General features: G+C 38.8%; 3 non-coding genes and 2 pseudogenes across 3 annotated transcripts; 2 read left to right on the top strand and 3 right to left on the bottom strand.

Moving 5' to 3' along the window:
* Positions 1-22,908: 22,908 nt before the first annotated feature.
* On the top strand, positions 22,909-23,016 carry LOC148573707 (small nucleolar RNA R71). The gene has a single exon (XR_015906479.1). It is a non-coding gene; the product is annotated as a small nucleolar RNA R71 (small nucleolar RNA).
* Positions 23,017-45,650: 22,634 nt separating this feature from the next.
* Positions 45,651-46,378, bottom strand: LOC148573706 (uncharacterized; annotated as a pseudogene).
* Positions 46,379-50,735: 4,357 nt separating this feature from the next.
* On the bottom strand, positions 50,736-50,842 carry LOC148573705 (small nucleolar RNA R71). Its single transcript, XR_015906101.1, has one exon. It is a non-coding gene; the product is annotated as a small nucleolar RNA R71 (small nucleolar RNA).
* A 2,343-nt stretch (positions 50,843-53,185) lies between these two features.
* On the top strand, positions 53,186-54,739 carry LOC148573704 (uncharacterized; annotated as a pseudogene).
* Positions 54,740-69,896: 15,157 nt separating this feature from the next.
* On the bottom strand, positions 69,897-70,004 carry LOC148573703 (small nucleolar RNA R71). Its single transcript, XR_015905592.1, has one exon. It is a non-coding gene; the product is annotated as a small nucleolar RNA R71 (small nucleolar RNA).
* Positions 70,005-72,089: the final 2,085 nt, after the last annotated feature.

The raw sequence follows: 72,089 nt of genomic DNA, 5'->3' as shown, positions 1-72,089 counted from the left end.
CCAACACTTATAATGGAAAACAATAGTTAAACAAAAATTAAACTAACTAACTAACTAAAAAAATGGTGTTATATGGTGTTTGGTAGTGTTGGATGATGTTTGAAGGGTGGAAAGAAAAGAAGAGAAGAGAGAAGAAGGAAAGAAATGGAAAGAAGATGAGAAAAGAAGTGTGTGAAAGAAGGGCATCCACGCGTACGCGTGCACCGACGCGTGTGCATGGGAATGGCGAAATGGAGGCGACGCGTACGTGTGCGTCACGCGTGCGCGTCGATGGGTTATTTAGAGAGTGACACGTATGCGTCCTTCACGCTTATGCGTGAGTTGGCTTGCGCGTTTCGCACAGTTTTCGCGCGCTATTCGCGCAACCCTCGGGAAATGGCTTGGAGGTGAAAATTTTGCATCCACGCGTACGCGTGGTTGACACGTGCGCGTGGATGGTCGGAAATGCTTGAGTCACGCATACGCGTGGAGCGCGTGTACGTGTGGATGGTACTCTATTTTTCAAAGTTTTTCTATGTTCTTGCACCAAACCAAGCATTCCAAACCTCCAAACAACTACCAAAACATCATAAAATCTTATTTAACCTATTAAACTTCCAATTAAACTCAACTAACTAAACAAAACATGAAATTAAACTTAAATTACCAATATTTACAAAGAGGAAAAATAAAGAGTTTACCATGGTGGGGTGTCTCCCACCTAGCACTTTTGTTTATCGTCCTTAAGTTGGACTTATGGGGAGCTCTTCATCAAGGTGGCTTGTGCTTGAATCCATCCTTGAACATCCACCAATTCTTGGACTTCCATTGTGCTTCATCATTCAATGTTAATAACTCCAAGCTTTGATGGAGTTCTTCACAAACCATAGGCTCGCAAAGTTGATCCACACCTTGTAATCCGGGATCCCATACTTTATTTTCACACCCATCTTGAAATTGATCACGTTGATTCCCTCCGGGTGGTAGAGAAGCCGAATTCTCATGAAGGCACCAAACAATCCTCCTAGACCCATCCAATTGAGCACTACACCAATCCATGCTCTTCAATTTCGAGCTTCCAACCATAATGAGCCTAGACTTCCAACGACAACCACTAAACATCCTCCTCTTACACTTAATTCCGCAAAGCGCCCTAAGTTGGCCATCCGTTTCAAGCAAATCAAATTCAAGTGGGATAATAAAGCTAAGAGTTAGAAGTTTTACCCACTCAAATGAAGGATTAGATGACAACCTAGGTGGAGAAGTTCCCAACGGTCTTGACAAAGCACACTCCACTCCCATCAATCCTCTTCTAGAGGCTTCCACCACTTGGCAAGGTTCTTCAAGCTCTACCCTTGCCAAGCTTCCTCAGGTTCACATTCTTCTTCACCAAATTTTTCTATTTCTTCCCCATCACTCAAATCATAAATAGGAAGTTTAGTGAAGTCTACCTCATCATCAATCCCAAGCATATTGGAGAAGGACTCATCATGCTCAAAAGGATCATATGTTGATGCGGAATCGTAATAGATAGGAGGGTCTGTTGCTTGGATCACTTCTTCTAATTCTTCTGACAGCGTGTGAATTTATTGTGTATGGTTCGGAATCAATCAAAACAATGATCAATTCGTTTGTAGCATAGTCCAAACCAACAATGAATTCTCACAATCAAATGATATATTCAATACAAAGCATATAAACCGAGAGTAATTAAACCTCGGCTCTTTCTCCCTAGGAATGCAAATGAAATGTTACTCTTGTGGTTGTTACGGCCAAAAGGGGTTTGTAATGAAAGAGCGAAAGATTAAAAGAACCAAGCAATAAACGAACTAAGAGGTGGTGCAAATTTGTAATTAATGCTAGTAAGGGGATGGTAAGGTCAAAACTAGTGAAAATGCTATAAATGCAATAAAAGCCTTGACTTGGGAATGAGGATCCAAGGAATCCTTTATTCACCATAACCACAACTATGGTAATTATGATGAGTTAATCTCGCCAAGTTAACCCCAACCATCGAGGAGTAAGTCAAGCAAGCATAATTGACCTTTAATCTATAAGTCCTAACTAACTTACCAACCTAGTTGATAAAAGGCTAGCGTCAATGGAAACAAGAGTCAACTAACTACCCAAAAAATTACCACTAAATGTCGGACATTATAACTCTAGTATCCTAGGAACTCAGACCACAAGTCAAGGTGTAGGAATCTACTTAAATTCTAAAGTTGGCATTTTCACAAACACCTTGTGTGCATAAAAATAAAGTATGAGAATTTGTAAAGGAAAATGTAAAACTATGACCAACTATCAACAAAACCGAACATAAACACGCAATCAAACATAAAGGAGGCAAGAAACATAAAATTCATTGATAAAAACTTCAAGAAACATAAAATTGCAATATGAACAAGAACCAAAAGAAAATGAAAGTAAAGACAATGTAATTGAAGATGAAATTGAGAGTACTTACTATTAAAGATGATCAAAGTCCAAAATTAAGCTTCTATAAAATGCTACAAGAATATGGAAATTAAAACCCTAAGAGAGTAATGTTATACTACTCCTACTCCTACTCCTAATTGCTCTCTAAAACTATCCAAGTGAGCCCCCCTAGCTAATGTGTTGAATCCTCCTTATATAGCACTCCAAATTCAGCTCCAAGCCTTCAAAATTTGAGCAAAAAGCCCTCAGAAAACGCATAGCACGCGTTTCATTAACAAAATCACATGCAGGGACCTGTGCGGAGGCACAGGTCTGTGCGTCCGCACACTCGGCTGAAAATCCTTCTGTGCGTACGCACAGGTACTCGTGCACACGCACACGTCGTTGTATGTGCTTTCCTTGTTTTCTTCATGTTTTCTCCCTTGTACATGCTTCCTTCCACTTTTGGTCATCCATCCTTGCCTCTAAGGCCTAAAATTACTTGCAAACCATATCACGGCATCGAATGACATAAAAGTGGGATTAAAAATCACTAATCTAAGCATTAAAATGCATGTTTTCAATTTCAGAATCAAATTAGGGATCAAACACAAGAGTATGCTATTTTGGTGCTTAAGTGTGGGTTCATATGCTAGAATCCATTCAAATCAAGCCAAAATACATTGGAAAATATTGACTCATTAATTCCCCCACACTTAAACAATAGCATGTCCTCATGCTAAACTAACAAGGAGAATGATCAAAGGGGTAATCAACTTATTGAATGCAACTATCTATATGCATGCAAGTATGTAAATATTATCTATACCTATATGTGTATTTATCTATATTGTCCTATTGATATGGTGAAAACAAACAACCCAATTCCAAGCAAGTGTATGAATATATAGAGTCAAGCAAGGAAATAATCCAATGCACTAAAAAATCTAAAGAATTGATTTACTCGTCAAAACTAATCAACTTGCAAGAATGCGTGATAAGAGATGTGGAAACATAGAATTGAGTAATTGAACCCTCACTAGGTGGTATGCACTCTAAGCACTCGGTGTTTAGGGTCAATTCACTCAAATCTCCTTCCAATCATGCTTTCAAGAATTTGCTTTTCATATAATCAATCAACAAACAAGTGATGCATGAATGCAGTTATCATGAGGGCTTCATATAGTTGTAACGGGGTTAGGGTCAAGGTGGGATATATATGGCTAAGCGGACTAAAATGATTGAATCCTTGATTAGTTTAAGTCTCCGACTCAACCTATATCAACCAAATCAAGCTAAAATCCAATCCTAACCTTCCATCATGTTCAATTCACTAACACTCATGTACGCTTTTCCCATAAAAAGATTACATATGCAATTCGTTATTCTATTGTTTCTTTACTCTTTAGGGTGACTTTGCACCTGTTTTTCCTTTTTCTTTTTCTTTTTTTTTTGAAAGTAAAATTGCATATGGTTAAGTAGTTCATACATAAATGTTCCCATCTTTATAAATTTCAATGAATATTCAAATTAAACATTTTTCCTTTACTACCAAGGTTTCCCAGAAGAATCCCCCCACACTTAGATGTTACACACTCCTTTAACTTAAGCTAATCGAGGATACAATCCAAGGTAAATCATGATTTTTCTGCTTAAGGTAGTGATGTGCTAAAATGAAGAACAGTGAGATAATTAAAGCTCAAAGGGGTTAACAATGGTAAATGCTAAGGGTAGGCTATATGGGAAAAGTAAGCTTTTAAACAAAGATGGCCTCAATCATGCTCAATGCAATTCAAAACATCAATCATTGGAAATAAAGAATCAAGCAAAACCAAGATTACAATTATAGAAGAGATATAACACACAATGAATAAAATTAGTGGTTAAAATATGTAACCACTCAATATAGCTCAAGAACTCACAAGGTAATTGTTCTTTACTCTTCTATGTTCCAAAAGAAATTATTCAAGCAGGTTTGAAGACAATTTTTAAATCAATTCATTAGAATGCCCTTGAAGCAAAATTCTTGAAGAATTTGTTGTTTTTCACCAAATTTTATTTCCTATACGTATGTATGCATGTTGTGATAGATGCAAAATTTTTCGAAATTTCCTAGTCTTTCTCCCAACTTTCAACAAGCAAAAAGTAACATGAACAATTAGGATTAAAATGAGCTAGACATAGCTATTCACATTATCCAATCACAATCCATGTCTACACTATATACCATGCAATATGCATATATATACCAAAATGAAAATGCAATACTAGATATAACCAGAGGCAACTAATATATATACCAAAGTAAAAAGTGCATAAGTCAAAGCACTAAAAGTATCAACAAAAAGCATAATAGACTAAAAATAAACTAAAATGACAAGTGTTCGGAGAAGAATATTTACACCCAGAAATAGTAGAAGAACCTTCCCCACACTTAGATGATGCACGTTCCTCCGTGCCAAAATAATGAATCGGGGAAGGTCAACTGTGAGAAGGTGATGGATGATGATGATGACGGTGATATACAATCAGGTTTCGGGATGTCACTGGGGCGGTCTCAGCTCTCGGCTGCTCAACTGTCGGGTCAGGTGTCTCAACTGCCATCTCAACAATCAGCTTAGGTCCAATTGCCTGCTCCTCGACTCTCGGCTCCTCAGCTGTGGGCTCCTCAACCATATGATCTGCAGGCTCCTCAGCTATATGAACTACGACCTCCTCAGCTGTGGGCTCTGCGGGTCTCTGCTTTGGGTGCTCGACTGCCTGGCCAGCTTCAGCTGCTGGCTCCTCGGATGCAAGCTCCTCGGCCTCTGGCTTTGGTGTACTTAGAGGAGGTGGCCCAGGGTCTCTACCCTTAAATTTTGCCACTATCCACTGGAAGCGACGAGCGTTGCGGTGCTCAAAGTGGTGCACGGCCTGAAGGATATCCCGACACAACTCATATGGTGTCTGAGGTCGGGGTGTGGGTACGGGTGCTGTAGGAGGTGCTGAGGGCTCTGCTGTGGCTGAAGGAGGCTTAGTAGTCTTCCTCTTCTTCTGAGGCGGCCCGTCATAATCTCTGTATGACAGAAATGGCTGCTTACTGATATAGACAGATGTCCGGTCTGTTGGGCGTCTCTCTAAACCAGATAGAGCTGCTAATCTGGTGATCAATGATGGAAAGGGAACATTGAATTTCAGCTGTTGGTTCACCTTCATCATCGACTCTCTGATAAGGGGAAGAACAGAGATCCTCTTCCCCTCCAGAATAGCCCATAATAAAACTGCCACTCGGACTCTGATATGCATGGCATGCGTGCTCGGAAGGATGTAATCGGCAATGATCTACTGCCAGATCCTTGCCTTCGGGTTGAGATCAGTGCATGCAATACTCAACGGAACCGCATTTTCCCCTTTACTGTACTCCCATCTAGCCTCAGGTTGGCCTATTTTCTCCAGGACCACATCCAAAGAAATCGTGCCCAGTGACACGTCCTTCATTACTTGAGTGTAAGTGTCGCGTACCAGAGGAATATGTGAAATATCTAAGAGGGCCTCTAAAGCAGTATCAAAGGTGTCCAAGGTGACACCTCTTAGAAAAATGGTTTGGGCATCCCTCCTTAGGAAATTTGCGTAAAATTCTTTGACCTGGTGTTCATTTACTTCTACCGGGTCGAATTTTATGAATTCCCAATGATAAAAATTTAGTTTGTTCAGAATTGTATCTGCATATTTCTCAGGCAGGTTTAGCTTCCTCTCATAATGAAAGGTGCGCTTTTCTAATTTCTTGTACTGTTCCTGGGCTTCAGCATTTATAAAGGTATCTGGTTAGACGCTTGGAGGCACAGGAGGAGGAGGACGAGCCAAAAGATTGGCTTTCTCCTTTCCTTTGTAGGCCATCCTGAAAAAGAAAAACACAGAGTACAACTCAAGAGAAGCAGACAGAATTATAGAAAGAAGAAGGATATAATAAAACAATTCAAGTAAGAGCCAATGAAGGTAAGCAAATGCTCAATCAGGGGAAAACATGTATAAAGCGGTCAAATGGGCAAAAGAAAATGTTTTTCCAAGATCAAGCAACCTAAGTTTCATATGCATGAGTGAACAAACAGTGGAAGCATATATATATCTTAGGTGTATTATGTATGTGAATTGAATTGGAAGAAATTGATTATTGCAATTGTGCATTTGAATTCAAAGCCTTGTAAAAATTATTCACAAAAGGCAAAAATCAGCTTGGCAGTTCAAATTATTCGCTTATTCATGGAACAAAGTAGTAAAATGGTCACATAGCAAATCCTTGTGCCCAAAAGCAATGTCAAATGAAATCAGATTCATTGCTCAAAAAGATTTACAAGCAACAAGTAATTGTATATGATCATTTATGTTCAAGAATGCATGAATGAGTAGTTATTCAATTCACCAAACATACATTATATGTACTGCTGTAAAAGGCACCAAACAGATTTGAAGATGGATAAGTTTCAAGCTAGTTTGGGTTTAAAACCAAAGGGCTTGGCAGTCAACACATAATGGCTTGAGTCGGCATGCTATGCACTTAAAAGTTCCAAATAGAATGTCTAAAGCTGTAAATTTTCAATCCAATTTGGTTTCAAAAATAACATCAGCAATGGAGTGCATAGTTGGCAAACTAATTACTAAGGGATGATGTGCACTACAAAATTGGTACCAAACCAGATAAAATCACAGCAAAATAAAGTTCAGTTTGATATTCTAACAAAAATGATCAAGTAAGTGCTCGGCTAGTAATGCATTAGGTGAAGTGTAATATGCACAGGAACAATGAACACCAACAGCAGAAACAAAGATGTAAATTGCAGGTTCAAAGTGGTGTTCAGGCCTAAATACAAAATGCATAAGCTCGCTCATTTCAGGCAGCATTTAGAATGAACAGAAAATTGCATATTATGAAAATAGAATGCCATATGAAAGCAAAATCCAAGCTCTTATGCTGATCAGACAAAGAAATCAGATCAAAAACTCATTCAAGCATTTTAACAAGCATAATATATGCAGAGTATGTGCAGAATATAGTTCAGCATTCATGGCAGCATTAACAGAAATAGTAGGTACAGGTTATGTACAGCAACATTCCCAGTTCAAGAAAAATCTAAACAATCAGCCAGCATCAATCATCATTCAATCCTCAAAACAAAAGTCATCTAGCCTACAACCACCTAGTTACTAAAACAAAATTAAAATCAGGGTTAAAAACATGCAAAATGAAACAATGGAAACAAAACAAGGCAGGGAAACAGGGTTGAAACCTGTAATGTAGAAGGGAAATGGAAACAGATGGAGAGGGAGGTGGTGAACGGTCACGGCGGCACAGAAACTCACCGCCGCTAGTGTGGTTGCCGGAATTGGAAGGCGCGGCCTAGGGCTGGTAGCAGGCGCAGTGTCAGGGGGAGGGAAGAAAGAGAAGGGAAAATGTGGAGTAGAGAGAAGAAAGAAAAAGGGAGAGAGAGAGGCGACGGCGGCGCGGTGGTTCGCTGGCGGTGGTTGGAGAGCTGAGAAGAAAGGGGTTGGGTAGTTGGGGGTGTCTTCAGAGAAAAGAGGAAGAAAGGGCTTCTGGAAGAAACTGAAGTGCGACACTCCCTCTCTTTTCGAATTAACGTTCGAAAAATGACCTGTGCGGACGCACACAAGAGATGAAAAGGAAGTATGCGAGCACACATGGGTCGTTCAGACGCTACGCGCAGAAGGTGTAACGCGACCTGTGCGGACGCACAGCAAGTGTGTGGACGCACATAAGAAGAAAGGGAGTTGGCGTGCGATCGCACAAAGGGTGCATTCGCTGCGACCAGAGGAGCCGCTACTGGCTGTGCGGGCGGACGCGCGGTGTGCGCTCGCACGAGTGGTTCTCTTCTCTCTTCTTTTTTTTTAAGAAACAGAGTAAGTGTGCGGACGCTCAAATGGGGGTGCGGTCGCACAAAGGGAAAGAAGGGGTCGCGTTCAAACATACAAAGGGTGCGTCCGCTGCGAGCAGAGGAGGTATTTAGGGGTGTGCAGGCGCACACTTCTGTGCAGACGCACAAGGACTGGAGAATAGGAGGTCCGTGCGGACGCACGAGGCTGTGAGGACGCACAGGTCTCTGTTCCTGCAACAAAAATTATGGCCCTAAGCCACCAAACTTGACATCCATAACATGTTTTCAAGTCCCAAAACATCACAAAACTCCCAAAAACACACTATCACTAAAATTACTCAACAAACATCAAAATAAATTTAACTAACCAAGCAATATAGCCAATTATTCATGAAACAAAAGGTAAAAGAGGGAGAGTTAGAAGGATATTACCATGGTGGGGTGTCTCCCACCTAGCACTTTGGTTTATAGTCCTAAGTTGGACTTGGTGAGGAGATCCTTGTTAGGGCGGCTTATGCTTCCACTCCTCCTTGAATCTCCAACCAAGTTTGCTATTGATTTGACCTCTGGAGTCCCAATTAAATTACATCAAACTCATGAGATAATTCAAGCTAGCGACTAGGATCCACCCTTGTTGATTCATGGAGTTTATGCCTGGATCCCATGTTTGAGTTCCTCTATCACCATTGACATGTTCTCGCATTCCCCGGAATCTACTAAATTGACTCTTGCACCAAAATTGAGCTCCAAATTTTAAATTGGCTTTTTGGATCAACTTTCCATTTCTTGGCCAATCAATACTCGTCTCTTCACCATCCGCTACTCCAAGAAAAGTTTGGAGTTGACCATCCGTTTCTAAAACGGCATATTGATGTGGAAATAGAAAACTTATTGGAGAAGTCTTCACCCACTCAAATTGCTCTAGAACACATGCTTTCACCTCTTGGCAACAAAAAATCTTCCTCAACCTCTTTTGAATCTCCTTTGTCATCACTCAAGTCAAAAATTGGAGGTCGTGTGAAGTCCACATCAATATCTCCTTCCAAATCGACCAAAGGAGGCTCATGAAGGTCACTGAAAGAATTACCCAAGTCGGACAAAAAATCTTGAATGATGGAATCCTCTTGATCAATTCCTAACAACTCTTCAATTATCTCTTTTTTCACTTCATGTTGTGCCTTAACATCTTCCCCTTGATTTTACAATTCTTCTTTCACTCCACACATTCATCCACTAGAATTTCTTACTTGTGGCATGAGCGCAATGAAGCTAAATGATCCAAAGCTTGTGCTAAGGTAGACATGACTTGCTCTTGCTTCTTCCGGAACTCTTGTTGTTCTTGAATGAGCATGAAAAGTACTTATTGCGTGGCTTGATCCATGTATGAAGATGAAGATTGAAGTGACTATAAAGGTAGTGAGGGGACGGTGTGTAAGGTTGGTAACTATAAAGGTAGGTGTTTGGGCTCCATTGGGGTTCATTATGGTGATGGTGTGAAAAAGTCATGAATAAAATATAAACAAGAACCTACTAACAAAAGCAAACAAACAAGCAAAAAGTGCTATTTACACTATTAACATATTCACATCAACCAAAAGAGATAACACCGTTTGCAATTCTCCGGCAACGGCGCCAAATTTGACAGCGTGTAAATTTATTGTGTATGGTTCGGAATCAATCAAAACAAGGATCAATTCGTTTGTAGCATAGTCCAAACCAACAATGAATTCTCACAATCAAATGATAAATTCAATACAAAGCATATAAACTGAGAGTAATTAAACCTCGGGTCGTTCTCCCTAGGAATGCAAATGAAATGTTACTCTTGTGGTTGTTACGAGGGCCAAAAGGGGTTTGTAATGAAAGAACGAAAGATTAAAAGAACCAAGCAATAAATGAACTAAGAGGTGGTGCAAATTTGTAATTAATGCAAGTAAGGAGATGGTAAGGTCAAAACTAGTGAAAATGCTATAAATGCAATAAAAGCCTTGACTTGGGAATGAGGATCCAAGGAATCCTCTATTCGCCATAACCACAACTATGGTAATTATGATGAGTCAATCTCGCCAAGTTAACCCCAACCATCGAGGAGTAAGTCAAGCAAGCATAATTGACTTTAATCCATAAGTCCTAACCAACTTACCAACCTAGTTGATAAAAGGCTAACGTCAATGGAAACAAGAGTCAACTAACTACCCAAAAATTACCACTAAATGTCGGACATTATAACTCTAGTATCCTAGGAACTCAGACCACAAGTCAAGGTGTAGGAATCTACTTAAATTCTAAAGTTGGCATTTTCACAAACACCTTGTGTGCATAAAAATAAAGTATGAGAATTTGTAAAGGAAAATGTAAAACTATGACCAACTATCAACAAAACCGAACATAAACAAGCAATCAAACATAAAGGAGGCAAGAAACATAAAATTTATTGATAAAAAATTCAAGAAACACAAAATTGCAATATGAACAAAGTAACTTGAACTAAAAGGAAACGAAAGTAAAGACAATGTAATTGAAGATGAAATTGAGAGTACTTACTATTAAAGATGATCAAAGTCCAAAATTAAGCTTCTATAAAATTCTAGAAGAATATGGAAATTAAAACCCTAAGAGAGTAATGCTATAATACTCCTACTCCTACTCCTAATTACTCTCTAAAACTATCCAAGTGAGCCCCCTAGCTAATGTGTTGAATCCCCCTTATATAGCACTCCAAATTCAGCTCCAAGCCTTCAAAATTTGAGCCAAAAGCCGTCAGAAAACGCATAGCACGCGTTTCATTAACAAAATCACGTGCAGGGACCTGTGCGGACACACAGGTCTGTGCTTCCGAACACGCGGCTGAAAATCCTCCTGTGCGTACGCACACGTCGCTGTATGTGCTTTCCTTGTTTTCTTCATGTTTTCTCCCTTGTACATGCTTCCTTCCACTTTTGGTCATCCATCCTTGCCTCTAAGGCCTAAAATTACTTGCAAACCATATCACGACATCAAATGACATAAAAGTGGGATTAAAAATCACTAATCTAAGCATTAAAATGCATATTTTCAATTTCAGAATCAAATTAGGGATCAAACACCAAAGTATGCTATTTTGGTGCTTAAGTGTGAGTTCATATGCTAGAATCCATTCAAATCAAGCCAAAATATATTGAAAAATATGGACTCATCATCTTCACTCACAATATGCCTTGGAGGTTGCACATCCTCCCCAACATTGCTTTCTAGTCCAATGGAAGAAGGCTCAACAAGATCATCAAGGGATTGATCAATGTGAACAAAAAATCACTAGTGATGGAATCTACTTCTTGATCAATTTCCCTCATCTCTCTATCCACTTCCTTAACATCACTCTCCTCTTTAACATCCCTTCCAAACTCCGTAGAAGAAGGCTCTTCAACTTGAGATTCCTCTATGTACTCAACATATCCTAAATACCCAACCACTACTTCATCTTGTTCAATAATCTATACCTCCTCCTTTTGTTGTACTTCTTGCTTTAACTCCTCTTTCTCACCTTGGAGCTTCAAGTCTATTCCCTCACTAAGCTCTTTGGGTGCTTCTCCACATTCAACAATGGGAGGGCCTTGATCGCATAGGCTTAGGCGGGATGAGACCATGATGCTAACGGCTTACGCTATGATAGCCATCTTGGCTTCTAGCTCCTTAAACTCCCTTTCCGTCCCCTCTTGTTGTCTTATAATATAAGATCTAAGATCTCCTTATTTTAGCATGAGGGCTTCATTGGAGGGCGGTGGTGGAAGAGAGGGTTCATTGTTTGAGGGAAAGGTATTGTAGTTGGAAGGTGGTTCATATTGGTGAAAGTCTTGAGTTGGTGTATGACAAAATTGTGGTTCTTGGGAGTATTGGTGTTGGAATGGGGTGGCTCTAGATATGGTTCATATGGTGGTTGGTATGGTGGATATGGGTTGGGGTCATATGGAGGTGGATGGTGGTATGAGGCTTGTGAGTATGGTTGTTGAGGGCTATGTTGAGGGAAGGGGTCATATGTATGTGGTGGTTGTAGTTGACAATCACAATAAGGGTCATCACACACATTAGATTGGTATGCATTAGGTTTGAGATTATACCCATAAGAGTCTGGAAAGTAGTTATGTTGGGGTGGCGCTTGAACGGCTTGGATGGAATAAAATGCCTTTTGGTCCTTGCGCATCTCCATGAGGAGAGTAGTCATAACCCCAAGCACTCTTGTCAAACTTCATTCGGAAGGAGGTTGTTGCCAAGAAGGTTGTTCATAAGCTTGGGGCTTGATGAGGGGAATACCGTCGGTAAGGAATTTCACAAGATTTTCACGTTGCAAGTATAGACCTCAACCGACAAATAATCCACGAATCAAATTTTGAAGAAATTGGTTGTCACAAGTTCAACCCTAATAAAAGTAACCGAAGTATTCAAAACTCGGGTCGTCTCACAAGGAATGGGCAAACATGTGCTTCAACATTGGTTAGAAATCTGGGGTTGCAAGTCATGAGAAAGAAATTAAACTAAGAGTCCTAACAAGCAAGTAATCTTGAAGTGCAAGAAACTAATTCAAATGACTAAAGCAAGATGTGAGCAATTCCAAACTAATAAGATAACATCCAATATAGTTCTACTCTAAGGCTAAATAAATAACTATAACTAAGACAAAGCAATTAGGATTTTTGGGTTTTCAAATATGAATAATAAAAGCAACTCTTGGCTAGACATGGGAATTGGGGTCACTATCCTTGTCTAATAACCATATCTTGACAATTATGAGGAACCAAACTCATTAAGTTTACTTCTATACTTGAAGTATATTAAATGGTTTAGTCAATGTCAACCCATAAGGTCCAACCTAGCTACTAATTGACTTAGTAGTAGGCTAGTATCAATGGTTATCAAATTGACCACTAAGGGTTCCCAAATCATCAAATCCATTAGACCCAATGACTCAAGGTTACCCAATTCTCTTAGCCTAGGCCAAGAGTAAAGAGAACTACTCCATAATCAAAGGAAACATTTCATCAAACACATGATAAGCATTACTAAAAGACATATTCAAAATATAACTAAATTGAAATTGACAAGTACCCACTAAGAATTATCAATATACAATCGTTCAAACAACACAATTAACCATGGAAATCATCAACGTAGCATTAACAATTCAAAATCCACAAGATTCATGAAATGGGTAGAAAATGACAATTGACAAGAAAACATAAATCTAACACAAGATCTAAGCAAAATTATACTAAGGAATTCAAATTAAGCAATCAAAACTAGTAATTAACAAGATCCAATTCAGAATTCAACAAGGAAAGATCAAATCAAACTAGATCTAGAGAGGAACAAGGGGTTCTCTCTCTAGAAGAACAAAACCAAAAACTAGCTAAAATTGTGTCTAAGTGTGAATGAATGATCCCCCCCTTTCCTCCTAGCATCCTTGGGTCTTTTTCGTGTAGAAACAGCTTGAATTTGGGCCTGTTGAGCCTCAGAAATCGCCAGGCACGATTTTCTTTAATGAGGTCACGTACAACTTATCGCGCGTACAAGCTATGCACGCGTGCGCGCCGATTGATTTTGCGATCCACGCGCGCGCCATGTACGCGTGTGTGTCGGTGGGGATTTCTCCAATCTGCACGGATGCGTCGATCTTTGCGCGCCGATTCCAGCTATCCACACTCGCGCGTGCGCGCGAGGTGCGCGTGTGCGCCTATGTTGAAATTCCCAAAATCCAAATTTTCATGTTCCTTCCTCTTGTGCATTCTTTCTTTCTCTCTTCTAGGCCATTCTTGCCCTATAAATTCTGAAATCACTCAACAAACACGTCACGGCATCGAATGGTAATAAAAGAGGATCAAAATATAGCAATTCTAAGGCAAAAGAAGCATGTTATCCATCATAAAGCGATACTAGGAAGAGAACACAAAACCATGCAATTCTTGTGAATAAGTGTGTAAAATATTGACAAAACCCCCCAAATTCTACACAATATAAACCACAAAATTGGGATTTATCAAATCTCCCCACACTTAAACCAAGCATGTCCTCATGCTAAAAATAAAAAGACCAAAGATCATGGTAAGAAAGGGTTCATGAAGTGCAAATTACCTAAATGAATGCATGCAACTAATGTAAAAGCATCTATCTACTTGGTCAAGGGTAAATCTATCCTCCAAGAACACCTATGAGCATACGAGGCGAAAATGATATGTAGTTCATAAATCCTACCAAATTGAACATCACTATGAAGAGCATATAACTTGCTAGATGAACGCCTGTGAAAGCCGGGAACAGGGAGTTGAGCATCGAACCCTCACTAGAAGTGTATCCGCTCTATTTGCTCAAGTGTATAGGGTTCGTCACTCAATCCTCTCCTAATCATGCTTTCCAAGATTTGTCTTTCATCTATCAATCAACAATTACTTAATGCATGTATACAAGTATCATGAGGTCTTATTCATGGGTTGTAACAAGGCTAGGGTGAAGGTAAGGATGCATATGGTCAAATGAGCTTAAAATTTGAATCCTTGATTAACCTAAGCTCTCACTGAACACACAGAACAACCTATACAACTCTAATACAATGCCAAGCTACCCATGGGTTTCACTTTTTCGCATACTGGTGCACGAAATTGTGATCTCAATGGCGCCAACAACTTGGTGCGCACAATCATAATCTCAATTCCTTTTTCACAACTTCGCACAACTAACCAGCAAGTGCACTGGGTCGTCCAAGTAATAAACCTTACGTGAGTAAGGGTCGATCCCACGGAGATTATCGGTTTGAAGCAAGCTATGGTCATCTTGTAAATATCAGTCAGGTGGATTCAAATGGTTATGGGATTTGATAATTAAAATATAAATAAAATATAAAATAGGATAGAGATACTTATGTAATTCATTGGTGAGAATTTCAGATAAGCATATGGAGATGCTTTGTTCCTTCTAAATCTCTGCTTTTCTACTGACTTCATCCAATCATTCATACTCCTTTCCATGGCAAGCTGTATGTTGGGTTTCACCGTTGTCAATGGCTATCTCCCATCCTCTCAGTGAAAATTGTCCAAATGCGCTGTCACCGCACGGCTAATCATCTGTCGGTTCTCGATCATGTTGGAATAGGATCCATTGATCCTTTTGCATCTGTCACTACGCCCAACACTCGCGAGTTTGAAGCTCGTCACAGTCATCCCATCCCAGATCCTACTCGGAATACCACAGACAAGGTTTAGACTTTCTGGATCTCAAGAATGGCCGCCAATAATTCTAGCTTATACCACGAAGACTCCGATCTTTCGGAATGGAGACTAAGAGATAAACGCTCAAGCTATTGCAGATAGAACGGAAGTGGTTGTCAGGCACGCGTTCATAGGTTGAGAATGGTGATGAGTGTCATGGATCATCACATTCATCATGTTGAAGTGCAAGCGAATATCTTAGAATTGGAATAAGCTTGAATTGAATAGAAAAACAATAGTACTTTGCATTAATTGATGAGGAACAGCAGAGCTCCACACCTTAATCTATGGTGTGTAGAAACTCCACCGTTGAAGAATACATAAGTGAAAAAGGTCCAGGAATGGCCGAATGGCCAGCCCCCTAAATGTGATCTCAGAACACAGAATTATGCAAAAGATTTTAAATAAAATCACTAAAAGTAGTTTTTATACTAAACTAGTAGCTAGGGTTACAGAAAATAAGTAATTGGTGAAGAAATCCACTTCCGGGCCCACTTGGTGTGTGCTTGGGCTGAGCATTGAAGCTTTCATGTGTAGAGACTCTTTTTGGAGTTAAACGCCAGGTTGTAGCCTGTTTCTGGTGTTTAACTCTGACTTGCAACCTGTTTCTGGCGTTTAACTCCAGAATAGGGCAGGGAGTTGGCATTTGAACGCCAGTTTGCATCGTCAAAACTCGTGTAAAGTATGAACTATTATATATTTCTGGAAAGCCCTGGATGTCTACTTTCCAACGCAATTGAGAGCGCACCAATTGGATTTCTGTAGCTCCAGAAAATCCACTTTGAGTGCAGGAAGGTCAGAATCCAACAGCATCTGCAGTCCTTCTTCAGCCTCTGAATCAGATTTTTGCTCAAGTCCCTCAATTTCAGCCAGAAATTACCTGAAATCATAGAAAAATACACAAACTCATAGTAAAGTCCAGAAATGTAATTTTTATTTAAAAACTAATAAAAATATACTAAAAACTAACTAAATCATACTAAAAACTACCTAAAAACAATGCCAAAAAGCGTATAAATTATCTGCTCATCACAACACCAAACTTAAATTGTTGCTTGTCCCCAAGCAACTAAAAATCAAATAGGCTAAAAAGAAGGGAATATACTATTAAATTCCAAAATATCAATGAGACTTAGCTCCAATTAGATGAGCGGGACTAGTAGCTTTTTGCCTCTGAACAGTTTTGGCATCTCACTTTATCATTTGAAGTTCAGAATGATTGGCATCTATAGGAACTCAGAATTTAGATAGTGTTACTGATTCTCCTAGTTCAGTATGTTGATTCTTGAGCACAGCTACTTTATGAGTCTTGGTCGTGGCCCTAAGCACTCTGTTTTCCAGTATTACCACCGGATATATACATGCCACAGACACATAACTGGGTGAACCTTTTCAGATTGTGACTCAGCTTTGCTAGAGTCCCCAATTAGAGGTGTCCAGGGTTCTTAAGCACACTCTTTTGCTTTGGATCACGACTTTAACCACTCAGTCTCAAGCTTTTCACTTGACACATTCACGCCATAAGCACCTAGTTAGAGACAGCTTGGTTTAGCCGCTTAGGCTAGGATTTTATTCCTTTGGGCCCTCCTATCCACTGATGCTCAAAGCCTTGGATCCTCTTTACCCTTGCCTTTTGGTTTAAAGGGTTACTGGCTTTTTGCTCTTGCCTTTTGGTTTAAAGAGCTTTTGGCTTTTTCTGCTTGCTTTTTCTTTTTCTTTTTTTTTCGCCACTTTTTTTTTTCTGCAAGCTTTTGTATTCACTGTTTTTTCTTGCTTCAAGAATCTATTTTATGATTTTTCAGATCATCAATAACATTTCTCCTTTTCATCATTCTTTCAAGAGCCAACAATTTTAACATTCATAAACAACAAACTCAAAAGTATGCACTATTTAAGCATTCATTCAAAAAACAAAAAGTATTGCCACCACATCAAAATAATTAAACTAATCTCAAGGATGAATTCGAAATTCATGTACTTCTTATTCTTTTGTTTTTAGAACATTTTTCATTTAAGAAAGGTGATGGATTCATAGGACATTCATAGCTTTAAGGCATAGACATTAGACACTAATGATCATGCAGTAAAGACACAAACATAAATAAAACATAAGGCTCAAAAACGAAAAATAGAAAAATAAGAACAAGGAGATTAAGGAGCGGGTCCACCTTAGTGAGGGTGGCGTCTTCTTCCTCTTGAAGAACTAATGGTGCTCTTGAACTCCTCTATGTCTCTTCCTTGCCTTTGTTGCTCCTTTCTCATAGCTCTTTGATCTTCTCTAATCTCATGGAGAATGATGGAGTGCTCTTGGTGCTTCATCCTTAGTTGTCCTATGTTGGAACTTAATTCTCCTAGGGAGGTGTTAATTTGCTCCCAATAGTTTTGTGAAAGAAAATGCATCCCTTGAGGCATCTCAGGGATTTCATGATGAGGAATTTCCTCATGCTCTTGTTGAGATCCATGAGTGGGCTCTCTTGTTTGCTCCATTCTTTTCTTAGTAATGGGCTTGTCCTCATTAATGAGGATGTCTCCCTCTATGTCAATTCCAGCTGAATTGCAGAGGTGACAAATTAAGGTGAGGGAAGGCTAACCTTGCCAAAGTGGAGGACTTGTCAGCCACCTTGTAGAGTTCTTGAGGTATAATCTCATGAACTTCTACTTCCTCCCCAATCATGATGCTATGGATCATGATGGCCCAATCCACAGTTACTTCGGATTGGTTGCTAGTAGGAATGATAGAGCGTTGGATGAACTCCAACCATCCTCTAGCTACAGGCTTAAGGTCCGGTCTTCTCAATTGAACCGGCTTGCCTCTTGAGTCAACTTTCCATTGATCTCCTTCCACACATATGTCCATGAGGACTTGGTCCAACCTTTGATCAAAGTTGACCCTTCTAGTGTAGGGGCGTGCATTTTCTTGCATCATTGGCAAGTTGAACGCAAACCTTACATTTTCCAGACTGAAATCTAAGTATTTCTCCCGAACCATTGTAAGCCAATTCTTTGGGTTTGGGTTCATACTTTGATCATGGTTCCTAGTGATCCATGCATTTGCATAAAACTCTTGAACCATTAAGATTCTGACTTGTTGAATAGGATTGGAGAGAACTTCCCATCCTCTTCTTCTAATTTCTTGTCGGATCTCTGGATATTTGCCCTTTTTGAGCTTAAAAGGGACCTCAGGAATCACCATTTTCTTGGCCACAACTTCATAGAAGTGATCTTGATGGACCTTTGAGATGAATCTCTCCATCTTCCATGACTCAGAAGTGGAAGCAATTGCCTTCCTTTTCCTCTTTCTTGAGGTTTCTCTGGCCTTAGGTGCCATTAATGGTTATGGAAAAATAAAAAACAACGCTTTTACCACCAAACTTAAAATGTTTGCTCATCCTCGAGCAAAAGAAGAAAGAGGGGGTAGAAGAAGAAGAAAATGGAGGAGATGGAGGGGAAGTGTGTATTCGGCCAAGGAGGGAAAGAAGTGTTTGTAATGTGTGAAAATGAAGTAGTGATGAGGGGTTTATATAGGGGTGGGGGAAGGGTTAGGTTTCGTGTATTAGGGTTGGGTTTGGGAGGGAAAGGATTTTTGAATTTGGAGGTAGGTGGGGTTTTTGGGGAAGAGTGGATGGATGTGAGTAGTGAAAAGTATTTGGGGAAGAGATATGGAAGTGATTGGTGAAGGGTATTTGGGGAAGAGTGTTATGAAAGGGTGTGAAGAGGAGAGAAGAAGAGGTGGGGTAGGTGGTGGTCCTGTGGGGTCCACAGATCCTGAGGGGTCAAGGACTTAGCATCCCTGCTCCATTTAGGTGTGCAAAACTCCCTTAGAGTGCACTTCTGGCGTTAAACGCCAGGTTGCTGCTTGTTTCTGGCGTTAAACGCTAGTCTGGTGCCTGTTTCTGGCGTTAAACGCCCAGAATGGTGCCAGATTGGGCATTTAATGCCCATTCTGCTACTTTTACTGGCGTTTAAATGCCAGTAAGCTCTTCCTCCAGGGTGAGCTATTTTTCATGCTATTTTTCATTCTGTTTTTTATTTTTCAGTTGTTTTTGTGACTTCACATGATCATCAACCTAAAGAAAACATAAAATACCAATGGAAAATAAATAGATATAATTAAATAACATTGGGTTGCCTCCCAATAAGCGCTTCTTTAATGTCAATAGCTTGACAATGAGTTCTTATGGAGCCTCACAGATAATCAGAGCAAGGTTGTGGCCTCTCAACACCAAACTTAGAGTTTGGTTGTGGCCTCCCAACACCAAACTTAGAGTTTGAATGTGGGGGTTTTGTTTGACTCTGTACTGAGAGAAGCTTTTCATGCTTCCTCTCCATGGTTACAGAAGGAGAACCTTGAGTCTTGAAAACAAGGAAGTCCTCATTCAACTGAAGGACCAACTCTCCTCTGTCAACATCAATCACAGCTTTTGCTGTTGCTAGGAAGGGTCTACCAAGGATGATGGATTCATCCTCATCATTTCCAGTGTCTAGGATTATGAAATCAGCAGGGATGTAAAGGCCTTCAACCTTTACTAGCACGTCCTCTACTAGTCCATAAGCCTGTTTCATTGATTTGTCTGCCATCTCTAGTGAGATTCTTGCAGCTTGTACCTCAAAGATTCCCAGTTTCTCCATTACAGAGAGTGGAATGAGGTTTATCCCAGACCCTAGGTCACTCAGACCCTTCTCAAAGGTCATGGTGCCTATGGTACAATGTATGAAGAATTTTTCGGGATCCGGTTTCTTCTGAGGTAATGTCTGCCTCATTGATGCACTCAGTTCATTGGTGAACAAGGGGGGTTCATCCTCCCAAGTCTCATTACTAAATAACTTGGCATTAAACTTTATGATTACTCCTAGATACTTAGCAACTTGCTCTTCAGTGACATTTTCATCCTCTTCAGAGGAAGATTATTCATCAGAGCTCATGAATGGCAGAAGGAAGTTCAATGGAATCTCTATGATCTCTATATGAGCCTCAAATTCCTTTAATTCCTCAAAGGGGAACTCCTTTCTGTCCAGAGGACGTCCTATGAAGCTTTTCTCATTGGGACTCACGTCCTCCTCACTCTCTCCAGGTTCGGCCATGTTGGTCATGGTTATGGCATTGCACTCTCTCTTGGGATTCTCTTCTGTATTGCTTGGGAGAGTACTTGGAGGAGTTTCAGTAATCTTCTTACTCAGCTGACCCACCTGTGCCTCCAAACTTCTAATGGATGACCTTCTTTCATTCATGAAACTTAGTGTGGTCTTGGATAGATCAGAGACCATGGTTGCCAGGCCAGAATAGCTCTATTCAGAATTCTCTATCTGTTGCTGAGAAGATGATGGAAAAGGCTTGCTATTGCTAAACCTATTTCTTCCACCATTATTGTTGAAGCCTTGTTGAGGCTTCTATTGGTCCTTCCATGAGAAATTTGGATGATTTCTCCATGAAGAATTATAGGTGTTTCCATAGGGTTCTCCCATATAATTCACCTCTACCAGGGTTCTCAGGATCATAAGCTTCTTCTTCAGAAAATGCTTCTTTAGTACTGTTGGATGCAGCTTGCAATCCATTCAGACTTTGAGAAATCATATTGACTTGCTGAGTCAATATTTTGTTCTGAGCCAATATGGCATTCAGAGTATCAATTTCAAGAACTCCCTTTTTCTGAGGCGTCTGGTGCACGAATTTGTATATGTCAATGTCAATATTACTATTTCTTACAAATTCGCACAACTAACCAGCAAGTGCATTGGGTCGTCCAAGTAATACCTTACGTGAGTAAGGGTCGATTCCCACAGAGATTGTTGGCTTGAAGCAAGCTATGGTTATCTTGTAACTCTTAGTCAGGATATAATATCAATAATAATTTTTAGTTTTAATTGTAAAACGTCAAAGGGCATAAAATAAATACTTGTTACTCAATAATGGAGAATATGTTGGAGTTTTGGAGATGCTTTGTCCTCTTTATTTCAGCTTTTCTCTTGTACTCCTCTTCACACACGCAAGGCTCCTTCCATGGCAAGCTGTATGTAGGGTGTCACCGTTGTCAATGGCTACTTCCCATCCTCTCAGTGAAAATGGTCCAAATTCTCTGTCACAGCACGGCTAATCATTTGTTGGTTCTCGATCATGTCAGAATAAAATCCATTGATTCTTTTGCGTTTGTCATCACGCCCAACAATCGCGAGTTTGAAGCTCGTCACAGCCATTCAATCCTCGAATCCTACTCGGAATACCACGAAGTTCGTGTTTAGACTTTCCGAATCCTCAAGAGTGGCCGCCAAAAGATTCTAGCTTATACCACGAAGATTCTGATTAAGGAATCTAAGAGATACTCATTCAATCTAATGTAGAATGGAGGTGGTTGTCAGGCACACATTCATGGATTGAGGAAGGTGATGAGTGTCACGGATCATCACCTCCTTCATAGTGAAGCGCGAATGAACATCTTAGATAGGAACAAGCGTGTTTGAATGGAAAATAGAAATAATTGCATTAATTCATCGAGACACAGCAGAGCTCCTCACCCCCAACAATGGAGTTTAGAGACTCATGCCATCAAAGAGTACAAAGTTCAGATCTAAAAATGTCATGAGGTACCAAATAAGTTTCTAAAAGTTGTTTAAATACTAAACTACTAACCTAGGTTTACAGAAAATGAGTAAACTAAGATGGATAGTGCAAAAATCCACTTCTGGGGCCCACTTGGTGTGTGCTGGGGCTGAGACTTAAGCTTCTCACGTGCCTGGGCTGTTTCTGGAGTTGAACGCCAGGTTGTAACCTGTTTCTGGCATTGAACTCCAACTTGTAACCTGTTTCTGGTGCTGAACGCCAGACTGCAACATGGAACTGGCGTTGAACGCCAGTTTACGTCATCTATCCTTGAGCAAAGTATGGACTATTATATATTGCTGGAAAGCCCTGGATGTCTACTTTCCAACCCAATTAGAAGCGCGCCAATTGGACTCCTGTAGCTCCAGAAAATCCATTCCGAGTGCAGAGAGGTCATAATCCAACAGCATCAGCAGTCCTTTTTCAGCCTGAATCAGATTTTTGCTCAGCTCCCTCAATTTCAGCCAGAAAATACCTGAAATTACAGAAAAACACACAAACTCATAGTAAAGTCTAGAAATGTGATTTTTATTTAAAAAATAATAAAAATATAATAAAAAGTGACTAAAACATATTAAAAACTACCTAAAAATAATGCCAAAAAGCGTATAAATTATCCGCTCATCAGCATCCCATTGTTCACAAGATTCCTCTCAGAGGTGTACATGAACTAGTTATTTGCAACCATTTCAATGAGTTCCTGAGCTTCTGCAAGGATTTTCAGATGAAGAGATCCTCCTGCAAAATGGTCCAATGACATTTTTGACAACTCAGACAGACCATCATAGAATATGCATATGATGCTCCATTCTGGAAGCATGTCAGTAGGACACATTTTGATCAGTTGCTTATATCTTTCACAAGCTTCATAGAGGGATTCTCCTTCCTTCTGTCTGAAGATTTGGATTTCTACTCTAAGCTTGCTCATCTTTTGAGGAGGAAAGAATTTGGCCAGGAAAGCACTGATAAACCCATATTTTATGATATATTTTGTGCCTAATTTAAGTGATTTATTCAATCCTTCACTCACTTATTCCTGTTAATTGCATGGTTTTATTTTTCCTTCCTTATTATGTGATATATGTGAAAAACATGTTTCCTATGCTTTAAGAATAATTATTTTAATTACCCTTTATTACCATTCGATGCCGTGATTTGTGTGTTGAGTAGTTTCAGATCTTTTACGGCAGGAATGACTTAAAGGATGGAAAGGAAACATACAAAAAATGGAAGGAAATCACAAAATGGAGTTTTTGAAGAAACTGGCAGCGACGCGAACGCGTGGGTGACGCGGCCACATGCCTGGCGCGAAAAGACAGCGACGCAAACTCGTGACTGACACGATCGCACGCCACGAGCAAAACACAGATGACGCGGACGCATGACCGAAGCGAACGCGTGATAAGGAAAACTCCAGATGACGTGACGCGTGACAGAGGTCACGCACCAGAAATTACAGAAAATGCTCCCAGCGATTTTTGAAGCCCTTTTGGCCCAAATCCAAGTCCAGAAGGCACAGATCAGAGGTTATGAAGTGGGGGAATACATCCATTCAAAGAGAGTCTCCAATTATTCACTTTTGATGAATTAGATGTAGTTTTTAGAGAGAGGTTCTCTCCTCTCTCTCTTAGGATTAGGATTTAGAATTTTTCTTGCTTCATGATTGTCCCTTTTTATCAGGTTCAACATTCCTTTTAATTATTTATTTTCTTAATTTAATTTATGAACTTTCCTATGTTACATATAATTCTCTTAATTAATGTTATTTGAGGTATTCCAGTTTATGGTTGCTTTCTTTTATTTATGCCACTGTTACTTCCAATCTGAGGATATTTTTATTCGAGTAGATTTACTTTTTCCCTTTTGGCCTTGGTTAAGAAATCAGTAACTCAGGAGTTATCAAACTCAACGTGATTGATAATTGTTATCTTTGCTAATTGAATTGAACTTCAATAATTCCAGTCCTTTCTTAGGAATTGACTAGGACCTGAAGATCAGACTAATTAATCCATTTGATCTTCCTTTGCTTTAGTAAAGGCTAACTAAGTGGAATTAAGATTCGATTCTCATCTCCATTGATAAGGATAACTAGGATAGGACTTCCAATTTCTCATACCTTGCCAAGAGTTTATTTTACAGTCATTTAATTATTTTAATTGCAATTTAAATTACCTGCTCCTTACTTTCAAAACCCCAATTTACAAATCTTCATAACCAATAATAAGAACATACCTCCCTGCAGTTCCTTGAGAAGATGACCCGAGGTTTAAATACTTTGGTTATCAATTTATTTAGGGGTTTGTTACTTGTGACAACCAAAACGTTTGTAAGAAAGGACTTTTGTTGGTTTAGAAGCTATACCTGCAACGAGGATTTATCTGCGAATTTCTAGACCACGCAAAAGTTCTCTCTTCAAGCACTAACCAGCTTATCCCAAGAGTTCAGGCTATCCTTAGGTTGTGAATCCAACCATGTTCTAACTCTATCTCTTACAGCAAAAGGGAAAAACAGAAGCCTGTAGACCTCGGGATCAACTCCATTGGTCTTGACAGTGTCACAAACTTGCAAGAATTCAGCTAAAAACTGATGAGGATCTTCCATTGGAAGTCCATGAAACTTGTAGTTATGCTGCATTAGAGAAACTAATTGAGGCTTAAGCTCAAAGTTGTTTGCTCCAATTGCAGGGAGTGAGATGCTTCTTCCATAGAAGTTTGAAGAGGGTGCAATAAAGTCACCAAGCATCTTCCTTGCATCTCCACCATTGTTATTAGGTTCGGCCATGTCTCCTTCTTTTTCGAAAATTTCTGTCAGGTCCTCTCCAGAGGGTTGTGCCTTAGCTTCCCTTAGCTTCCTCTTCAGAGTCCTTTCAGGTTTAGGATCGGCTTCAACAAGAATATTCTTATCCTTGTTCCTGCTCATATGAAAAAGAAGAGAACAGAAAAGAAGAAGAATTTTCTATGTCACAGTATAGAGATTCCTTTATGTGAGTAGAAGAAGAGAAGAATAAAAGAATAAGAAGAGAAGAACTCAAACACAGAGGAGAAGAGTGGGTTCGAATTATGAGTGGGAGAGGAGTGTTAGTAGATAAATAAATAAATTGAAGGAGATGAGAGAGGGGGAGAGAATTTGAATTTAATTTAAAAATAAAAGGAAAATATCTTTGTTTTTATTTTAATTATTAGTTAGTATTCAAAAATTAAGTAGGAAAATAAAATTAAATTGAAATTTAAAACAATTAGTTAATGAAAAGAAATTCTGAAAAAAGAGGTTAGTGATTTTCGAAAATTAGAGAGAGAAAGTAGTTAGGTGGTTTTGAAAAAGATAAGAATTTTAAAATCAAACAAAAAGTTAAGTAGTTAATTGAAAAAGATTTGAAAATCAATTTTGAAAAGATAAGAAGTTAGAAAAGATTTTGAAATTGATTTTGAAAAAGATATGATTGAAATTTATTTTGAAAAAGATTTGAAAAAGAAATTTAAAAAGATTTGATTTTTGAGATTAAAGTTGATTACTTGACTAACAAGAAACTAAAAGATATGATTTTAAAATTTAAAGATTGAACCTTTCTTAATAGGCAAGTAGCAAACTTTAAAATTTTTGAATCAATCACATTAATTGTTAGTAAAGATTTATGAAATGAAATTAAGAAAAAGATTTTGAAAATCATTTTAAAATTTTTCGAAAATCATAAAAGAAAAATGAAAAAGATTTGATTTTTGAAAAAGTTTTGAAAAAGATAGAATTTTTAAATTAAAAATTTGACTTGACTCATAAGAAATAACTAAATTTTAAAACTTTTTGACTAAATCAATTCAAATTTTCGAAATTTATGAGTGAAATAAGGGAAAGATATTTTTTTTTATTTTTGAAATTTTAATGAAGAAAGAGAAAAACACAAAAAGACTCAAAACATGAAAATTATGAATCAAAACACACAATGCATGCAAGAACACTTTGAATGTCAAGATGAACACCAAGAACACTTTGAATGTCATGATGAACATCAAGAACTTATTTTTGAAAATTTTTAAGAAAAGACACACATGCAAGACACCAAACTTAGAAATTTTCAATGTTTAGACACTAACGAATTGAAAATGCATATGAAAAACAAGAAGAGACACAAAAACATGAAGATCACAAGATTAAACAATGGAAATCATCAAGAACAACTTGAAGATTATGAAGGACACATGCATGAATTTTTGAAAAAAAATTTTTTTTGAAAAATTAAAACATGTAATTGACACCAAACTTACAATTTGACACAAGACTCAAACAAAAACACAAGATTTTTGGTTTTTATGGTTTTATAAAAAAATTTTGGTTTTTTTTCAAAAATTAATTTGGAAAAGCAAAATAAAGAAATTCAAAATTTTTAATAAGAATTCCAGGAATCATGCAATGTTAGTCTAAAACTCCGGTCCAGGAATTAGACATGGCTTACTAGCCAGCCAAGCTTTCAGTGAAAGTTTCGGTCCAAAACACTAGACATGGCCAATGGCGAGCCAAGCTTTAACAGAACATTGCATACAACAGCTAAATTGATGAGAAAGACAAAGAAGCTCTTGTGATGATAAGTTGAAACCTCGGTCCAAAAGATTAGACATGGCTTAACAGCCAGCCAGGATTCAACATATCTCATGAAACTCTAGAATTCATTCTTAAAAATTCTAAAGAATAAAATAGAATAAAATTTTTTTGAATTTTTTTTGAAATTTTTCGAAAATAAAAATAAAATAAAATTACATAATCTGAGCAACAAGATGAACTGTCTGTTGTCCAAACTCAAACAATCTCCGGCAACGGCGCCAAAAACATGGTGCACAAAATTGTGATCTCAATGGCGCCAACAGCTTGGTACGCACAATCATAATCTCAATTCCTTTTTCACAACTTCGCACAACTAACCAGCAAGTGCATTGGGTCGTCCAAGTAATAAACCACGGAGATTGTCGGCTTGAAGCAAGCTATGGTCATCTTGTAAATCTCAGTTAGGTGGAGTCAAATGGTTATGGGATTTGATAATTAAAATATAAATAAAATATAAAATAGGATAGAGATACTTATGTAATTCATTGGTGAGAATTTCAGATAAGCGTATGGAGATGCTTTGTTCCTTCTGAATCTCTGCTTTTCTACTGCCTTCATCCAATCATTCATACTCCTTTCCATGGCAAGCTGTATGTTGGGTTTCACCGTTGTCAATGGCTACCTCCCGTCCTCTCAGTGAAAATGATCCAAATGAGCTGTCACCGCACGGCTAATCATCTGTCGGTTCTCGATCATGTTGGAATAGGATCCATTGATCCTTTTGTGTCTGTCACTATGCCCAACACTCGTGAGTTTGAAGCTCGTCACAGTCATCCCATCCCAGATCCTACTTGGAATACCACAGACAAGGTTTAGACTTTCTGGATCTCAAGAGTGGCCGCCAATAATTCTAGCTTATACCACGAAGACTCCGATCTTTCGGAATGGAGGCTAAGAGATAAACGCTCAAGCTATTGCAGATAGAACGGAAGTGGTTGTCAGGCACGTGTTCATAGGTTGAGAATGGTGATGAGTGTCACGGATCATCACATTCATCATGTTGAAGTGCAAGCGAATATCTTAAAATCGGAATAAGCTTGAATTGAATAGAAAAATAATAGTACTTTGCATTAATTCATGAGGAACAACAGAGCTCCACACCTTAATCTATGATGTGTAGAAATTCCACCGTTGAAGAATACATAAGTGAAAAAGGTCCAGGCATGGCCGAATGGCCAGCCCCCTAAACATAATCTCAGAACACAGAATTATGCAAAAGATTTTAAATAAAATCACTAAAAGTAGTTTTTATACTAAACTAGTAGCTAGGGTTACAGAAAATGAGTAATTGGTGAAGAAATCCACTTTCGGGCCCACTTGGTGTGTGCTTGGGCTGAGCATTGAAGCTTTCATGTGTAGAGACTCTTTTTGGAGTTAAACGCCAGGTTGTAGCCTGTTTTTGGCGTTTAACTCTGATTTGCAACCTGTTTCTGGCGTTTAACTCCAGAATAGGGCAGGGAGTTGGCGTTTGAACGCCAGTTTGCGTCGTCAAAATGCGTGCAAAGTATGGACTATTATATATTGCTGGAAAGCCCTGGATGTCTACTTTCCAACGCAATTGAGAGCGCGCCAATTGGGTTTCTGTAGCTCCAGAAAATCCACGTTGAGTGCAGGGAGGTTAGAATCCAACAACAACTACAGTCCTTCTTCAGCCTCTGAATCAGACTTTTGCTCAAGTCCCTCAATTTCAGCCAAAAATTACCTGAAATCATAGAAAAATACACAAACTTATAGTAAATTCTAGAAATGTGATTTTTATTTAAAAACTAATAAAAATATACTAAAAACTAACTAAATCATACTAAAAACTACCTAAAAATAATGCCAAAAAGCGTATAAATTATCCGCTCATCACATACTCATGCATTCTTTTTCAATTCACATCCCATATGCAGTGTTATTATTACTTTGTCTTGGAGCATTTTTGTCCCCTTTCATTGCTTTCTCTTTTTTTCATATTTTTGTTTCTTCTATTTTTCTATTTCTTTTTCATACATTCTCATATATATACGTATAATTTTTTTTTTCTTTTTGGTCCCCTTTTTCTTGGGGTTTCATGTACAAAAGTTTCAATTCATATGGTTCAATCATTCAATACATGAGTATGTTCCCAATTCCCAAAATTTCCAATTACAACTACAAATACACACCTTTACATCTACCCAAATTCCCAAGCATACCCTCCCATTTGAATGATACACACCCTCGCTAACCTAAACTAATCAAGGATCCAAATTTAGGGACATTCATTATTTTTTCACTTAGGATTGTTGATGTGCTCTATTTAAGAACAAAGAGGGTTTATCATGGGCTCAAAGTTTGTTAGCAATGGTAGATAAAAGGGTTAAGGCTGTTTGGGAAAAGTGACTATTGAAATGATGGCCTCAATCATATAAATGCATTCATACACAAAGTAATGGACATATAGAATCAGACAAAGCAAGGATTACAATCATAGAAAGAGAACAATACACACAAAAATGGAAATAAGCGGTTATATGATGTAACCACACACTTTGGCTTAAAACTCACATGCTTGTGTTCTTAGCTCAATCACTATGTTCTAAAATACATTCTTTAAGCAAGTTTACTATAAAATTTTTTTTTCAAAATTGGTAGGGTACCCCGAAAATACAGTTTCTTAGGGAAGAAGTCATTATTTTGACCAAGTAACTCTATAGAGACTAACTATCATGCAAAGGGTATTTACAAGCAAGACTAACTACACATGCAATGTACTAACTACTAAGCAAAAGATAAATCCATGGGTGTTGAAGGGAAGAGATTGTTACCCATGGAGATCGGTCGAGCAATCTCCCCACACTTTAGAATTTAGCACGGTCCTCCGTGCTACCAGCAATGCGCAAAGGGCGGTCGGGACCAGAGCTTTCACTATTCCCTTCATCAGAACTCCCGTCACTTGGGTTTGAGGTGGACGTGAATATTTCGGGTTCCTCCATGCTAGGGGTAACACAACGCAAGAGCTTCGTGATGTAAGTGTACTGGCGTTGGTTGCGCCGCTCATATCTATCAATCTTCTGGTGTAGATCTTCTATCCTTTTTTGATGGGTGGATCTCTGCCGTGGAGGTGACGATAAGGTGGAAGGAATAGTAGGCTGAGGGGACATGTCAATGCTTGGGTTGTTCATAGGGAGCTGTAAGTATTTTTCACTTGGGACAACATCGCCATTGGCAGGAATTATAGCCTTCGTGTCCATGGCTTCCCAAGGAACACCCGCAGCAATAACTAAATCAGACACCAATGCTGGAAATGGCAAATTACCCCAGGCGTGGACGTGACCCATCGCTTTCTTGATAAGAAGCGGAATGTTCAGCGGTCTCTCTGTGAGAACACACCAAACTAGCAAGGCGAGATCCGCCGTGAAGGACGACTTGTGGGTGCTAGGTAGCACATAGTGGGATAGGATTTGGGTCCAAGCTCTAGCTTCTACAGTGAGAGAACGTGCGTCAATGCACTTGAGCCGCATCTGGAGTCGACCATGGGTCCAAAATGTCTCTGGTTCAGCAATGACTCGGAGGATCGAGTCCCAATCAAACCCAAACTCTTCTCATTGATGTAAGACCTCTTAGTAGCCATCCATGTCATTTGGTACCGGTAGGACATTAAGCACTTGCTGTATAGACTCTTCTGAAATTGGGACTTGCTTTCGGCGCACGGATACCAATTGAAGAGAGGGAAGATGGTAGTTAGTGTAGAACTCGACCACCCATGAGAGGTTGACCTCTTGTGGTTTTCTCAGAAGAAACTCCCATCCTCGCCGTTCAATGCGGGGCAGAATACAATGAGCTACCTTGTCCGGCGGGGCGAGCAGATGTTCGGCATGATAGTTCCTCTCAACCATGGCGGGAAACACAAGTTCACAGAAGCAGTTGGGGAACCTTGAAGAATCCTTTGCCAGTTTGCTCTTCCCTTTTTCATCAATAGGAGCAGATGCCTTCGCCTTCTTAGATAGGGGTTTGGCTCCTAATGTAAGGTGCGCCTTGGAGTTTGTTTTTTGGAGTGCCATCTTTGTGGCTGGTTTCCTTGAAGCTTTCTCCTTGCCTTTCTTGGTGGCCATCCTGAAAAAGGAAGGGAAAAAAAAGAAAACATTAAACCCAAAGAATCATCTCAACAAAAACATGCAAGTGAGAGGTAGTGCCTAGAAGAAATTGTGCAACTAAATGATCATAGAAGCATGGGTCACAACACTTGGCATGGGATGCAAGAGTGAGTAAAGCATGCAATATGGCATGAGAAGAATAATCTCAAGCATCCCTAACAAAGAGAAAGTCATGTTTAATGAGTATCTAATTGGCAAGCATAAAGCAAAGTGAACTCAATACACTTAGAAGAGAGCAAGTGAATGAGGATGGAGCACCAAATTGAAGGCATATGACTAAAATAAACCAAAATGGCATTCGTGCATTTCCTCGAACACTTGGTGTGCAGTTATCAAGTAATGAGCAACAATGAGATACTCAATCAATTAGAGTCCCGTAATAAAATACTAATCATCACACAACGTCACCTACTTGCAAGGATAATGAAAGATAAGAAGAAGCTCTATCAAAGCACATTAAAACTCAAGTTCAACATCCATGAAAACAAGAAAAGAAAAAGTAAACAAGAAAAAAGCAAGTAGTATAATCATGCAACTAAAAGAGGAAATAAGTGAATCAACAAAAAAAGAAACATGTAACTAGAAGAAGAGATTATGCAAAGAGAGTAAGAGATGAGATATAGAAGAAGTAGAACCTTGAGGAGTGTAAAAGAACAAGGTGGACTTTTCTTTTTGTGAAAATGAGAAAGAGAGAGAATGGATGCAGTGCCACCGGAGGTGGTGGTGGTCGCCGGCGAGTGACCGGAGACGGTGGTGGTGGGTTGTGGAAGAGGAAGAAGAGAAGAGAGGTGATGGAGAATGAAGAAGAAAGAAACAAGAAAGGAGGTGAGAGAAAGGACAGAAGCAGGGCGCGCTAGCTTTAAAACTGGTACGCGCGACCGACGCGCGTGCGCACGGTGCGCTTGCACTTCGGTGAGGGTTGAGCGAGGGGTGCGTACGCGTCAATGGCGCGTACGCGTGAAGACAGTTAGGTCTCTGGCATAGAGTTGGCATGCAGTACGGCGCGCGGATGCATCAAGTACGCCTGCGCGTCAAAAGGGCATAGAATAGGCACAATTATGGCACAACTCTCTGGTTTTTGTACCAGGGAGTTCAGATTACACAACCGACGCGCGCGCGCACAGTGCGCTTGCGCGTCGATGGCTAAGTGGGGAGGAGCACACAGGCGTCACGCACGCTTGTGCGTGGGTGCCTGGCACGAAGTGGGTACAAGGTGGGCATAACTCTCGGGTTTTTGTACCATGAGTGTAAAACGCACCACTGGCGCATGCGCGCACAGCACGCTCGCACGTGGATGCCCCTTCCTGTTTTTTTTAAACAACATAGAAAGGGCTATTCTAACACAATCGTGGCAGGTGTTTAAGCTAGATAGTCAAGAAAACACTCACAAATTCATGCACTATTCAAAACAAAGCATTTTCCCCAACTTCAATAATTCATCCATACCAAGATGATGAAATCTATATGAACATCCTAGTAAGTCAACAAGATTAACAAAACTATCATTCCTAAGCAATCAACAACATCAAGAAGTCACAAAATGTACAAGAATCTAAAGCTAAAAGCAAGAAGGTATACACAAGGAAGATCTTACCACAGTGGGGTGCCTCCGACCAAGCACTTTTCTTTAACGTCCTTAAGTTGGACGGTCAGTTGCTCAAGCTTCTCCTCCTCTAGGTGCATCTGTTAGGAGGAACATCTCTAGCTCCTTTGGAGACTTGTAGCCATGATACTTCTTCACTTTATGTCCATTCACCTTGAAAGTTGCTTTGCTTTTAGGGTCAAACAATTCCACCACCCCATAGGGCTTTATCTCCTTCACTTTAAAGGGTCCTTCTCATCTAGAACGAAGCTTGCCAGGCATGAATCTAAGCCTCGAGTTGTAGAGGAGAACCTCATCACCTTCTTGAAAATTCTTCTTCCGGATGTGATGGTCATGAAATGCTTTAGTCTTTTCCTAGTAAATTCGGGCATTCTCATATGCTTCATTCCTCAAACACTCGAGCTCCTCTAGTTGTAATTTCCTGGCCATACCCGCCTTGGTGAAATCCATGTTACACTACTTTACCGCCCAATAGGCTTGATGCTCAATCTCCACCAGAAGGTGGCATGCCTTCCTATAGACGATCCAGAACGGACTCATCCCTAACGAAGTCTTGTATGCCGTTCTATATGCCCATAGTGCATTTCCTAACTGGAGGCTCCAATCCTTCCGTTGTGGATTTACCACTTTCTCTAAGATTCTCTTAATCTCCAAGTTGGACACTTCCGCTTGTCCGTTGGTTTATGGGTGATAAGCAGTGGCAACCTTATGCAATACCCCATAGCGCTTGAGCAGTGCCTCGACTTTCCTGTTACAAAAATGGGATCATTGGTCACTCACGATTGCTCGTGGCGACCCATAACGACATACAATGTTATTTCTAATAAAAGAAATGACGGTGTTGGCGTCGTCAAGGCAGGTAGGTATTGCTTCTACCCACTTTGACACGTAGTCAACCGCTAACAGAATATATAGATACCCATTTAAGTTGGGAAATGGTCCCATAAAGTCAATGCCCCATACGTCAAATATCTCACAGAATAACATAGGTTGCTGAGGTATCTCATCCCTTTGGGACGTATTTTCCGACTTCTGACACTGATGTCAAGACACACAGAACCGATTAGCATCCTTGAATAAGGTTGGCCACCAGAATCCACAATCCAACACCTTTTTAGCTGTCCTCTGTGGGCCAAAGTGGCCACCACATTCGGACGAATGGCAAGCTTCAAGAATGGGTTGAATTTCAGATTTCGGGACACATCTTTGAATTACTTGGTCCACTTCCCTCTTCCACAAGTGAGGGTTGATGATTAGGACTTTTGTATGGTTTAGAATTCACAATAAGTCTCGTTGTAATATAGTTTATAAACCAACATCAATCCTTTCATACAAAAATTTATTTGTCACAAGTACAAACCCCTAAAATCTATAAACCGAAGTATTTAAACCTCGGGTCATTCTCCCTAGGAATTGCAATAAAGTGCTCTTGTTATTGGTTATGAGTTATGTTTTGGGGTTTTTGATAAGAGACATGAAATGTAAATGGCAATGAAAATAAACTAACAACTAAAAAGGTCTTGGCAAGGTTTGGTGGTCAAGGATCTCTATCCTAATCACTAACCACAACATGAGAATTGGCAAGGATCAATCCCTCTAAGTCAACCCCTAACTAATAGTAGAGGAAAGTCAAGTGAGCTATATCAATCCAAGTCCATAAGTCCTAGTTCTCCACCAAATCAATTAGTGAGATCTAGAGTTAATGGCTCTCAATCGTCAATCACTTGGACATTAGTAACTCAAGAGTTCCTAAGTTACCTTCCCAAGCCAAGAGCACTAAAGTCTACTCTAAAAATCAACCAAGCATTTTATCAAACACTTGGAAGGCACAAAAGAAAAGCATAGTAAATTGCAAGAATTAAAGGAATCTACAACTCAAAAGTAAGATTAACAATAGAGAGCCAAAACAATAAAAAAGTAAACTCATAACTAAAAGAAGCATTTTAACAAACACATAGAAGGCAATAAAAGTAAACAACATGAATTGCAAGAATTAAAGAGAGATCTAACTAGAATAGTAAGAGATCAACAATAGAAAAGGAAAACAATCATGAAACAACAAAGAACTTACCAATTGCATTGAAGAAGAAATGTAGATCTACAAAAGAGAGTTCATAAACTACAACTAACAATACAAAGGAATTACAAGAGAAGAAGAATTCTACAACTACAAGAGAACAATTAAAGAAAGAAAAGGAAAATTAGAAGAGAGAAGAAGAACTAGATCTAGATCTAAAACCTAATCCTAATTCTAGAGAGAAGTGAGAGCTTCTCTCTTTAGAAACTAAACTAAAGCATAATAAAACTAAACTATGACTAAGTGTAACTAAAGGTGTCTCATCTCTCTTCAATCCTTGGGTTAAATAGCATTAGAAATGAGTTAGATTGGGCCCACAAGGCTTTAGAATTCGCTGGCCACGTATTGCTTTAAGTGGATCATATGGCAGCAACAATGCGTGCGCGTATAGTGCACGTACGTGTCACCATACGTGTAGAAACTATGGCAAATCTTATATCGTTTCGAAGCCCCGGATGTTAGCTTTCCAACGCAACTAGAACCACGTCATTTAGACATCTGTAGCTCAAGTTATGGTCGATTGAGTGCAAAGAGGTCAGCTTGACAGCTTTTGCGATTCCTTCATTTCTTCATGAGTTCTCCATTTTTACATGTTTTTCCTGCATTCCCTTGATCCAATCTTTGCCTCCTAAATCTGAAATCACTTAACAAACATATCAAGGCATCTAATGGAATGAAAGTAAATTAAATTTAGCTATTTTACGTCCTAAAAGCATGTTTTCACTCTTAAGCACAATTAAAGGAGAAGTTACAAAACCATGCTATTTCATTGGATAAATGTGGGTAAAAGGTGATAAAATCCCCTAAAATCAATACGAGATAAACCCTACAAATGGGGTTTATCAAGGGTCATCCCAAATGTAGTATTTGGAATCACTCCTCAACTTGTCCCTTTGGTGTTTAGAAAAGTTAGGAGGGAAGATTTTTGCAACCAAGTAGTTCACCATTGGGGCAAACCAAAGAAAGCTATCCGACACAGCATGCAAACTATCCAATGGGAATGAGTCATTGATCGGAAATGGGTCAAATTTTAAATTCTTAAGGCGGCTTAAATGATCCGCAACCAAGTTTTGAGATCCACTTCGATCCCAAATCTCAATGTCGAATTCTTGCAAAAGCAAGATCCAACGTATGAGTCTAGGTTTTGACTCATTCTTTGTCAATAAGTACTTCAAAGCTGCATGATCCATGTATACCACTATCTTGGACCCTAGCAAATAAGATTTGAATTTATCTAAAGCATGAACAATAGCTAGGAGTTCCTTTTCAGTAGTGGTATAGTTGGATTGTGCTGTATCCAATGTTTTAGAAGAGTAAGCAATGACATAAGGAAGTTTACCATCGCGCTGTGCAAGCGCGGCACCTACAGCATGGTTTGACGCATCGCACATTATCTCGAATGGTAGCGTCTAGTTGGGGCCTCGCACAATCGGTGCTGTGGTAAGAACTCTCCTTAGCTCTTCAAATGCACTCACACATGCACTGTCAATTTCAAAGTCCTCATCTTTTTGGAGGAGGCGCGACAATGGCAAAGCAATCTTGCTGAAATCCTTGATAAAGCGCCTGTAAAATCCTGCATGTCCCAAAAACAAGCAGATCTCCCTCACAGATGAGGGGTGAGGTAAAGTGGTGATAACATCGATCTTGGCTGGGTCTATAGAAATGCCTTCACTAGATACTACATGCCCCAACACTATACCTTGTCTTACCATAAAGTGACATTTTTCAAAGTTCAAGACAAGATTAGTGTCAACACATCTAGCTAAGACTTTGGCCAAGTTCTCTAAGAAACAATCAAATAAAGTTTCATAAACACTGAAGTCATCCATAAAGACTTCCAGACAATTCTCCATCAGATCGGAAAAGACACTTGTCATACACCGCTGAAAAGTAGCAGGTGCATTGCATAGTCTGAATGGCATCCTTTTGTAGGCAAAGGTGCCAAAAGGACAAGTGAATGTGGTCTTTTCCTGATCTTCAGGAGCAATGTGAATCTGGAAGTAACCAGTGAATCTATCAAGAAAGCAATAATGGGATTTACCCGCCAAACGGTCCAACATCTGGTCGATAAAGGGAAAAGGGTAGTGGTCCTTCCTTGTAGCGGCGTTCAATCTTCTATAGTCGATGCACACTCGCCACGCATTTTGTACTCTCTTGGTGACCACTTCACCATCATCCTTTTTAACCGCAGTGATGTCCGATTTCTTGGGAACAACCTGGACCGGACTCACCCACTCACTGTCAGAAATTGGGTATATGACACCCGCATCAAGTAGCCTAGTGACATCCTTCTTTACCACATCAAGGATGGTTGGGTTGAGTCTTCTCTGTGGTTGCTGAACCAGCCGAGCTCCCTCTTGGAGGAATATACGATGCATACACTTGCGGGGGTCAATCCCCACAATATCGGCTAGGCTCCAACCAATTGCCTTCTTGTACTTTCTTGGAACATCTAGGAGCTTTCCTTCTTCTTCACTAGAAAGCTCACTAGCAATAATGACTGGAAACCTTTGGTTGTCCTTTAAGAAAGCGTACTTCAAATGAGATGGAAGAGGCTTCAGTTCACTCTTTGCCTCAAGCTGAGGTTTCTTTTCATCAAGCTCACGGAATTCATTCTCAACAACTTTCTCTTGTTCACCCTCTTGATTATCCGTCTCTTCAACAATGGGGTAGCATAACTTGTTGTGGTCTTCCTTTCACACTTCCGCTACCACTTCATCGATTACATCACATCGGAGAACGGAATGCTCTTCGGGAGGATACTTCATGGCTTCTTCCAAATTGAACTTGATAGTCTTGTCTCTGACCTCAAAGGAATATATGCCAGTGAAGGCATCTAACTTGAATTTAGAGGTCTTAAGGAAGGGTCTACCAAGTAGAACGGAGGATGAGCTTCTATTTTCTGTTGGAGGCATTTCAAGGATGTAAAAGTCAACCGGAAAGACCAAGTCCTTGATCGCCACAAGTACATCTTCTGCTATTCCCATCACAGTAATCACACTTTTATCGGCTAAGGCAAACTTCGCCGCTGACTTCTTTAATGGAGCTAAATTCAACCTCACAAAGATAGAAAGCGGCATGATGCTCACGCAAGCTCCTAGATCACACATACAGTCATGAAAAGTGCATCCACCAATACGACAAGACACCAAACAAGGCCCAGGGTCACCACATTTTTTTGGAATTGGCTCCATTAAGGAAGAAATTGAACTACCCAAGGATAATGTCTCCAACTCTCCTATCCTATCCTTGTGTGTACACAAGTCTTTCAAAAATTTTGCATACTTTGGAATTTGTTGGATAGCATCAAGAAGTGGTATGGTTACCTTAACTTTCTTGAACACTTGAAGCATGTTCAAATCGAATTCCGGAGTCTTCTTTGCTTTCTTCACCAAGGAAGGGAATGGGATAGGAATTGACTCATCCACTATAGCTTTCCTCTTGGGTTCCTTAAGGCTTACTCCTTCTTCCTCATGCCTTTTGTCTACCTCCCCTTCTTCATGTGGCGCTTCAACAACCACTTCTTCCTCATGAATGTCTTCCATGACCCTAGGAGGTATCTCCTCTAATGTAGTCCCCAACCGTAGAGTGATGGCATTGAGACCGCCCTTGGGGTTTAGAAGGGGTTGGGATGGAAGGTAGAAGAGCTTGAGGGTTGGTTGGTGTTGTTGTTGGAGGAGGACATGGACATAATTGAAATCATGTCGGTGAGGTTGGCCAATTGAGCGCCCAAGGCATCGAATTGAACCTTGTTGCTCTTGTCCCGTTTCTCCATAGCGGCTCTAAGCTCATCAACTTGATTGGTGGAAGTTTGAGAGGTTTGGTTGGATTGTTGTCTATAGTGTGGTGCTTGGTATTTGGTGTAGTTGTTTTGGTTTTGGTTGTAGTGATTTTGGTTGGCTTGGTGGTTGTTGTTGTTATGGTGGTATTGGGATGAAGATTGGTTGTTGTTGTAATGAGAAGAAGAGTTGTTCCATCTTTGGTTTTGATTTCTCCCTTGTGCATTATCCCTCCACCCTTGGTTTTGATTACCACTATGAGAGTAGTTGTTTTGGCTTTGAGAAGGATAGGGCAGACGGTTGTTGTAATTCACATTGGCCACGACAAGGGCATGCTCCTCTTGAATTTGATGCCATTGATCGGTGTAATGTGTGGTGCTAGAGCACAAACCACAAATTCTAGGAGGGCCTTCAAGTTGAGCAACTTGGGGTAGGGCTTGTATGGCTTGGATGGAGTAGTATTCCTTTTGATCTTTTTGTATTTGTGTAAGGATAGTGGTCATATCCCCAAGAACTTTGGTTAATCTTGCTTCGGAGGGGGATGGTTCTACCACACCCTTCAGAGGATTACTTCTCACCCTTACATGTTGTGTAGCCTCGGCAACATCATTTATCAAGCTCTAAGCTTCTCCCTCTGTCTTATTTTTTGAAAGGGAACCACCACTAGAAGCGGTGAGCAATCTTCTATCTTCCACACAAAGACCTCCGGTGAAGTAACTAATGAGCAAGTGAGTGTTCAATCCATGGTGTGGACAGGATTCCAATAGCCTCTTGAACCGAGTCCAATACTCATACAAACTCTCTTGGTCCTTTTGTATTATACTCGAGATCTCCTTTCAGATGTAGTCGGTCTTCTCTGGCGGATAGAATTTATCTAGAAACTCTCTTCTAAAGAAATCCCAATTGGTCACAATCTCATCCGGTTGCGAATAAAACCATGTCTTTGCTTGCCCTTTAAGAGATAAAGGGAAGGCAAAAACCATAATAGCCACCTCATCGGCTCCATGCCTTCAAGCCGTAGAACAAGCAACTTGAAAATCTCTAAGATGTCGAATGGGGTCTTGACCCGGCAACCCATGATACTTAGGAAGTAGATGTATCAAGCTACTCTTCAACTCAAAGTTTGGATCAAGGTTGGGATACCTTGCTTGCAAAGGTTGAAGTATGATATCCGAAGCCCCTTGCTCATGCAAAGTGATCCGTCATGGCTCCGCCATGTATGGTTCACCTGTAGGATGCAAAGATGTATTAGTAGTGCCAACAGAAGAATAGGAAGTAGCGGTCTCTAAGTCACTCTCGGTACCGTCTAGTGATTCGGTATGTTTCTCAAGAGAGGCTGAAGTACTAGCCGTATAGTCCAACTGTCGTCTAGCTTGCCGAGTGTGTAACAAAATTCTTTCAATCTCAGGGTCAAACTCGGCTAAGCTAGAATTCGGTTGAGACCGAGTCATCAAACTTGGGAGTCATAGCACACATACAAAAGAAATCTAAACTATAGCTAAGTATTGAAAGCAAGTAAACTATCTACAATATTCACATATTCACATAACCAATATTAAGGCATATGTTGCAACCATTCTCCGGCAACGGCGCCAAAAATTTGATGGGGGAAATACTGTCGGTAAGGAATTTTACAAGATTTTCGCGTTGCAAGTATAGACCTCAACCGACAAATAATCCATGAATCAAATTTTGAAGGAATTGGTTGTCACAAGTTCAACCCCAATAAAAGTAACCGAAGTATTCAAACCTCGGGTCGTCTCACAAGGAATGGGCAAACATATGCTTCAACATTAGTTAGAAGTCCAGGGTTGCAAGTCATGAGCAAGAAACTGAAAAGTCCTAACAAGCAAGTAATCTTGAAGTGCAAGAAACTAATTCAAATGACTAAAGCAAGATGTGAGCAATTCCAAACTAATAAGATAACATCCAATATAGTTCTACTCTAAGACTAAACAAATAACTATAACTAAGACAAAGCAATTAGGATTTTTGGGTTTTTAAATATGAATAATAAAAGAAACTCTTGGCTAGACATGGGAATTGTGATCACTATCCTTGTCTAATAACCATATCTTGACAATTATGAGGAACCAAACTCATTAAGTTTACTTCTATACTTGAAGTATATTAAATGGTTTAGTCAACATCAACCCATAAGGTCCAACCTAGCTACTAATTGACTTAGTAGTAGGCTAGTGTCAATGGTTATCAAATTGACCACTAAGGGTTCCCAAATCATCAAATCCATTAGACCCAATGACTCAAGGTTACCCAATTCCCTTAGCCTAGGCCAAGAGTAAAGAGAACTACTCCATAATCAAAGGACACATTTCATCAAACACATGGTAAGCATTACTAAAAGACATATTCAAAATGCAACTAAATTGAAATTGACAAGTACCCACTAAGAATTATCAATATACAATCGCTCAAACAACACAATTAACCATGGAAATCATCAATGTAGCATTAACAATTTAAAATCCACAAGATTCATGAAATGGGTAGAAAATGACAATTGACAAGAAAACATAAATCTAACACAAGATCTAAGCAAAATTATACTAAGGAATTCAAATTAAGCAATCAAAACTAGTATTTAACAAGATCCAATTCAGAATTCAACAAGGGCAGATCAAATCAAACTAGATCTAGAGAGGAACAAGGGTTTCTCTCTCTAGAAGAACAAAACCAAAAACTAGCTAAAAATTGTGTCTAAGTGTGAATGAATGATCCCCCCTTTCCCCTTAGCATCCTTGGGTCTTTTCCATGCAGAACCAGCTTGAATTTGGCCCTGTTGAGCTTCAGAAATCGCCAGGCACGATTTCCTTTAATGAGGTCACGTGCACCTTATCGCGCGTACAAGCCATGCACGCGTGCGCGCCGATTGATTTTGCGATCCACACGCGCGCGCCATGTACGCGTGCGCGTCGGTGGGGATTTCTCAAATCTGTGCGGATGCGTCGATCTTTGCGCGCCGATTCCAGCTGTCCACACTCGCGCGTGCGCGCGAGGTGTGCGTGTGCGCCATGCTGAAATTCCCAAAATCCAAATCTTCATGTTCCTTCCTCTTGTGCATTCTTTCTTTCTCTCTTCTAGGCCATTCTTGCCCTATAAATTCTGAAATCACTCAACAAACATGTCATGGCATCGAATGGTAATAAAAGAGGATCAAAATATAGCAATTCTAAGGCAAAAGAAGCATGTTTTCCATCATGAAGCGATACTAGGAAGAGAACACAAAACCATGCAATTCTTGTTAATAAGTGTGTAAAATATTGACAAAACCCCCAAATTCTAAATAATATAAACCACAAAATTGGGGTTTATCAGGGCTCCTCCCTCCTTTGATCTCCAAATCCTTGATGCATAATTTCATTGTAAATTTCACTTCCTACAACATAGTTTGAACCAAACTCATAGCCAAAGTGATGAGAATTTATGGTGATAAGAGAAAATAAAAAAAATACTAATAAGAACTACTAAAACTAACTCCTAAAGAAATTAAAAAAAATCAAACAAAGAAACATATTCACATATATACAATAGCCAATAACATAGCACCATTGCAATTTTCCGGCAACGGCACCATTTTGATGCTCGGTTTTTCTTGTACGGTTTAGAATTTCACAAATGAAATCTCGTTGCAAGTATACTTCTAAACCAACAAAGAATTCTCACATGCAAAAATATTGGTTGTCACAAATACAAACCCCAATAAGAATTAACCGAAGTATTTAAACCTCGGGTCGTCTCACAAGGAATTGCAATGAAGTGGTCAATTATTGGCCATGAAGGAACAAGGGGTTTGGTTTGTAAAAGGGCAAGAAAATAAATGACAAGAAAAGTAAATCAAAAATTAATAAGAGCAAGGTAAAGAACTCTTAGCTAGACATAGGTAATTGAGATCACCATCCTTGTCTACAAACCATATATTGATAATTTTGAGGAACCAAACTCATTAAGTCTACTTCTAAAAGCCTTAAGTACGTAATATCTACTCCTAGGCTTGAAGTACGTCAAATGGCTTGATCAACATCAATCCATAAGTCCTAACCTAGCTACTAATTAACTTAGCAGTAGGCTAGAGTCAATGGTTATCAAATTGACCAGTAAGGGTTCTCAAATCACCAATTCATTGAGACCCAATGACTCAAGGTCACTCAATTCCCTTAGCCTAGGCCAAGAGTAAAGAAAACTACTCAAGAACTAGAGAAAACATTTCATCAAACACGTAGAGTGCAATAAAAGTAAACATCACAAAATACAAGAATTAACAAGATCCATAAGCATCATGAGCAAGAAATCAACAATAGCAATGAAGATAAACGTAAAAGAAGACATGGAAACATAAAATTACATTAGAAGAAATCAAGATCCAACAATAGTTCATCAACATAAAAGAGAGCATGAAAAGGGAAATTAACACTACAAACTAAGAGAATTAAGATGTAGAAACAAGAAATTGTAAAGGAAACAAGATGAAATCAAGTAATCAAATCTATATCTAAGAGAAATTAACGTAATTCTAACCTAATTCTAGAGAGAAGAGGGAGCTTCTCTCTCTAGAAAACTAACTAAAGGCTCATCATGACTAACTAAGTGCTCCCCCCTTTGCTCAATCTTCAATTCTGCATGAAATACCCTCAGAAACGAGTTGAATTTGGGCTTAGAAAGCTCAGAAATCGCCCTCAGTGATTTCACTTTAAGTGAGTGGCGCGTCGCTGGCCAAAACTCCTACTCACGCGTACAGTGGGTGACGCGTGCGCATGGACTGCGAATCTTTAATGCACGCGTGCGCGTGGATGACGCGTGCGCGTGGATGACGCGTGCGCTTGCCCTCAATTCTCCAAATGCTCATTTCTTCATGGGTTCTCCACTTTGCATGCTTTTCTATTCACTTCTTCCATCCAATATACTTGCCTTATGAACCTGAAATCACTCAACAAACACATCAAGGCATCGAATGGAATTAAAGTGAATTAAAATCACCAATTTAAGGGCCTAAAAAGCATGCTTTTACACTTAAGCACAAATTAAGGGAAAATTACAAAACCATTATATTTCATTGAATAAATGTGAGAAAATGTGATAAAATCTCCCAAAATAAGCACAAGATAAACCACAAAATTGGGGTTTATCAGCTACCAACGCATACGCGTGACTCACGCGTACCCGTCACCTCTCTGAATAACCCTTCACGCATACGCGTAACCCACGCGTACGTGTCGCTCCCATTTAATGATTATTACTTGAATTTGAGTGATCTTCTGCTTGAAATTTTGTTGAATCTCGTTGATTTTGATACTTTAAAGTTTGGCCATTATAGATCTGACAAGAACTGAACTATTTTTAATGGATTTGAGGGCTGTTGTTAAGCTTGAATATTGAGAAAATTGATGAGATTTGATGGTTGAAAGATTAAAATTAAAAGTTGTGAAAAATTGGTAACCGAAAAAACTCAAAAACGAATTAAAACACAAGTAATATTTTGAAAGAAAAGGGCTAAGGATTTTGTTTTTGGTATAAGAGGAAGATTAGTATTTAAACTTTATTTTTGAAGGGTAATATTTTATTTGTATATAAAGATCAAGGTACAATTTGTAATTATATAAGTTTTCGGATATTTTGGATAATAAATAAAATATGGGGTAAAAATGGGTATTTTATAAGAATTCGGTGTTACTTTTATAAATACTGAGATAAGTGAGGTTTCAAATATAATTTTGTAAAATTTTGAGTTAAAAATAAAATATTTACAAGTTTGAGGTTTAAAACATAGATAACAAGAATTTAAGAATAAAAGCTTTATGAAACTAAGTTTTAAGAACAGATATAAATATTATTTATTTACCATTTAAAATATCTTATTTATATTATTTTTATTATTATTTTATTAAGAATATTATCTAGCAAAGATATTATTAATATTATTTTAAGTCAGAGAAGAGCAAATAGAGTGATCTTAAAAGTTTTAGAAAATGCAGACTTAATTAAAGTACTTTATAATTCTGTTCCATAAAACACTTAGGGAAAGGTAAGGGAATAATGCAAAGATAATTTATATCATGGAATGATAGGAAAGAAAAGAAGAGAGAAAGAAAAGAAGTAAGAAAATAAAAGAGAAAGTTGAGAAAGAAAAGAAAAAAATGAACAAAAAGCGAAGGATGTATTAAGTAAAAAGGATCTCTGCCACAGAAGAGTAGAGAGTAGTGTCTGAAAAGATTTTAATAAACGTCTGCTACAGTAGAGTAGATAGAAAAGAAGGTATTAATTATAGGGATCTCTACCACAATAGAGTAGAGAGCAAAGATTAAAAAGAAATTGAGTACTGTTTAGGCCTTAGTGCCAAGTGTCTAGTGGGACGGTGATGCGTAACGCTCACTTGATACTACAGGAACAACTCAATGGAGACGGCGATGCATAACGTTCATGGAGGGGACGTTGTCTGAGATAGGGACAGCGATACGAAACGCTTATCTTAGGACCAGTGTTGGGAATCGGGTAATAAATCGACACATGAGCTCATGGCCTCTATAGGACTAGACATGCATCATACTTGTTTGCGCATATCTCTATGTTGTGAAACTTTGTGAACGTGTCTATGTGTTTTTTAGTTAATTGACTTCTGAGTGAATTACTTGTCATGCTTTGTTGAAATTTGTCCAGGTTCTGTGGTGTGTTGCTGTTGACTAAGGAATAAAATAAAATGAACTTAACTTCTAAACCGACCCTACTAAGAACTCCCCAGTTCTTACCCCCTATTTTCACCCCTTTTAGCTATAGGTGCGAAGGTTTAGTGCGGAGCTACAGGAGCATGGAAGATTATTTTCACGAGTTGAGTTGTTAGAATTTATTTTTCCCTCGTCGTTATTGTTTTGGTTTTTAGAGGGGTAGGACTTGTAATTGAGGTTCTCTGAATAAGTCTATGTATATAAAGTTATGTGAATATATATATATATATATATATATATATATATATGTGTGTGTGTGTGTGTGTGCACTTTTGTGATTAAGTGATTTAAAATAAAGTCTCCTCCTGTTTTCTTAATTAAAGTTTTAGTTCGTATTCGCGAAGGCTCGATATTAAATAAGGATAGTATAAGATAAAAAGGTTTAGAGATAAGTGACGCCTAGACTTTTTGAAGGATCATGAGGTTCTAAAAGTTAGGGTATTTCATTAGGCCTATTGATTTGTTGTACCATGTTAACTCTATCTATCTCTCCATAGCATGAATATACTTGAGTTGGGTGGGACTACAAACTCTTTTTCTTGGTACTTATTTTCAATGTCCTTACTAGAGAATATTAACAAGAATATTAATCTAATAAATAAAAAGCTTAATCTAATAAATAAAAGAGTTGGGTTGGTATTTTTCACTATTTGCTATTGAAATTAGGGATAAAAGTATTACCGTTGTTACTGTCACTACTATCACTAACACTTAGAATATGATCATCATAATCATAATCATATTCATAATTTTCATAATTTTTATTAGATGATATCCCATATTTTTCAAAGAAAGTCATAGCCGGGATAAGAGACTAGATCTTGTGTTCTTCTTTATCATTAAATTTCTTCATTGGCATCTTCTTCCTAGTCGGCTTCTTGCTTTGACGCTCATCTTCATTGGTTTTCATCTTATCTTGGTCATCTTTTTCATTGGATTTCTTTATTGGCTTCTTGTCTTGATCATCTTCTTCATTGATCATCTTGTCTTTGTTGTTTGTCATCTTATTCTTTGTTGGCATCTTACTTTGACCCTCTTCTTCAATAATCTTTTTCGTTGGCATCTTGCTTTGACTTTCATCTTCAACTCCAGTCTAATTTTTCATTGATATCTTGCTTTTTTTTGTCTCATTATTGCTACCATCCCCACATGCAGCTAATAGATGTTCTCTTTTGATTTGAAATTATTTTAGTAATGCATAAGTATTTGTGAATTGAATTTTTCTTGAACTCTTTACTGGACTCTTGTTTTTCAAGGGACTTCTTTGTGAGTCCATTTGGGATAGGGTCATTATCTTTCTTCTTTTGGAATTTTGATGCGGATTTTATAAACCACAAAACATCGACAAGTGCACTGTGTCGTATCAAGTAACATATCAGGTGAGTGAGGGTCGATCCCACAAGGATTAATGGATCAAGCAAACAATGGCCAACTAACTATTCTAGTCAGACAAACAAGAATAAGTGTTCCAATAATAAATAGTATGAAAACAGATAAAATTTAACAAAAGTAGACAAAAATTGGTTGAGAAAGTAAGGTGACAAAGATAGTTAAGATGTCAGATATATTCACTCCTTAGAAAAATAATCCTTGTGTTTATTTAGATGAGCTGATGAGGTATGCTAAGATTAATCACGACGAATTATAAATAATCAAATTCCAATTCCTTGGTAATTTAATTTCTCTTTAACTTAATTAACAGCTAATTCCTTAGTCAATTACTTAAGAAAAAGAGGTGAAGCACAATTATGATTCAATTTCAAATAATATTAAAAAATAGTCCTTAGGTTGAATTATATGTGACGTATTCAAGCTAGTCCCAACAATTGAAACTCAAAAGTGTCACACACTCTTTGAACCTATTTCTAGTTTAATCAAAAAGTAGTGTGAAAGAGTTTTCAAACTAATTCAAATATTAATTTTTCCAAAACAACATTTAGAATCCAAGACGGAGTTAGAATGTTTTCCAACAATTCTGAATCTTTAGGGATGAAGAACGAAAACTCAATCATGAATTAAAAGCAAAGTATAAACCTCATATAAAATAAAACACTTAGATTAATAATCCATAAAAAGATGAACAGAACTCCTAACCTTAACCAAGGAGGTTAGTGACTCATGCTTCAAAAACAAGGTATGAAAAATGGCAAAGAGTCTAATGGTCCTCTCAAAGTGGTTTTAGGATCTTTATATACTAAAAAAATAAACCTAATTAGTAAATTCAAATTTAAATTTAAAAACAAAACAAATCAAATCTAATCTTCCACATTAATTCTTCAACTTTGTATCTTTTCTTCAAGGCTTTAGTGGTCCCAATTGCATTTTGAATGGGCTTGGAGTGGCAAAAAGGATTAATTATGAAAACTGGACCAAGTGACACGCTTTTCCTGTGAATGCCACACTTTGCATGCAGGGAACACGCTTTCCTGGAGCAAGTCTTCCTTGGCATGCAACAACACCCTTGGGCGTGTGGAACACCCAGCTTACTTGATTGGCGTGTGACATGCTGATGCCAGGACACTTTGGCCAGTTTCACTGACCTTTTCTTTACTGTTTTAGGGTAGTTTCATGCATTTTCTTAGGAAATAAGCAAGTTTTGGGTAAAAATTCACTTACATCTTGATTCAAGCAAGCATGGTGCACTTTACATGATTTCATGAGAATTTTGCATGAATTAAATGACAAATTGGATGATGTATGACTCATGATGTGGATTAGAACTTTGATGCACTTTATTTCTTGATTTCAGGACAAAGGAAGCAAGAAGGAACCACGTTAGCAGCCACGTTAGTCTCACTAACGTGCCACTAACGTGGAATGGGAGCTAGCTTGCAACGTTAATAAGAAAAGTAATCGCCAATAACGTCCTGGAAACCATCATAGCCCACGTTAAGAGTCACGTTAACTAAGTTAACGTGAACTCTAACGTGGAAGAAGAAAGTGGAGCCAACGTTAGTGACACTCACCTTTGTCACTAACGTTGGACCAAGCTCATATTGGCCACGTTAAGAGCCACGTTAACTTAGTTAACGTGGACTCTAACGCTGGGAAGCAAAAGAATGGCCAACGTTAGTGACACTCACCTTTGTCACTAACGTTGGACTAAGCCACTTTGAGCCACGTTAACTCCCACGTTAACTTAGTTAACGTGGAAGCTAACGTGGAGAAAGCAAATAATCGCCAACGTTAGTGACACTCACCTTTGTCACCAATGTTGGAATGAGCCACAATGAGCCACTATGAGCCATGTTAACTCCCACGTTAACTTAGTTAACGTGGAAGCTAACGTGGAGGAAAGGATGATGAGCCAACGTTAGTGACACTCACCTTTGTCACTAACGTTGGAGATGGCTATCATCACCACGTTAGAAGCCACGTTAACTTAGTTAACGTGGATTCTAACGTGGGAAGTAGGGGCATCTTGGAATGTTAATGACAAAGGTAAGTGTCACTAACGTTCTTGAAGGATTGGCAAGCCTATGTTAAGAGCCACGCTAACTAAGTTAACGTGGACTCTAACGTAGGGGAAAGGGAGGACTCTCAATATTATTGGAAAAGGTGAGTGCCAATAACGTGTGCGAAGGACCAAGAGGCAACGTTAGTGGTCACGTTGGTGCCACTAACGTTGAAGTTAACGTGGATCATCCCTGGGTTAGGAACGTTAGTGAAAAAGGTGATTGTCACTAACGTTCTCGAACCCATACTCTCACTTAACGTTAATGCCACTAACGTCCTGAGCTAAATACCCTGCCTACTTCACACTTTCTCTATGCAAGTAAAGCTAAAACCACTGAAGAGGATAACTACTTCAAACTCAAGATCCAAAGGCCCATATCCAAGACTAGAAGAACCAACTAGAAGATCAGAAGAGTAGTATATATAGGGGTAGCTTTGAATTAGAGAGGAGAGCTTTTTGGGGGAGTTGGAAATTGGAGAACTACTCTTTGTATTTTACTTTCTCTGCACTTCTAGTTTATTTTTTAGAATGTATCTTCCAACTTTGTTTTCCATTTCCAGAGCTATGAACAACTAAACCCCCTTCATTGGGTTAGGGAGCTCTGTTGTAATTTGATGGATCAATATTAGTTTTCATTATTCTTCTTCTATCTTTTCTCTTGATTTTACTAGAAAGCTTTCAATCTTCATCCAGTTGAGTAGTTATCTTGGAAAAGAAGCTATTCATACTTGGATCTCTTCTGAACCTTGGAAGAGGAATGAAGAGATCATGCTAGAAATGCTTTCTCATGTTGGACCAAATTGGGGTTGGAAGGATATGGTGACTATAATTCTACCAACACTTGATTTGGGAATGCATGTGGTATAATCAGTGACCATACTTCATCTCTTCTCATGAGCAATTGACCAAGGAATTGGCTATTGATCAAGATTTGAGAGATTGAATTACAAGGAATTGTAATTCGATCACTTAAGATTGCCAAGGAGATCAATGAACGTATTGATTGAGGAAGAGATGAAAATGAACTTGATCCGGAGAATGCAACATCTCCTAAACCCAATGAATTCCCCATTCTGATCTTACCCATTCTTTTTAATTTCTGCAATTTACTTTTATGAGCATCTTCCCCATTCCCATTTAAGATTCTGCAATTTACTTTCCGTCATTTATTTCCAGTTCTTTACTTTCAGCATTTACATTTTCTGCTATTTACCTTCCTGCCATTTAATTTCCTGCAACTCTCAAACCAAAAATTCTGCTTCGCTCAACTAGAACATTCCTCTAATTAAAGTTGCTTGACCAATCAATCCCTGTGGGATTCGACCTCACTCTATTGTGAGTTTTTACTTGACGACAATTCGGTATACTTGCCGAAGGAAATTGTTGAGGGACAAATTTCCGTGCATCAAGTTTATGGCGCCGTTGCCGGGGATTGATTTTATTTCAACAATGATTAAATTGGAGGATAACTAGATTGAGCATTTTTCTTTTGTTTGATTTAAGTTCATTTGAGTAATTTACTTTCTGTTAAGTTATTTTCTTCCCCTTCCCCTACCCATTTTCTTAGTTGTTTACAATTCAGTCCACTAACCCACTAACTGTTTGATATATTGCATCACTCACACTAACAATATTTCTGTAGAAATTACTTTCTGCATCTATTTCCTTGCTTGTGCCTTGTTGGTTGTATGACAGGGAGAAGAAGCGGGGCTTCAACTTCTTTTGATTCTGAACCTGAGAGGACCTTCCTTAGATTAAGGAGGGAAGCAAGAGGAAAGAGAGTAGTTGGTGCTGAGGAAGAGGAGGAGTACTTTAAACCAGATATGGATGAGAATATGGAGAACCATCATGAAGAAGAGGCTCACAACCATGGTCGAGAAGGTCCAGCACATCAGGCTGGGCAAGAGAGAAGGGTTCTGGGTTCGTACATCAATCTAAACCCAGGAAATTGCGGGAGTAGCATCCGAAGGCCAACCATACATGCCAACAACTTTGAACTAAAGCCACAGCTCATCACCCTTGTTCAGAATAATTGTTCATTCGGAGGAGGTGTCCAGGAAGACCCCAATCAACATCTAACCACCTTCCTGAGGATATGTGATACTGTGAAGTCTAATGGTGTTCATCCTGACACCTATAGATTACTTCTGTTCCCTTTCTCACTCAAGGACAAGGAATCTAAATGGCTGGAATCTTTCCCAAAGAAGAGTTTAGCAACCTGGGAAGATGTGGTACAAATTCTTGGCAAGATTCTATCCTCCTCAACGGATCAACAGGCTGAGAGCTGAGGTGCAAACCTTTAGGCAGCAAGATGGTGAGACTCTATATGAAGCATGGGAGAGGTTTAAGGACCTGATAAGAAGGTGTCCACCAGATATGTTCAATGAATGGGTGCAGCTGCACATTTTCTATGAAGGCCTTTCCTATGAATCAAAAAAGGCAGTAGACCACTCATCCGGGGGATCTCTGAACAAGAAGAATACCATTGAGGAAGCCATAGATGTCATTGAGACTGTAGCTGAGAATGACTACTTCTATGCTTCTGAAAGAGGCAACACTAGAGGAGCGATGGAGCTAAACAATGCGGATGCACTGCTGGCCTAAAACAAGCTTATTACTAAGCAGCTGGCTGACCTCACCAAGAAGATGGAGAGGAACCAAGTAGCAGCAATCACCACCTCATCAACAACACAAGAAGGAGAGGATGAAGAAGCAGAGGGTAGTCAGGAGCAAGCCAACTACATTGGGAATTCACCTAGGCAAAATCATGACCCATACTCCAAGACCTACAATCCTGGTTGGAGGAATCACCCAAACTTTGGGTGGGAAAATCAACAGGATCAAAGCCAAGATCAGAGACGTCACAACCCCAACAACCATGCAGCTCACCAACATTCCACACAAAGATCATATCAACATCACCCTAACAACACCTCTCCCCATCCATACCAAAACCAAAATAACCCAACTCACCCGTCCAATCCCAACCCACCATTATCTGAAGATAGACTCTCCAGAATTGAGACTCTACTTGAGGGCATATGCAAAGAGATTCAAGATAATAAGGTATTCAAGGAGGAGGGGCGAGCCAATATCAAGAATCAGGGAGACACCATCAAGAGGTTGGAATTTCAAGTGGGATACCTCTCCGAGCAGATTCCCAAACCTACTGATAGCTTCCCAAGTGACACAGAAAAAAATCCGAGAGGTGAAGCAAAGAAAGTCAGATGGGAAGATTGCAAAATGGTTACTATAAGTAATAAGGAGACTAAGGAAGAGCTTAACAACCCATTAGAACAACCTGAAGATACTTCAGTAGGAAAGCAGGGGGAGAATCATCAAGAAACCACAATTACACAGAAGGAGCTGACACAGAAGGAGTTGCTGAGACTCTATGCACCCTTTCCCCAATTACTAGATGGCTGTGTAGAGAAGAGACTATACTCAAGGTTTCTTGACATGTTTGCATCTCTCCATGTAAACATACCATTCATCAAGGCCCTCCAACAAATGTCCTCATACATTAAGTATATGAAGGAGCTACTGACCAAGAAAAGCTCACTCAAGGGAGGACAAACAACAGTGATGAATAAGGAGTGCAGTGCTCTCATTCAACCAGAGCTACCTACAAAGAAGAAGGTACCAAGGAAGTGGAGGAACAAGAAGATCCCTACAGAGGACTTCTCCCCAGGGGATAAAGTAATCTCAGCTTTCTTCCCAGCTATTCCCCCCGATCTCCCCACCATCCCATCTCAGCTACCTAAAGTTTTTACCATCAATAGAGTTCTCTCCTTGGAACATGTGGAGATCCTTGATGAAGCCAATGGAGATAGATTTATTGCAAGGGGGGAAGACTTGAAGCACTACCAACCACCCTGATGGAGGCAGAACGTCAAGTTAGTGACACTAAAGAAGCGCTTCATGGGAGGTAACCCATGTTTTACATGCTTTTAAAAATAGTTAATAATTCAAGGTTCATGAATTTCAAATCAACTTGATGTGCACTTGAATGAATCATTGTGTGCAACATATAGTGAGAAACAAGTTTGGTGTTCAAGGCACACTAAGAGAACATGAATGTAACCCACATCATGTCACTCTTAGGGGCCTTAAACAAATCTTTTACACCACATGGCACCAAACTAAGTTTGGTGTTGCCAATGTTGCATACATGGATGTTGAGTTAGTCAGTTGGTTTGCACTCATGAGTAGCACTTAGTTACTTAAAAACAAAGACAAAAAAAAAGATTAGTTAACCTTCTAATTTTGCCGCCAATTTCTAAAAGTATGTTTTTAATCACATTTCTTTCATTTTGTAGAAGCCCATTGATGGGGCAATTGAAGGGTTCGGATAACACAAAAGGAAGATACCACACACGTGTCTTCAAGGGGATTGCATTGGGAATGGTTGCCATGCAACATTGGAAGAAGAACAAACTTGGAAACTGAACCAACCCCATCATAAAGTTGGTGATCCTTGTGCTCATTCCATGCAAAACCCCAATCGTCCATCAAACAATTACCCCATCAATCCACACCTTTCATTCCCTCATCACTTCCCTATATAAGTGAGTCCTAGTCCGTACTTCCCCTTCACATTCCAATTCCCATTTCTCACACTTCACACCTTTGACATCCGAATCTCTTCATCACACCTTGTCCTAACCAACCCAATTCCTCATCTATCCATACCTTCCACCCTCTTCACACATCAACTCAAACTCATGGCATCATCAAGCTCCAAGAGGAAAAAGAGGAAGGAACCAGTGGAGAGCATTCCTTTCGATGAGAAGAGATTCAAAACTGCATTCCATGAACTCGAATTTGAACGGATAAAGCTCAAGAAGATACTACCTGAGTTAACATTTCAAATTGACGAGGATGAGTGCTCACATATTCGAGAGAAGATTGAACAAAGGGATTGGCAAAGGCTTACGAACCCGGAGGGGAAGATAAATACAAACTTCATCAAAGAGTTCTATGCAAATGTGGTCAGAGAAGACAAAACCAAGGCTCCCACCTTCAAAAGTTACGTAAGAGGGAAAGAGGTGGACTTCAGCCCCAATGCTATAACAAGAACTCTTCAGTTGAAATCACTACATTTTAATGAGCTTGGTTATCAAGCAAGAGTAAGCAAGAGCCCTGACGATGATGAACTCGAACAAATTGTGAATGACATATGTGTTATAGGAGCTGACTGGGAAAGGTATGCGGATAAGAGACCCAGGTTCATCAAGAGAGGAGACATCAGCCCTGAAGCCAAGGGATGGTTTGAACTCGTTAGGAGATCTATCCTCCCAGCAGCGAACAATTCTAAGGTCAACATCACTCGAGCTACTATGGTACATTGCTTAGTACAGGGTGGAGATATCAATGTGCATGAACTTATAGCCGAGGGGATTCAAGAGTCAGCTGAGAAGATTGATTCGGGTGCCAGGCTTTGGTACCCCAGCACTATCCTCAGACTGTGCACGAAGGCCAAGGTTGTCTTCGAGGATAGCAACCCAGATTGGTTAAATCCTGGGAGGCTAATTACGTTTCAGCGTCTAACTCATGTGACACCAGCCCAACAACAAAGAAGACCTCACATAGGAAAGCCAAAACCAAAAAGAGGAGCTCACCAAGAAGAGTCTCATCAGGAAGAACACCAACAAAGAGAATATTATGACCCAACCAACATAAACCTGAATCACATTCATAGAGCCATTGAGGAACTAGCAAGGAGTTATATGGAGGGACAAGAACAACAACTGCACATTCAAGCTCAAAGGATGGATCGTCAAGAAGAGCTCCTTTCTAATTAGATGAATCAACAAGGGGAGTGGCAGAAAAAGCAAATGGAACATTATTCCCAGCTCACTCAAGCCATCAATCAAGTGTCTGAAAGGCAAGAGCGTCAAGATAAGCACCTTTAAGAACTCAACCAATGCCAGCTAGCTCAGACGAAGGCATTCAATGAGTTCAGTGTACTTAATGAAGGACGGCAACTACATAGGGAGGAGTTCAACATAAACACTCAAGCTAAGTTGAACTATATATCTAGTCATATGCATAATCTACACTCTGCAATTCCTAGGTATGATGAGGTCCAAAAAGATTTCACAGAACAAGAGGAAAGGAAGGTGAAACAGCAGAAGGAAACACTAAAAAAGAAGATGGAAGATGCTGGTTTTTGGAAGAAGTTGATTGGAAAAGGCAAGGGAAGTGGGAGTACAAGCACTCAAGAAAAACACCAAGAAGACAAGCAAGAGGAAGAGCATGGGCAACCCCATGAGTAAAAGGTGGTGGAGTTCCCTCTTTGATCCATATTTTTCAAGTTTTAAATAAGGAAAATCATGTATGAAATAGAACATGTTCCATGGTAGTTAGGATTTTTAATTATGCCTTTAAGTTTTTCATTGCTTGGGTCTATGCTTGCTAGTCTTCATGTCACTGCATTCGTACCTTGCTTATTTGTATGCTTGTCCCCTTTTTAATCAAATAAAAAGAGAATGTGTGTTATCAAAGACCATAGTGGAATTCAAGTTGTGGAGTAAGTTCCTAATTTTGTGGTGTGGTAATAGATTAGCTAAGTTGGTTCACCAATCAGGTGGGAAGGCAACTATCTGTCCTGAATCATATGCTTGAAACACACCCCATGAGACTAGCTGAATAACAAGATCCCAATAAAAAAGAGAGAGAGAGAGGGAAAGAAAAACGAAACTTAAAGAATAAAAGAAAAAGAGTAAGAAATAAGGCTAGGCACTAAGGGTTTGAATCTTGAGGGATATGTCTATGGTGCTCTTGTGTAAGGGATTTACTTGGATGAATAAGCTCTTAGACGTGCCTTATCACTTGGTAACTTGGGTTAACTAACCCGGGATTATCAGCTAAAAGTCCACTATCAAGAGTAATCCTTGCTACAAAACACTTAGTAACCCAAAGAGGTGCTGGACACCAAGGTCTCAAGAAAGAAAATAACAAACCAAGTGCCTGTGGTGTGTATGTATGGGAGAAAGAGACTTGAGGGAGTAAGTCCTTAGGGGTGTCTTAACACCTAGCACCTTGAACCAACTGGTTCGGGAGTGCTGGCTGAAAGCTTATCTTAAAGAGTCGCCCCCTCACAGAGCACCTAGTCTAAGAACACAAACAAGCCCTGAAAAGACAAAAAGGATCAATGAATAAAAATTTCATAAGGTGTAGTCAAGTGGGTATTCCAGGACATGATAAAGGTCTGAAAGCCAGTGAAGGAATGAACCTAAGTTGCTATGCATGAAACCACCATAAAACCAAGGACATGACTTCCACAATAATGACTCATTTCACTTGGCATTTCATTCATCATTCTCTTGTTCCAGTACTTGCTTATGGACAAGCAAGCTTTAAGTTTGGTGTTGTGATGCCAGGGCATTTTGGCCAGTTTTATTGACCTTTTCTTTATTGATTTAGGGTAGTTTCATGCATTTTCTTAGGAAATAAGCAAGTTTTGGGTAAAAATTCACTTACATCTTGATTCAAGCAAGCATGGTGCACTTTACATGATTTCATGAGAATTTTGCATGAATTAAATGACAAATTGGATGATGCATGACTCATGATGTGGATTAGAACTTTGATGCATTTTATTGCTTGTTTTCAAGACAAAGAAAGCAAGAAGGAACCACGTTAGCAGCCACGTTAGTCTCACTAACGTGACCACTAACGTGGAATGGGAGCTAGCTTGCAACGTTAATGAGAAAAGTAATCGCCAATAACGTCCTCGAAGCTATCATAGCCCACGTTAAGAGTCACGTTAACTAAGTTAACGTGAACTCTAACGTAGAAGAAGAAAGTGGAGCTAACGTTAGTGACACTCACCTTTGTCACTAACGTTGGACCAAGATCATATTGGCCACATTAAGGGCCACGTTAACTTAGTTAACGTGGACTCTAACGCTGGGAAGCAAAAGAACGGCCAACGTTAGTGACACTCACCTTTGTCACTAATGTTGGACTAAGCCACTTTGAGCCATGTTAACTCCCACGTTAACTTAGTTAACGTGGAAGCTAACGTGGAGAAAGCAAATAATCGCCAACGTTAGTGACACTCACCTTTGTCACCAACGTTGGAATCAGCCACAATGAGCCACAATGAGACACGTTAACTCCCACGTTAACTTAGTTAACGTGGAAGCTAACGTGGAGGAAAGGATGATGAGCCAACGTTAGTGACACTCAGCTTTGTCACTAACGTTGGAGATGGCTATCATCACCATGTTAGAAGCCACGTTAACTTAGTTAACGTGGATTCTAACGTGGGAAGTAGGGACATCTTGGAACGTTAGTGACAAAGGTAAGTTTCACTAACGTTCTCGAAGTATTGGCAAGCCTACGTTAAGAGCCACGTTAACTAAGTTAACGTGGACTCTAACGTAGGGGAAAGGGAGGACTCTCAACGTTATTGGAAAAGGTGAGTCCCAATAACGTGTGTGAAGGACCAAGAGGAAACGTTAGTGGTCACGTTGGTGCCACTAACGTTGAAGTTAACGTGGATCATCCCTGGGTTAGGAACGTTAGTGAAAAAGGTGATTGTCACTAACATTCTCGAACCCACACTCTCACTTAACGTTAACGCCACTAACGTCCTGAGCTAAATACCCTGCCTACTTCACACTTTCTCTCTGCAAGTAAAGCTAAGCCCACTGAAGAGGATAACTACTTCAAACTCAAGATCCAAAGGCTCATATCCAAGACTTGAAGAACCAACTAGAAGATCAGAAGAGTAGTATATATAGGGGTAGTTTTGAATTAGAGAGGAGAGCTTTTTGGGGGAGTTGGAAATTGGAGAACTACTCTTTGTATTTTACTTTCTCTGCACTTTTAGTTTATTTTTTAGAATGTATCTTCCATCTTTGTTTTCCATTTCCAGAGCTATGAACAACTAAACCCCCTTCATTGGGTTAGGGAGCTCTGTTGTAATTTGATGGATCAATATTAGTTTTCATTATTCTTCTTCTATCTTTTCTCTTGATTTTACTAGAAAGCTTTCAATCTTCATCCAATTGAGTAGTTATCTTGGAAAATAAGCTATTCGTACTTGGATCTCTTCTGAACCTTGGAAGAGAAATGAAGAGATCATGCTAGAAATACTTTCTCATGTTGGACCAAATTGGGTTTGGAAGGATATGGTGACTATAATTCTACCAACACTTGATTTGGGAATGCATGTGGTATAATCAGTGACCATACTTCATCTCTTCTCATGAGCAATTGACCAAGGAAGTGGCTATTGATCTAGATTTGAGAGATTGAATTACAAGGAATTGTAATTCGATCACTTAAGATTGCCAAGGAGATCAATAAACGCATTGATTGAGGAAGAGATGAAAATGAACTTGATCCGGAGAATGCAACATCTCCTAAACCCAATGAATTCCCCATTCTGATCTTACCCATTCTTTTTAATTTCTGTAATTTACTTTTATGAGAATCTTCCCCATTCCCATTTAAGATTCTGCAATTTACTTTCCGTCATTTATTTTCAGCTCTTTACTTTCAGCATTTACATTTTCTGCTATTTACTTTCCCGCCATTTAATTTCCTGCAACTCTCAAACCAAAAATTCTGCTTCGCTCAACTAGAACATTCCTCTAATTAAAGTTGCTTGACCAATTAATCTCTGTGGGATTCGACCTCACTCTATTGTGAGTTTTTACTTGACGACAATTCGGTATACTTGCCGAAGGAAAATTCTTGAGGGACAAATTTCCGTGCATCACACGCCTAGGTGTGGAGTTAATGCCTCTTCTTCTGGTCCTTGGAACTCCAAGTGGGGTCTTTAAGCAAGGGTAATTGATGAGCAAATAATTTATATGCTTTTTGGCATTGTTTTTAGGTAGTTTTTAGTATGTTCTAGTTAATTTTTTTTATATTTTTATTAGTTTTTATGCAAAAATCACATTTATGGACTTTACTATGAGTTTTTGTCTTTTTCTGAAATTTCAGGTATTTTCTGGCTGAAATTGAGGGATCTGAGCAAAAGTCTAATTCAGAGGCTGAGAAAGGACTACAGATGCTGTTGGATTCTGATCCTCCTGCACTTGAAGTGGATTTTCTGGAGCTACAGAAGCCGAATTGGTGCGCACTCAATTGCGTTGGAAAGTAGACATCTTGGGCTTTCCATCAATATATAATAGTTTATACTTTGCCCGAGATTTGATGGCCCAAACTGGCGTTCAACGCCAGCCAGAGACCCTTTTCTGGCGTAAAACGCCAGAACTGGAGTTAAACACCCAAAATGGCATCCAAGCTGGTGTTTAACTCCAAAAAAGGCCTATGCACGTGTAAAGCTCAATGCTCAGCCCAAGCACACACCAAGTGGGCCCCGGAAGTGGATTTCTGCACTATCTGCACTTAGTTACTTATTTTCTGTAAACCTAAGTTACTAGTTCAATATAAAAACTACTTTTAGAGATTCATTTTGAGATTTATGACATTTTTTACATTTCATATTGTATCTTCTACGGCATGAGTCTCTAAACCCCATACGTAGGGGAGAGGAGCTCTGCTGTGTCTCAATGGATTAATGCAATTACTATTGTTTTCTATTCAATGACGCTTGATTCTGTTATAAGATACTCACTCGTACTTCAATATAAAGAATATGGTAATCCGTGACACTCATCATCATTCTCAAATTTATGAATGCGTGCTTGAAAATCACTCCCGTTCTACCTAAGCTCAACGTAGTCGTTGGGCGACAACTTGAGGGTTTCTAACCCACGAGTTTGACTTGCATCTCCTGACAACAGAGCATTCGAATCTGTGAGATTAGAACCTTCGTGGTAGAGGCTAGAACCAGTTGGCAGCATTCCTGAGATCCAAAAAGTCTAAACCTTGTTTGTGGTATTCCGAGTAAGATCTGGAATCGGATGACAGTGACGAGCTGTAAACTCACGAATGTTGGGCGCAGTGACAGTGTGCAAAAAGATAGAGAGATCCTATTCTGACACAAGTGAGAACCGACAGATGATTAGCCGTGAGGTAGCTGTGCCTGGCATTTTTCATCCGAGACGAGAGATCCAACAGTTGATTAGCCGTACAGAAACCGTGCTTGGACCATTTTCACTGAGAGGACGATGGTAGCCATTGACAACGGTGATCCACCAACATATAGCTTGCCATGGAAGGAAGCCATGCGTGTTTGGAGAAGAAGACAGTAGGAAAGCAGAGATTCAGATGATAGAGCATCTCCGGAACCTCAACCTGTTCCTCACTACTGAATCACAAGTATCATTCATTTCATGTTATTTACTTTTCATAAACAAAATCATTTTAATCACTAATCTCCTGACTAAGATTTACAAGATAACCATAGCTTGCTTCAAGCCGACAATCTTCGTGGGATCGACCCTTACTCACGTAAGGTATTACTTGGACGACCCAGTGCACTTGCTGGTTAGTTGTGCGGAGTTGTGAAAAAGTGTGATCACAATTCCGTGCACCAAGTTTTTGCCGCCGTTGTCGGGGATTGTTTGAGTTTGGACAACTGACGGTTCATCTTGTTGCTTAGATTAGGAAAAATTTATCTTTTTTTGGTTTAGAGTCACTAAATTTGAGTCTTTTATTATTGTTTTTGTTAAAATTTTAAAATTCTTGTTTTCTTTTTCTAGATTTTTTTTTTCGAAAATTTTTAATAAATAGATAAAAACCAATATACTAATAATTGAGTCTTCTGTTTGAGTTTAGTTTCATGTTTTAAGTTTGGTGTCAATTGCATGTTTTTATTTTCCTTCAATTTTTTGAATTGTATGTTCTATTTATTCTTCATATTTTCGAGTTTTATGTTCCTTGTTCTTTCTTGATCTTCAAGTTTTTCTTGTTTATTTTCCTTGTTTGATCATTAGTTTTTCTTGTTTTGTGTCTTTCCTTGTTTTTCTTGTGCATTTTCGAATTATTATTGTCCAAAGTATAAAAATTTTTAAGTTTGGTGTCCTTTGTGTTTTTATTATCCTAAAGATTTCCAAAATTTGTTCTTGGTGTTCATCTTGATCTTCAAAGTGTTCTTGGTGTTCATCTTGACATTCAAAGTTTTCTTGTTTGTTTTCTTTGTTTTGATCTAAAAATTCTAAGTTTGGTGTCATTTTATTGTTTTTCTCTTTCTTCATCAAATTCAAAAAAATATCTTTTCCTTTATTTGCTCATCATTTTCAAATTCCTTAGGTTGACCTAGTCAAAATTTTTAAAATTTGGTACTTTCTTGTTAGTCAAGTTAAAATTTCAATTTTAAAAATTTATCTTTTTAAATCTTTTTCAAAACAAATTCTTTTTCAATTTTCTTTTTATATTTTTCTAAAATCTTTTATGAAATTTTTCAAAATCTTTTTCTTTTTCTTTATAATTTTCGAATTACTTCTATTTCATTATTTTGATTGAAAAATTTTAGGTTTGGTGTTTCCTTGTTAAGAAAGTTTCAATCTTTAAAATTTTAAAATCATATCTTTTTCAAATCTTTTCTTTTATTTATTTTCTTACAAGTATCTTTAATTTTAAGACATATCTTTTTCAAAACTTCCTAACCACTTTCTCTCTCTTCATTTTTCGAAAATCCTCACCCATAGTTTCCAAATCTTTCCAATTAATTAATTTAGTTTTCTAATTTCTTTTATTTCATTTTCTTTTCTTAATTTTCGAAACTTGCATCAATTTTTTTTATTTACTTTATTTTAATTTCTTTAATTTAAAAAAAATGGGGATAAAATTTTTATTTACAATCCACATCATCTCTCTTTCTCTATCATGAACCTAAGTGGAAATGAACAGTCCAGAAGGACTCTGGGGTCATATGCTAACCCCATTACTGCTTCATATATGAGTAGTATCTGTATACCCCCCATCAGAGCCAGCAATTTTGAGCTAAACCATTAGCTCATTATCATGGTGCAGTAAAATTGTCAGTATTCTGGTCTTCCACAGGAAGAACCTACTGAGTTTCTGACACAGTTCTTACAAATTGCTGACACAGTACGTGATAAGGAAGTAGATCAGGATGTCTACAGATTATTACTGTTTCTATTTGCTGTAAAAGATCAAGCTAAGAGGTGGTTAAATAACCAACCCACGGCAAGCATAAGAACATGGAAACAGTTATCAGACAAATTCCTGAATCAATATTTCCCTCCAAAAAGGATGACATAGCTAAGGCTGGACATCCAAGGCTTTAAACAAGAGGATAATGAATCTCTTTATAATGCCTGGGAGAGGTACAAAGAGATGCTAAGGAAATGCCCCTCTGAAATATTTTCAGAATGGGTGTAATTAGACATCTTCTACTACGGGCTTACAGAAAAGGCCCAGATGTCTCTAGACCACTCAGCTGGTGGATCTATACACTTGAGAAAGACAATTGAAGAGGCTCAAGAGCTCATTGATACAGTTGCTAGAAATCAACATCTGTACTTGAGTAGTGAGTCCTCCATGAAAGAAGAGGCTAAAGCAGTATCCACTGAACTTAGTCCTCCAGAACAAGTTGTTGAACTCAATCAGCAATTGATTTTTATAACAAAACAGTTAGCAGAATTTAAAGAGATGTTACAAGACACTAAAAAGGCTAACAAGAATATGGAAGCACAATTGGATCAAACAAGACAGCAGTTATCTAAACAGATAACAGAAGAGTGCCAAGCTGTTCATTTGAGGAGTGGAAAGACATTGAATGTCTCAATTCAAGGCAGCAGAAATCCAAGAAAGGAACAACTGACGGAGGATGACCAAACCACTGCCCAAAATCCCTCTGAGGACAGTAAGAGCCCATAGAGGAATGATTCTGGTGTTCAAACGCCAGAAAAGGGTAAAAAGTCGGCGTTGAACGCCCAGTGGATGGCCAATTCTGGAGTTCAAATGCCAGAAAAGGGTGGCAATCTGGCGTTAAATGCCCATACAGCACCCAACTTTGGCGTTCAAACGCCAATGGGGATCAGACACCTGTAAGTGCTAATAACAACCCCCTTAGGCAGGCTTCTCTAACCACTTCTGTAGGAAGTAAACCTGCAGCAACTAAGGTTGAAGAATATAAAGCCAAGATGCCTTATCCTCAGAAACTCCGCCAAGCGGAACAGGATAAACAATTTGCCTGCTTTGCAGAATATCTCAGGACTCTTAAAATAAAGATTCCGTTTGCAGAGGCACTTGAGCAAATACCCTCTTATGCTATGTTCATGAAAGAGATCTTGAGTCATAAGAAGGATTGGAGAGAAACTGAAAAAGTTTTCCTCACTGAAGAATGCAGTGCAGTCATTCTGAAAAGCTTACCAGAGAAGCTTAAAGATCCCGGAAGCTTTATGATACCATGCACATTAGAGGATACTAATAGTTAAGGTAGTGACGGATTTAGCAGCCAACTATAATACTGATTTAAAGCTATTTTTATTTAGCAACCGATTGTGAATCCGATAGAATAAAGAGGGTGGAAAATTTTGGTTGCTAATACGGTTACTAAGTCGTGGTCACCATATTGGTTGAAAACTTAATTCTTAGCGACCGAATTAGTGACCAATAAAAAATACTATTAAAACTAATCAATTGCAAAATCGGTCGCTAATTTAAATAAAATAAAATAATTACTGAATTATTCTACCCTCAATGGCCCTAATTCACCCACAATACTCTCATCTTCTCACACAGTCACTGATGTAACCACCGCCAGAAGCACATCTCCTCGCAGGGTTTTCGTTATCGACTGAGTTCGCGCGTCGTCGCCTTCATCTTTGAGATCTCGGTGCCATCGTCATTGTCTTATGTGCCGTCGTCGTCTTTAGCTCGCGGCACCATCACCTTCGTCTTCTGGTATCTCAGCGCCGTCACGGTCGTCTTCATCAATTTTTCAAGTAGGTACTCTTCCCTAATCCAGATTCTGATCAATTTAATCTATTATGTTAGGTTTTTTTCACCTATTCTGATCAATTTCATCTATTCTAAACAAATTGAACAATTGGAGGTAATAGCTGTAATATTATTCTTCTCTCTTGCTCCTTGTGGCCATTGCCTCTTTGCTCTGCTTTCTCTTGTTTGTGGTTGATAAACCCCATTTTTAGGGTTTATCATGTATAGAATCTAAGGGTTTTATCGATGATCTTCCCTACTTATTCATATAAAATTGCGTGATTTTGTGTTTCCTTCTCCATTTTGCCTCATAGATGAAAATATGCTTCTTTTGCATTAAAATTGACAATTTGTAATCCGCCTCTATTACCATTAGATGCCTTGATTCGTTTGTTAAGTGGTTTCAGAAGTTATAAGGCAAAAATGGCTAAGAGGAGTGAAGGAAGCATGCATGAATGGAATGAGCATGGAACAAATTGAAGATTTGGAATTTGGACATGCACGCGCACGCGCACGTTGCGCATACGCGTACATGCGCGCATCCAGAGCCAGCACAGTGGAGCCGAGCGAGGAGCCGGCGCGTTTATAAGGCTGGGCCATATTCCCTGTGACGCTCGCGCACACCTTACGCCTGCGCGCAGATTGCAAAAGACTCCAGGGACGCGTACGCGTGCAGTGTGCGTATGCATCGATGTGCGCACATGATTTTTTAAAAGAGCACATGCCCAGCGATTTCAGGGAGTCCCAAGCCTGTTTTGGAGTAGAATTTTGGAGGGAAAAGCTTAAGAAGACCAAGGATTAGTGGTGTTAGGACAATTAGTCATAATTCTAGATATTTTAAGAAGTTAGTTACATTTTGTTTTTAGAGAGAGAAGCTCCAACTTCTCTCTAGGATTTCACTTCCTCCATAGCAATTCTCCTTTGATTTCTTGGTGAGATCCTTTGCTAATTCACTTTTACTTTGGTACAAGTTGTAGATCTACTCTTCTTCTACTCTTAATTGATGCTCTTTTGATTCAATTTCTTAGATCTAGATTTGGTTGACTTTGTTACCTTGATTTTGGATTAATAAATTGTGTAATTTCATTCAATTGTTTGATTGTTAATGATTGCTTGGATTAGATAGCTTTAATTCAATTCTCCTCTCTCAATTACATCATGTCTTCTTTAATTGCCTACCAATTATTTGTGATAATGACAACCCTAGCTATGGAGTAGATTTCTCTCACTTGGCTTAGGAGTTGAGTTATTGGAGACACTTGAATAGTGGATATCAATTGTAGATTATGAATTGAGAAGTTGCTAATTCACTTGGAGTGCACTAAAGCTAGACTTCCTAAGGGTGAGACTAGGACTTGTGACTCAAGTTAGTTACTCTTACTTGACTTTCCTCCATTGTTAGGGGGTTAACTAAGTAAAGCAACAATCAATCCTTATCATAATTGAAGGAAGCTATAGTGATGGAACTTCCAATGCTTACCCCTAGCCAAGGCTTTTATCGCAATTAATTGTTGTTTGCTTTTGGTCAGTTTGAACTCTTGCACCTACTCTCAAAACCACAAAGACTTTCCTAATCAATGATGAGCATTCTAAGGCAATTCCTAGGGAGAACGACCCGAGATCAATACTCTCGTTTATAGATTTTAGAATTGTTTGATGCAGTATTTGCGTGTTGGTTAGACTATACTCACGACTGGTTTCATTGTTAGTTTCTAATTGGCATACGAATATTTACGTTCATCAAAATGGCGCCGTTGCCGGGGAGTTGCTGGTGCGCAGAAATCGTGACGGTTCCATTCCTTGGTAACGGCACTGAAAACTTTAGACGCACGTTCATAATCTTAATTCTTTGTCACAACTTCGCACAGCTGACCAGCAAGTGTACTGGGTCGTCCAAGTAATAAACCTTACGTGAGTAAGGGTCGATCCCACGGAGATTGTCGGCTTGAAGCAAGCTATGGTCTCCTTGTAAATCTCAGTCAGGCAGATTTAAATGGTTATAGAGTTTTAATAATTAAAAGATAAATAAAACATAGATTAGGATAGAGATACTTATGTAATTCATTGGTGAGAATTTCAGAAAAGCGTATAGAGATGCTTTTGTTCCTCTGAACCTCTGCTTTTCTGCTGTCTTCATCCAACCATTCCAACTCCTTTCCATGGCAAGCTTTATGTAGGGCATCACCGTTGTCAATGGCTACATCCCATCCTCTCTGTGAAAATGGTCCAATGCGCTGTCACTGCATGGCTAATCATCTGTCGGTTCTCGATCATACTAGAATAGGATTTACTATCCTCTTGCGTCTGTCACAACGCCCGGTACTCGCAAGTTTGAAGCTCGTCACAGCCATCCCTTCCCAGATCCTACTCGGAATACCACAGATGATGAGCGGATAATTTATACGCTTTTTGGCATTGTTTTTAGTATGTTTTTAGTAGGATCTAGTTACTTTTAGGGATGTTTTCATTAGTTTTTATGTTAAATTCACATTTCTGGACTTTACTATGAGTTTGTGTATTTTTCTGTGATTTCAGGTATTTTTTGGCTGAAATTGAGGGACTTGAGCAAAAATCAGATTCAGAGGTTGAAGAAGGACTGCTAATGTTGTTGGATTCTGACCTCCCTACACTAAAAGTGGATTTTCTGGAGCTACAAAACTCAAAATGGCGCGCTTTCAATTGCGTTGGAAAGTAGACATCCAGGGCTTTCCAGCAATATATAATAGTCTATACTTTGGCCGAGTTTAGACGATGCAAAAGGGCATTGAACGCCAGTTCTACGCTGCAGTCTGGAGTTAGACGCCAGAAACACGTCACGAACCAGAGTTGAACGCTAGAAACACGTTACAACCTGGCGTTCAACTCCAGAAAGAGCCTCTGCATGTGTAACATTCAAGCTCAGCCCAAGCACACACCAAGTGGGCCTCGGAAGTGAATTTATGCATTACTTATCTCTGTAAACCCTAGTAACTAGTTTACTATAAATAGGACTTTTTACTATTGTATTAGACATCTTATGATCTGGGGATCATCTTTTGATCATTTTTAGAGATCTCTAGACCTCCATGGGAGGCTGGCCATTCGGCCATGCTTACCCTGTATTCACTTATGTATTTTTCAACGGTAGAGTTTCTGCACTCCATAGATTAAGGTGTGGAGCTCTGTTGTTCCTCATGATTTAATGCAAAGTACTACTGTTTTATATTCAATTCAACTTATTTCGCTTCTAAGATATTCATTCGCACTTCAACATGAATGTGATGAACGTGACAATCATCATCATTCCCTATGAACGCGTGCCTGACAACCACTTCCGTTCTACCTTCGATTGAATGAGTATCTCTTGGATCTCTTAGTCAGAATCTTCGTGGTATAAGATAGATTGATGGCGGCATTCATGAGAGTCCGGAAAGTCTAAACCTTGTCTGTGGTATTCCGAGTAGAACTCTGGGATTGAATGACTGTGACGAACTTCAAACTCGCGAGTGCTGGGTGTAGTGACAGACGCAAAAGGAGGGTGAATCCTATTCCAGTATGATCGAGAACCTCAGATGATTAGCCGTGCTGTGACAGAGCATTTGGACCATTTTCACAAGAGGATAGAATGCAGCCATTGACCACGGTGATGCCTCCAGATGATTAGCCATACAGTAACAGCGCATCGGACCATTTTCACAGAGAGGATGAAAAGTAGCCATTGACAATGGTGATGTCCTTACATAAAGCCAGCCATGGAAAGGAGTAGGACTGATTGGATGAAGACAGCAGGAAAGCAGAAGTTCAGAGGGCATCTCCGTACACTTATCTGAAATTCTCACCAATGATATACATAAGTATTTCTATCTTTATTTTCTGTCTATTTATTATTTATTTTCGAAAACTCCATAATCAATTATTATCCGCCTGACTGAGATTTACAAGATGACCATAGCTTGCTTCATACCAACAATCTCCGTGGGATCGACCCTTACTCACGTAAGGTTTTATTACTTGGACGACCCAGTGCACTTGCTGGTTAGTTGTATCGAAGTTGTGAATGAAAAATGATTTATTAAGACGTGCGTACAGAGTTTTTGGTGCCGTTGCCTGAGATCACAATTTCGTGCACCAAGTTTTTGGCACCGTTGCCGGGGATTGTTCGAGTTTGGACAACTGACATTTCATCATGTTGCTCAGATTAGGTAATTTTCTTCTTATTTTGTTTTCAAAAAAAAAATTTTCAAAAATCTTTCAAAAATTTCTCATCTGTTTTTGAAAATTATTCTAAAATTTTTAAGAATGAATTCTAGTATTTCATGAAGCATGTTGAAGCCTGACTGGCTGTAAAGCCATGTCTAAATTCATTTGGACTGGGGCTTCCAACCCAACATTATCAAGAGCAAGCTAGTTGTTGCTAATCCACCTGCTGCTGTTCCAGATCCAAAAGATTTACATGCTAAAGCTTGACTGGCTATTAAGCCATGTCTAACCCTCAGATTGGAGCTTTAGAATAAGAGTGCAAGACTCCTGGAATTCATATTAAAAATTTTGGAATCCTTATTTTTCTTTTTCACACTAATATTCAAAAAATATAAAATAAAAATACAAAAAATCACAAAATCATAAAAAATCAAAAATATTTTGTGTTTCTTGTTTGAGTCTTGAGTCAATTTCAAGTTTGGTGTCAATTGCATTTTTTCTAAAAATTCTCTGCATTTTTCGAAAATTCATGCATTCATAGTGTTCTTCATGATCTTCAAGTTGTTCTTGATAAACCTTATTGATTGATCTTCATATTATATTGTTTTGTGTTGTATGGTGTTTTTCATATGCATTCTTGAATTCTTAGTGTCTAAGCATTAAAGATTTCTAAGTTTGGTGTCTTGCATGTTTTCTTTGCATAAAAAATTTTTCAAAAATAAGTTCTTGGTGTTCATCTTGATCTTCAAAGTGTTCTTGGTGTTCATCTTGACATTCATAGCATTCTTGCATGCATTCATCATTTTGATCTAAAAATCTTCATGCATTGAGTCTTTTTCATGTTTTCTCTTTCATCATTGAAAATTCAAAAATAAATATATATATATATATATATATATATATATATATATATATATATATATATATATATATATATATATATATATATATATATATCTTCCCCTTTTTCCCTCATAAATTTCGAAAATTTGGATTGCCTTTTTTAAAAATTTTTAAAAAAAAAAATCTAGTTGTTTTTATGAGTCAAATCAAATTTTCAATTTAAAAAATCTTATCTTTTTCAAAAATCAAATCCTTTTCATCTTTCTTAGTTATTTTCGAAAATTTTAAAAATATTTTTCAAAAATCTTTTTCTTATCTTTATCACATAATTTTCGAAAATAACATCATCAATTAATGTTTTGATTCAAAAATTTCAAGCTTGTTACTTGCTTGTTAAGAAAGATTCAAACTTTAAGTTCTAGAATCATATCTTATGATTTCTTGTGAATCAAGTCATTAATTGTGATTTTAAAAAAAATCAAATCTTTTTCAAAACTAATTTCAATCATATCTTTTCAAAAATATCTTTTTATCTTATCTTTTTCAAAATCATATCTTTTTCAAAAATTTGATTTTAAAATATCTTTTCTAACTTCTTATCTTATTATCTTTTCAAAATTGATTTTCAAATTTGTTTCAACTAACTAACTAACTTTTTGTTTGTTTCTTATCTTTTTCAAAACTACCTAACTAACACTCTCTCTCTAATTTTCGAAAATATCTCCCTCTTTTTCAAAAATTCTTTTTAATTAACTAATTGTTTCAAAATTCAATTTTAATTTGTTTCTTCTTTTAATTTTCGAAAATCACTAACCATTTTTCAAAAATAATTTTCGAAAATTCTCTTTCTCTCTCATCTCCTTCTATTTATTTATTCATCTACTAACACTTCTCTTCATCTCACATCTCTGCTCTCCTCACCCTTGTGTTTCTTTCCTTACATTACATTCTTTTCTTCTTCTTTTCTTCTACTAACATAGGGACCTCTATACTGTGGTAAAAAGGATCCCTATTATTATTTTTCTGTTCCCTCTTTTTCATATGAGCAGGAGCAAGGACAAGAATATTCTTGTTGAAGCAGATCCAGAACCTGAGAGGACTCTGAAGAGGAAACTAAGAGAAGCTAAATTACAACAATCCAGCAAGCACCTTTCAGAAATTTTCGAACAAGAAGAGGAGATGGCAGCCGAAAATAATAATAATGCAAGGAGGATGCTTGGTGACTTTACTGCACCTAATTCCAATTTACATGGAAGAAGCATCTCCATCCCTACCATTGGAGCAAACAACTTTGAGCTGAAACCTCAATTAGTTTCTCTGATGCAGCAGAACTGCAAGTTTCATGGACTTCCATCTGAAGATCCTTTTCAGTTCTTAACTGAATTTTTGTAGATCTGTGATACTGTTAAGACTAATGGAGTAGATCCTGAAGTCTACATGCTCATGCTTTTCCCTTTTGCTGTAAGAGACAGAGCTAGAGTGTGGTTGGACTCTCAACCCAAAGATACCCTGAACTCTTGGGATAAGCTGGTCACGGCTTTCCTAGCTAAGTTCTTTCCTCCTCAAAAGCTGAGTAAGCTTAGAGAGGATGTTCAAACCTTCAGACAGAAAGAAGGTGAATCCCTCTATGAAGCTTGGGAGAGATACAAGGAACTGACCAAAAAGTGTCCTTCTGACATGCTTTCAGAATGGACCATCTTGGATATATTCTATGATGGTCTGTCTGAATTAGCTAAGATGTCATTGGATACTTCTGCAGGTGGATCCATTCACCTAAAGAAAATGCCTGCAGAAGCTCAAGAACTTATTGACATGGTTGCTAATAACCAGTTCATGTACACTTCTAAGAGGAATCCTGTGAGTAATGGGACGCCTCAGAAGAAGGGAGTTCTTGAAATTGATACTCTGAATGCCATATTGGCTCAGAATAAAATATTGACTCAACAAGTCAATATGATTTCTCAGAGTCTGAATGGAATGCAAGCTGCATCCAACAGTACTCAAGAGGCATCTTCTGAAGAAGAAGCTTATGATCCTAAGAACCCTGCAATAGCAGAGGTGAATTACATGGGTGAACCATATCGAAACACCTATAATATCTCATGGAGAAATCACCCAAATCTCTCATGGAAGGATCAACAAAAGCCTCAACAAGGCTTTAATAATGGTGGAAGAAACAGGTTTAGCAATAGCAAGCCTTTTCCATCATCCACTCAGCAACAGACAGAGAACTCTGAACAAAATACCTCTAATTTAGCAAACTTAGTCTCTGATCTATCTAAGGCCACTGTGAGTTTCATGAATGAAACAAAGTCCTCCATTAGAAATTTGGAAGCACAAGTGGGCCAGCTGAGTAAAAGGATCACTGAAATCCCTCCTAGTACTCTCCCAAGCAATACAGAAGAAAATCCAAAAGGAGAGTGCAAGGCCATTGAATTGACCATCATGGCCGAACCCACAAGAGAGGAGAAGGACGTGAATCCCAAGGAGGAAGACCTCCTGGGACGTCCAGTGATCAATAAGGAGTTTCCCCCTGAGGAACCAAAGGAATCTGAGGCTCATCTAGAGACCATAGAGATTCCATTGAACCTCCTTATGCCATTCATGAGCTCTGATGAGTATTCTTCTTCTGAAGAGAATGAGGATGTTACTGAAGAGCAAGTTGCCAAGTTCCTTGGTGCAATCATGAAGCTGAATGCCAATTTATTTGGTAATAAGACTTAGGGAGATGAACCTCCCCTGTTCACCAAAGAACTAAATGTATTGGATCAACTGAGATTGCCTCAGAAGAAACAGGATCCTGGAAAGTTCCTGATACCTTGTACCATAGGCACCATGACCTTTGAGAAGACTCTATGTGACCTTGGGTCAGGAATAAACCTCATGCCACTCTCTATAATGGAGAAACTGGGAATCTTTGAGGTGCAAGCTGCTAGAATCTCATTAGAGATGGCAGATAACTCAAGAAAAGAGGCTTATGGACAAGTAGAGGACATATTAGTAAAGGTTGAAGGCCTTTACATCCCTGCTGATTTCATAATCCTAGATACTGGGAAGGATGAGGATGAATCCATCATCCTTGGAAGACCCTTCCTAGCCACAGCAAGAGCTGTGATTGATGTTAACAGAGGTGAAATAGTCCTTCAATTGAATGAGGACTCCCTTGAGTTTAAAACTCAAGGACATCCTTCTGTAAACATGGAAAAGAGGCACAGTAAGCTTCTCTCAAAATAGAGTCAACCAGAGCCCCCACAGTCAAACTTTAAGTTTGGTGTTGGGGAGTCTCAACAATGCTCTGAACATCTGTGAGGCTCCATAAGAGCCCACTGTCAAGATATTGACATTAAAGAAGCGCTTGTTTGGAGGCAACCCAATTTTTTATTTAATTATATTTTTATTAGTTATATGTCTTTATAGGTTCATGATCATGTGGAGCCACAAAATAAATCAAAAAAATTAAAAACAGAATCAAAAACAGCAGAAGAAAAATCACACCCTGGAGGACGATCTTACTAGCATCTGGCTGGCGTTCAACGCCAGAACAGAGCATGGATTTGGCGTTGAACGCTAGAAACAAGCAGCATCCTGGCGTCTGATGAGTATTTTGGTGAAAAATAAATTTCTCCCAAAACACACAAATCTAACCGGCAAGTGCACCGGGTCGCATCAAGTAATAATAACTCACGGGAGTGAGGTCGATCCCACAGGGATTGATGGATCAAGCAACTTTAGTGGGTGATTAGTTTAGTCAAGCTAACATTGATGTGA

The sequence above is a fragment of the Arachis ipaensis genome, chromosome B2 (assembly GCF_059453495.1).
Source record: "Arachis ipaensis isolate K30076 ecotype BB chromosome B2, ASM5945349v1, whole genome shotgun sequence".
In the NCBI taxonomy this organism is placed as follows: domain Eukaryota; kingdom Viridiplantae; phylum Streptophyta; class Magnoliopsida; order Fabales; family Fabaceae; genus Arachis; species Arachis ipaensis.
The sequence above is the reverse complement of the archived record's forward strand: the minus strand, read 5'-3'. Positions and strand labels throughout refer to the sequence as shown.